The sequence below is a fragment of the Drosophila suzukii genome, chromosome 2R (genome assembly GCF_043229965.1).
Source record: "Drosophila suzukii chromosome 2R, CBGP_Dsuzu_IsoJpt1.0, whole genome shotgun sequence".
Taxonomy (NCBI): Eukaryota; Metazoa; Arthropoda; class Insecta; order Diptera; family Drosophilidae; genus Drosophila; species Drosophila suzukii.
Genome location: NC_092081.1, coordinates 24,094,385 through 24,166,473, shown reverse-complemented (window position 1 = coordinate 24,166,473; position 72,089 = coordinate 24,094,385). Strand labels below are relative to the sequence as shown.

At 37.0% G+C, this 72,089-nt stretch overlaps 4 protein-coding genes across 7 annotated transcripts; 3 read left to right on the top strand and 1 right to left on the bottom strand.

Annotated features, from left to right (window-relative positions):
- The first annotated feature begins 18,979 nt into the window (after nt 1-18,979).
- LOC108010164 (uncharacterized) lies at nt 18,980-26,400 on the top strand. 2 transcript variants are annotated; one of them, XM_017075005.4, is made up of 7 exons: nt 18,980-19,088; nt 19,878-20,665; nt 20,770-21,378; nt 21,535-21,667; nt 21,721-21,863; nt 21,916-22,260; nt 22,317-23,000. In XM_017075005.4, exons 2-7 carry the CDS (start codon nt 19,906-19,908, stop codon nt 22,850-22,852), a joined length of 2,526 nt encoding a protein of 841 aa, XP_016930494.2. In that variant the 5' UTR covers nt 18,980-19,088; nt 19,878-19,905; the 3' UTR covers nt 22,853-23,000. The 2 variants fall into 2 exon arrangements, with proteins under 2 accessions (XP_016930494.2, XP_016930496.2); XM_017075007.4 differs by lacking the exons at nt 18,980-19,088; nt 21,535-21,667; nt 21,721-21,863; nt 21,916-22,260; nt 22,317-23,000 and adding exons at nt 23,098-23,221; nt 23,291-23,433; nt 23,483-23,830; nt 23,884-26,400.
- A 23,253-nt stretch (nt 26,401-49,653) lies between these two features.
- On the top strand, nt 49,654-50,142 carry LOC108008968 (Ejaculatory bulb protein II). Its single transcript, XM_017072903.4, has 2 exons — nt 49,654-49,713; nt 49,769-50,142. The coding sequence occupies exons 1-2, from the start codon at nt 49,699-49,701 to the stop codon at nt 49,958-49,960; spliced, it is 207 nt and encodes a 68-aa protein (XP_016928392.3). The 5' UTR covers nt 49,654-49,698; the 3' UTR covers nt 49,961-50,142.
- A 3,491-nt stretch (nt 50,143-53,633) lies between these two features.
- On the bottom strand, nt 53,634-56,266 carry LOC108008284 (uncharacterized). 2 transcript variants are annotated; one of them, XM_065863792.2, is made up of 4 exons: nt 55,607-56,266; nt 54,240-54,431; nt 53,905-54,175; nt 53,634-53,846 (listed from the first exon to the last, which is right to left on the bottom strand). In XM_065863792.2, exons 1-4 carry the CDS (start codon nt 55,791-55,793, stop codon nt 53,681-53,683), a joined length of 816 nt encoding a protein of 271 aa, XP_065719864.2. In that variant the 5' UTR covers nt 55,794-56,266; the 3' UTR covers nt 53,634-53,680. The 2 variants fall into 2 exon arrangements, with proteins under 2 accessions (XP_065719864.2, XP_016927561.2); XM_017072072.4 differs by having other exon boundaries at nt 55,709-56,260.
- Nucleotides 56,267-69,964: 13,698 nt separating this feature from the next.
- LOC108008824 (clumping factor A) lies at nt 69,965-71,276 on the top strand. 2 transcript variants are annotated; one of them, XM_017072731.4, is made up of 3 exons: nt 69,965-70,147; nt 70,213-70,537; nt 70,595-71,258. In XM_017072731.4, the coding sequence occupies exons 1-3, from the start codon at nt 70,035-70,037 to the stop codon at nt 70,883-70,885; spliced, it is 729 nt and encodes a 242-aa protein (XP_016928220.2). In that variant the 5' UTR covers nt 69,965-70,034; the 3' UTR covers nt 70,886-71,258. The 2 variants fall into 2 exon arrangements, with proteins under 2 accessions (XP_016928220.2, XP_016928221.2); XM_017072732.4 differs by having other exon boundaries at nt 69,982-70,147; nt 70,224-70,537; nt 70,595-71,276.
- The last annotated feature ends 813 nt before the right edge of the window (nt 71,277-72,089 follow it).

The window sequence follows — 72,089 nt, the reverse complement described above, 5'->3', positions numbered from 1 at the left end:
AACAACTAAAGCGACAACGACAATACGCCCAGGCATCGTTAGCACCCAGCAGACCACGTCCAGCTTTTTCCTTTTTGAAGAATTTTTTAATTTTCAAAAGCGAATTCTGAGTCGTGAATACCACCCACACCTTGTGCTTACGCTTTTGCTTGGTCATGATGTTCCATGCGATTGGTTGTTTCTCATATCCGTTTCATAAAATGCCTCCAAGACGTTTCTCGTGGTCTCCCTTTCCTTCGTGTACAGTCGCGCGTTAATATATATTGCGGGTGTTTAATTTAAATGGTGAATTGGGGTTGGGTCGAAGGATACAAGAGCATGGCTCAGTTGTTTTTCCCTGAAAAAGTAAAATTAAAGAAAAAGTCAAATTATTTTATGTTCTCCCACCTGTTCGACGCCTTTTAGTAATCATTGCTTTTCTCCGCTTATTTTTAGTAAGTACACAATTGATTCATTCAAAAACATACATAGCCAGGTTGTCCAGTTAATAAAAACTAAATTCTTTTAATAGTTATTTTATTTATTGATCGAAAATTATTAGCAGCTATGTAGAGTTTCCGTCATTGTGGGAAATCAATAGTCAGTTTCATTTTTAGCAAATTCAGACACAGCCCGGAACCCTCTTCACCCACAAGTAACCCTTGTGATGGTGGGAATAACACCAACCCTACGCTGTCAACCCATTTACTTTTTCGTTGCTTTTTCCCTTATTTTTGACAGCAAAAGCAGGAGTAACCGAAGACGACATGTGGCCAAGAGCCAAAACTGGCACTGGACCTGGCCAGACCGGTTAGTCTCGTCGAAGTTCAAGCAAATACACCAAGAGCGCTCTAAACGTTATGGGGTGGGTTTTGCACCAAGCAAAACATAAAAATAAAAAGTTTTTATACGTCTTGCGAGGGTAAAGCGGCCTCACTCATCCAGCCAGCCTATATACACTTGAAGGGTACGGTTGTGGGACTTTTGTCACATGTGTCTCAATGTGTGCTGCCTTTCATGACCCTAACTGGCGTTTTATGTATATACAATGTTGAAACGTACACTGAACTTGGGAAATACTTCGGATTGCCTTTCACCCTTTTTATTGCGTCTTGAAGTTATTTTATCTACCCTATGTATTGGTGATTTGTCTGTGTAACGTTTATATACAGATAAACATGTATATAGAGCGTGCGTTGAATAACCGGAAATATGAGACATCAAGGCTTTTATAAATGGCGGCCGTATATGTTTTTTTCTTGATGTGTGATGGTTCCTTTAGTCAATGGGGGAGTTTGGGCTTTCGAACTTCAGCTGCGAGATTAGGAGCGGGAAAAAGGAGTCCTTGACGTATGCGTTTGACAGGCGCACATAAGGGGTAAATTGAGTTTTTACAAGGGACCGAGGCCGAGGCAAAGCTACTAGAACTTTTCGGTTTGTTTGCGTTGACCAGCTAGAATCATGCACAGAAAAAATAAGCTTAACTTATTTTCTTAATTTTGGCAATGGTAGTAATGGTAATTTTATATTGCTTTTAATAAAGCCTATCCGGTATACTTGAACTACTACAAATTGAACTATATATATATTAAAATATTTGATTTTATGAACGAATTTACTTATTTTTATTTTTTAGTGCATGCATACATAGTCGGCGGGTGGGCCTTGGTTTTGCGTGGCACAAGACGGTCAATAGAACAAATTTAATAAATGACTTTATAGTTATTTTCTTGCCCTTTGTCCAAAAGGGAAGACTATTTGTGGGCAAAATTGCCAACCCCTTACAAACCTCTCGATTTATGGGCACTTTATGCGTGCGTCTTTCGGTGTATGGTTGCTGTAGCTGTTTGCCAACGGCTGCGAGGACTATCAAAAAATAATACTTTTGTCTGCATCCCCATACTAGACCCTTAAGCCATTTTCACGTAATACCTCGCGACTCCAACAAATAACAAAAGCTGTAAACATTTTAATTTGCCTTCAATATTTTTGGTGCGCCACATGCGATGAAAGTAAAAGTGATATACAAGAATTCGTCACAAAATATATGTGCCATCCCATGATTTTTAAAATCGGAATGTTTTATCAGTAGGAGTTTTTGTATTAAAAGCCTTAAGACTACAGAAAATAAAGCCTTGAATGGGTTTTTAAATTTGTTTAAATCCTTTCTCTGATTTTTCCTATTATTATAATGCTTTTGTATTAGTGCTTTGTGTTGCACTTAAATCCTATGAATAGAATAACCACGTAAACTGAATGCTAGTTTCACCCGTTTCAGGTTTAGCCATTAAAAATATACAACGAGGTAGATTAACAATTTAAGTAACCAGTAAATATATTTTAATAACAAGGTTCGGTGCCGTCAGACCAAGATCGGCCTTTTTCTTTAATCACATTTAAAATGACATGCGAGGCACGACCACACAAAGTCCATAAAAAACGACAAAGAAAAAGACCTATCCTCGAAATAATTGGAACAATTTCCTATCAAATTTATGTGCCATAATCGGTAGCAGCAGGTTCAAAGATAAAAATCGAACGCATTCCAATAGAGTAGGGAGTCCTGGTACACATGCTCGAACCTTTGTAAGGACAGGTGAAAGTGGTCGCGACAATACAAAGAATGTGAATACCTCGGGGTCATCGGAGCCGTTTTTATTACCACCAAATCGCTTTCTTAACAATGATTTTTGTATCCGACCGTTTGCCACTATTTTGTGGTTGGCTTAACTCCTTATGTTCTTACCGGAGCCTTGTTATCCTTCCCTTCAATGTTTTCTTTCTCTGCTTATCGCTGACGTGCCATCTCGACGTAAAGGATACAAACGGGCGTTGTAACCAATAACCGTCTCGTTCGTTATTCTGTCAGAAATGTCTCAATCGTGGCTTCTGTAAATTGGCTGTGGTCCATAATCGAAATTTCACTGAAACGTAAAAATGCTCTGGCATTGCTCAGAGGGCCTTACAGATGAAACCGATTTTAGCCATAGAAGGTTTTAGATGCCATTGTTGACATTTTAATTACTATACCCTATTTGACCATGTTTATAGGTTAGTACCACGGTGAATTTAAAAAGTAAAAATGTTCCTATAATATATATTTTATATATCTTATATTTTTGTGTACTTGTTTGGTAAATCGGGTTTACATAAATGTCTATCAAAAGTAACTCAATGCACCTTGCTACCTTTACTTACCTACTGCAGATGGGCACCGAATCTAATCTTATCATAATAATGCTCGTCAGCCCCTGCCCACGAACTAGAACGCACCGACCAGGTATAGAGCAGGTGTAACTATTCCATTTGTTACAATTATCCAAAACATTTATGCGGCTTACACGCAAAAGTCGAAAGTGTTCCTTTAGACGTTTGAGAACGAGTTTTGCCAAGTCGCTGATAAGATAAATGGCAGAATTGCTGCACATGCCATGCATGATATCGATCTTAAACGGCTAAAAGCAAGACCCTTGCCGACTCGCCCGCTGTGAGGAGTCAAATGGGAAGACGAAGGCTGTTCAGGTCGATAAGCAGCAGAACAGTTTGTTACATTTATTATACTTTGCAACTGGCCTTTTGAAGATAAGTTGATTGATTTTCTGTAAAAGAGTTTTCCTGTCCAGCGTCTATGGACCTCTCATTTCTAGAAGGTGTTTCTATTGGTTTTAATTAAAATTCAAAATCAACTGACTTCCGTATTAAACACCAATAAAGGTCTCTCCCAAAACAGGTTCTCATTTAATGATTTATTAAACTTGGCTTACGTAAATATATTTGTTTAAGTCAGCACTAACACGTAGTGTTGATGAATGTAATGCCTTAACTGCTTTCTTATCGAAGACCTTATGCATCAAGTCAACACCAGTTCTAAATTCAATTCAGTCTATAATTCCTTTACTTACGTATCGCGCTCCTATTTAAACTCCTACTCCTAGGTTCACCTCCTTGGATTTCCATGTATTCTCTAATTACATTCTTCCGGCTTAGGAAATAAGCGAGGGCGGGCGACTCGGACAGTTTTCGCTTTCCTTTCGTCATTCAGCGGCACAATTAGGGACCTTTGTCATGCCCCACCAAGGTTATCGTGCCCTTTAAAAAAACGGCCAAATTTCGATTTCGATTCGAAAACCTACGACCCTTAATGGAGTTTCGATTTTATTGATACGAAAATTGGTTTACACCAAAGGAAATCGGCTTGGCAGCTGTCTTGCAGGGCAACACCTACAAGACGCACGTGGGCCTGTGTCTTTGTATGCGTTTGTGCGCAGGGATAGACACGCGTTCACATACCGCCCTCTAGCGATGGACCATTTTCACTTCGCATTTGAATTTTTGGTCAGCAAAAGATTTCAATTTTCTAGGCCAGTGGACAAGCTAGAATTCAACTAGGAATTGCGGTACGTTATTCTGGCAAGCGTAACCACGCACAACGAAAGATTTGCCGCCTTAGGATTTGTTTGTCAAAAGCAGATAACAATAACAGCAGCGTGAAGGGAATTCGGCTTGGCGTTTTAGATGAGTTGCTTGTCAACGTTCAACTTGGTTTATTTATTCTGCATATTTGTCCGATTCCAAGGCACAGTAGTACCAAAAGTTAATTTAATATCTTTGGATATATCAATGAGCCTAATTCTTCCATCTTTGATTGGATAACTGCATTTGGTGACTTTGCAAAATAAAATTTTCAAAAACTTGTAAATTGTACCACTAAGTTCAAAATTTGTTTCCTTTGCTTTTAAAATTTTTTCTTACTCCAAATCGCACTTACCTAAGCAATATCTGTATGTATGTTCCTATTGTTTCTTAGTTTGGCACGAGGTCAAGAAAGTAGACTTTCGATAAATGTGTTGAAAGCGTATTGTAGATCGGGGGCAAGCAACCCTTTTGTTTTCTGCTGGTTCTGAAGTAAGGTTTAATGGGTTATTAAATAGCACCCTTTTAGAAAAGGGTTGTTTTATTTGATTGTTTGTGTTTGACGCTGATGACACCGCTAATTGCTGGCTAATTTGGTAAATTTGTCTATGAAGGGTTGGTCGAAAATGTTTGGTTCTTTTGGTAGGGGTGTCCTACGTGTTTATAGAGGCGATGTTTATATTACATGTAGTTTTTATTCGCATTTAGTATTGTTAGGCTGGTATAGAAATTCTGAAGTATAATTATTTATTGGTGCGTCAAGGCGTCTGCTTTTTAAATAGGATTCATTCGAGTGAACTCATGTGTAAATTTCTTTTTTATTGTCAAACATTACAATTAAAAAACAAAGAGCAGAGATAATGGGAGAGCAAGTCAAAGTTTGCTATGCAAATGACAGGACAATGAACACTTGCTTCCCGTCTTCGTCCTTATAACACATAATGGTCTGCGGCTAATTAAAAATATCGCCAAGTGAATGCCATTGAATAAACAAGAAACGAAACGCCGAAATGGCAAACAAGAATTAAATGCGATATAAAGGCGAACCTCAACTGAAGTTTAGGACAACTAAGTATAAATTAATTTACGTTACGCAACATTAATCCAGTATGTCTTTAATTCTTTGTTATAAATTAATTTTAACTTACTACTCAGTAACTTTTTAGTTTAAAGTCACTGAATATTGAAAATTTAATGAACTTTTGTTGTAAGGCGTTTTATGTTTATCACTGGTTTACCAATGGTTGCCCATTCTGTAAATATACATTTTCCACTGTTTCACAACTTTTCCCTATCCTAGTGGTAATTTTTTTTACTTCACCCCAACAGCACATTAACCCACCGAAAACGGCCATAAAAAACGTGGGCAAGAGCAAAAAATCCAACTTGGCCACGATTTTTTTTACGTGTCCATTGTTTCATTTCACTTTTTGCTCATTTTTCACTTAAAATGAGCCGCCAGGCATTCAAAGCATGTTTCAGCAGGACTAGCGAAAAACGGTGTCGGTTTAACGCCGCACGAACGTCAGCGCCTGGTTTTCAATTTACGCTACTGCGCCCATCATATCCTTTCCGCGTGTCCTTCGAGTTGAAAGCAGCTTAGACAACCTCTATACTTGAAATCTTTGTTTGCCTGACCATTTTTTCAACGTTAGGAGCATTTTCCATTAAAATTCCGTCACTTTTTTGTAGCTGCAGCGGGACAAAGAGAAGCAGGACGAAAATTTAGAAATAACGCTGGAATTTAAATAATAAAGCAAACGCGCACAAATGAATCTAATTTTTTACGAATGGCGAAGGATGAGCAAAAAGAAGCGCAAGGCTCCAGTATCCGAACGTCCAAGTAAAGTGCCTTCACAGTATGGTTAACAGCAAGTGGGCTCTGAGCCAAATAAACGCGGAGCGTTGCAAATGAAAATCTGTGAGCTGTTGAGTGGTTGGGGTAAATGAAAAAGTGTTTTGCTTTCTGGTGCTTATTTTTGTTAATTTTTTCCTACTTACACTTGTGAATTAATTTCCATTCGTCTCTACTCCTTGGTCGCAGGCTGAGGATAGGAATACAAAACCTAAGCATTCAGCATTGCGACATTAACAAACATTTTTGTAAAGTAAAGACTAGTTGTTTCATTTGGATTTAGCTTAATATACCAAAAACAACCCCTTACACTTTAAACTTAATTCAGTCGCACCCTTTTAAGGCACCAACCTCCGATTGTTAGGGTGTGCCAATAATCAAGTGTGACACATTAGGGACACGTTTGCCCCTCGCTCCCACATCTGTGTTCCGTTTCATTATTAGTTGTTACTTCTTTTACCCCGTTTCAAACACAAAAGCAAGCAAAATGAAAAAAATTTTATAAAATTCAAAAAAAAAAAACGTTTTTTATGTCACGCATGCTAAAGTGGTGCAAGAAATCACAACTTCAGGCACAACCCTGCTCATTCACAAATCGTCGAACATAATCAACGTTCTGCACAACCACCAAAACGACGAGTTGGTGAAAAACAACTTAAAAATGGGTGAAAAAATTGCAAATTGATACAAAAAAACTGCACTGACAGAAGTACAAAAGAAACAGGGATTTTGATGTGCTGCCAAAGGGAGAGATGGCCCAAGGCTGATTATAGGGTTGCCTCGAGTATTAGGCACGTGTACGGAGAAAGGATTTAAAAGCGCACTAATGAAATTTAACAAAAATTGCAGGCGTTTTTCGGTATATTTCGTTTTTTGACAATATGGGAGGGCATAGAGGGTGGAAGCAAAGGAGCACCTTTTGATTCTGGTACAACCAGTCTGAAGCTGTTGTGTAAGTATCCCTAGATAGGAACAACCCTTGACCACCGTACCGAATATCATGTTTGAAATGTTAGTAAAATGCTAGCATTTATTATAGTGAATTCTGTATTATATTGCATCACATTCTCAACTTAGGAATTGTGCATTTTAACCCCGAATGTTATGTATAAATACACAAACGCAAGCCCTTTTGGCGGTTCCGTTGGTCAGTCTTCTCTGTACCTTTTCGCATGACCAGCATATCTCTGGCCAACCCCTAAAATGGCAACTCGAGCACACGAACAGCTGGTCAGACCTAGGTCATCTAATGGTCTTCAATTCCCGCCTAAAAGCAGTAACGTTTTAAGAGGCCTTAACCTTATTGATAATTCGATATTTTTTAAGTATGTATGATTAAGGTTGAGGTACATGGAGGACAGACATATATTTGTAGCTCTCTTTTAAGGAATTTAAATTATGAAAAATAGTAGTTTTTAACATTAAAAAACAAGCCCTTCAATATGCTCTACAACGAAGTCGGTAGTACATAGTTATTAACCAATAACTTAGCTCTTCTCTCTAATTTTGGGTTATCCTTTAACGCCCTAACGTAAAATTTAAAAACGACAGCTGAGTCGGTATGTGTCGCAGAGATGACCTTTGGCCTTAGACTGACACACACATATACGTATACAGATATACAAACCAAACGTATGGAGAGAAACCAACTGGGTGACTGTTGTTATATTCAGGACAAAGGATAATACACAAAGGACCAAGCTGACGTAACAATGGCAACAATTTTTAAAAATGTTTTTGTACTGTACTTCGAATGGCCGACTACATTTTATGTGGAAACTATAGAAAAAGTATGGAATAGGTCACGTCAGGACAGAACACCCTGTTCCAAATATCAAACAAACTTACTATTTATTCACCGCGTAACTTTTTAAAATGTTAACAAAATCTCAACACCTAATAATGGTGTTACGTATATCTATTAGTATTTTTATTAATACTTTAACATTGCGACCGTCAGCCTAACATTGGATTATGTAATAATTTTATTTATTTAATTCATTCTTTAATAAGTTTTAAAATCACTTCAAGTTTTGGAAAGATAACATTTTTTAAACGAATAAGTAAGTAAGTATGTATGTTCTTAGTTTTTCCCTATACTCGTCAATATTTTTCTTAGACACGTGGTTGCATTCATCACATACACACATAAAATTAGAGAAGAATGTATTCCTATACCTTTTTGAAGGGGATATCTTAATTTTTTAATCGTGCCAACTGCGGCAGTGATCAAATGACAAATCAAACAAAAAATTGACAGTGAAAATGGAGACATTGAAATAAACAGCCGGGGGAGTAGATACTAGACGTGTGTTGGAGGATTGGGGATCCGCTTGCAGACAAAAACCGCCCGACTGTCAAATGAAGTGTGCTGCACATTAATCCTCTATGGAGGAAGTAGCATCCAAACTCTGCCTCCGCCACCTTTAAACAACAGCAATTAAAAGCCACAAGGAACGCGTTTCCCCCCAATTTTTTTCTTCCATTTCCTTGGCATGTTGACAATTTGGATATGTAAACGTGCGACTAATGAACACTTTAAAAATGTCGCCGCCCCACAATGTGGAATGCGCCAGTCGCATGGCAGCTGTTTCTAAAAAACCATGAGGGACACAAACAAAAACCAAATCGGGGAAGACAGAGTGCAGTAGTCGTCGAAGAGAGCGGAACCCAGGTATGTCTAGCGAGCGAAGTAAGGATCAAGATCGTCGCCACGTGCCACCCTCAAATGATCTGAGCACACTTTTTATGATCCTAAAAAGTTGCAGCTTCCTTGTGCTATGCTCCTTGATCTCGTGCCTGGCGGACGTTTCTCCTCTCGTCAGTTTTGTTCTCCCTATCATTTCGAATTTGTTCCTCATCCCATCTGCAGAAGCCGTAGCCTCTTTTTTTTTATAGGTAAATCTCCTTTAATATGCCCCACCGTTGTTTCTTGTTTGTTTTGTATATTTGTGTGCGTCTTTTAAATAGGATTTTGAATAGACCTCAACCTTTAGCCAAGCAGAATCTTTTTATTACAGGCTCCTTTTTTACTTTCTTTGGTCGCGTGCTGATCGTTTCTTGGTGAGATTGTTACACGTCTGATTTTCCTTTTTGATTTTTTTAAACGGTCACGTGCAACATAATTTGTTGTAATGTGTAAATATATGAAATAGGTCCTTGGGCAAATATACTTGAATAACCCTTTGATTAACTCTTAGGCAAACAGAAAAGAAAACTAACCCGGTCCTTATTTTCATTATTTAGTTTAATGGGTTACATACAAAACAAGAGAAAACGGTAAAGTTGATGCCATCGACTATCAAAATATATTTTTATTGGAACCATAGGATTCAGTGGTTCGATCCGGCTCGTTCCGACTGATATACATACAACCCGCAATAGTTAAAAGCCTTTTGAAAGGATTTCATCCCGACAGCCTTAAAACTGAAAGACTAGTTCGCTTACAAACGGACAGACAGACGGACATGGCTAAACCGACTCGTCTAGAGATGCTTCCCTGCGTTGCAAACTTCTGACTGAAATCAATATACCCTCTGAAAAGTCATAAAAATAAAGAAACTTACAAGTTTAAGTTTCATTTTCTCAGAAAGTTCTAATCGACTTAAAATACAATTTAAAACAAATTGTTATTGCGTATTGAAAATCAAATTACAATAATTCATTTATAGCAAAATTCTACAATGTCTGGATTGGGTCACAGAAATGCATGACTAACTATAAGTTGTCGACCGTTCTCGAATAATCAACCCTTACGAAAAGCGCTTTGCATAATGCCCTCCCCTCAGACAATAAGCACCCACCATATATGCATAATGTCCACCCCTTTTTGGCAAAGAGCAGTCAGCCACCCCGTTAAAAGTACAGCCCTCATTCAGTGGGGTTAAATGAAAATGGCGAACGTTTCTAGCTAAAGAATTGTACTCAGTCACGCAGTCCAGGGTTTGGGATGCAGCATATCAATTTACGCAACATATGCAGATACCATTAAAGGACGCAGGAAGCAAGAAAAAATATCAGGGCGAGCTCAACAAAAAAGTAGAGCGAGAGGCTGATGCCACACTTAATTCTTGGCACACTTCAAACCCTGTTCCTTACACTCAACACATCGCGTGTCAGCAGCATCCTCCTTGAATCTTATGCATAACCACAGATAAAAAATAGGTTTAAAAAGAATTGCAAAAATGTTCAGCACTCAAAACAAAAAATTAAAAAGATTGTGAAAATGCCCAAAAAGCAGGCAAAATGTGTATATGCGAGTGAGTTGCATCCCTTGTCAACAATGGCAGGAAAATCCCGTTGCTGACCTTACGATGACCCCAAGCGGAGGTCTATGGTCCTCTTTCCGTTCTTGATGATTTTGTGTTCCCTTCGGCTTCATTCAATCCGCAAACAAAAGGCCGGCATTTCTGTGACTGATTACGTGTAACGGCAGCATATTCTTGCATGTATTTAGCTATGTGTGAGAGTGAATTCGGCGCTTCGACAAAACAATGATTTTTCAGGGCAACGTTTTCTGCTTTTAGTTTCAGCGCGCCATTTGCATGTTTCCAATTTTATTCTCCTTCTTTGTATTTTGATGCAAAATGTATACAAAATTAGAAATGAAAAGGGTCCTCTATTACGGTTCCAAGCGCCCTGTCAGAGGCTCACGGCAATATGGAAAAGGGAGAAAACAGGGTTGGAACTCTTGGATTAGAAGGGGGCTTCTTTAAAATGTTTGTCCCTCAATAAGTAACTATAAGAATGGCGCCAACAATAAAACTGGGAGGTCACAACCTCTATTAACGTACCTTATTTGAACGTATATGTATATTCGGATAAAAATATACTATCCTTGTTGATTATTAATATAATATAAATATAATATAATTGAATATTTTAAGTAATACTCACGACCTCCCAGGGCAAGTGTAACAAGCTACAATTTTGTTAACGATAAGATAAGTCATTAAAATAAGATAATTTGTTTAAAGATAAAATAAGTCATTAAAATAAGGTTAAACACATATTCGAAAAGATAAATAAATCAAGATATTACCGCATGTGATAACTTAATTCGAATAACAAAAAAACATTAAAAGAAAAAGAAATCCCAAGCAAATCGAAGGTAATTCTGCAACATGCTAATGCTCGTGCTCCCAAATGACACACAATTCAGACACATTGCCTTGGTCTGCATTAGAAACAGAGTAAGAGGGTCATCCGGGGGGGTTTGTTGTCATGTGTGAGAGTTTGTTGTTAATATTTTTATTTGCACCCTCAAGATGTGATAGCACACACTCCATTCCCTCTTTAGCTCCCCTTGCAATAAAGTTCTTACAGGCGCAAAAGAAATTTGCCTAAAAAAATGGACACTTTCCTTATGGGCTTTGATACCCTTACTGAGGGTGTTATAGTATCAGCAAAAAACTTAACATTTTAAAGGAGACTTAAGAAAAATTCAAATTTGCTGTTTTAATATTTTTAAAATATCCAGACAATTAAGTTCTTTAAGGCGCGAAATAGAATAAAGTTTAAACTTTCTATCTGGCTTTCAATACTCTTGAAGATAATTACTTATGAATTATTAGTGAGGTGGATAACTTTTTAAAAGGACTTTTAAGAGAAAGTTAAGTTCTAATAGTCTGAAAAATATTTTTTAAAAAATTTTTAGTTGAACAATACTTATTATGCTGATTGGGAGGGTATGCTAAGTTCTGTTTTGGAATACTTGCTTCTTTTTTTATATATAACAAGAGTGCGGTAAATGTCCAAAGTATGGGGTAGTTGATTTTGGGTCCCTTTCAGATAGCCGCATTAGAGCAAAACTTTGGTTCATAGTGTTTGGCATATAAGTCAATTACATAGATCATTTATTACATGGCTAAGGAGGCCTTCGTATCTGTCCTTGGCTGTTGACGGCACAGTGTGTTTCTAATGTAATTTTTTATTTTGATAGTCTCCTTGCCTTGATTTTTTTACCATGTGGATTACGTTATCAGGAGAGAGATATTATCGATAAAAGTGCTGGAGGCGGTAAGTCAATCTGTTTTTTACACTCTTCGAAATCTTGGTTGAAGTAAAAAACGAAAATTATACATTCTAAGCGGCATAATGAGCGACACCTTTAGCATCCTTAAATTAAAAATTTATTGCTTTCTTATTTTTCTTAGACTATATGGACAAAAACCATTTTTACATGCAAATAGAGTCTAGGAAGAACCATCGCCAACTTTTATCTTATATTGGGCAGTAAGAAATTTTATTTTGTTTTAAAGTTTGATTTGAAATTTGTAATATGTAGACACTTTTCAATGTAAACCCTATTATTTCTCAATGAAAAAAAAAAAGCAAATTCCCCTGACCGTTCAAACATGTCTAAGAAATTTCTCAATTTTCTCATTTTACTATGAAAAAGCGGAATATACGTTTTTTTTGCTAAAGTTACAAAGCGCATAGTAAATACTTATCTGTCACTGAAAGATACAAATACCCTTGTTGTGACTGCCTTTTTACAGGCTCCCATTGAGTGCGATGCTCCCGTGAGATTGTTTGATTAATGGCATGGAATACATTTTTTAGCTTTGTTGTTCTAGTAGTTTTAATGTGGTCAGGAAACTGTTTACGCACATGTGGGCTGGACTCTATTAACTTTTGCCACAACATAAACAAAAGAGAACTTTTTACCTATATACAAAGTTCACTGTTTATAACGCAAAATCATCAAGCTAACATTTACGTTTGATTTATGGCGCGTTCATACGATTTAGGGCTACCAAAATGTATTGGTTCCGTTCAAATTTACAGCACGATAGGGGAAACACATCAAAACTTACCTGGTGCTGACAGTTTTAGTTAGTCACGCGAGGTCATTTAAACGTTATTGTGCTCGGCGCTTTATTAATATAAAATGGTCATGGCCCCATTGCTTCATTTAACGGGAGTAAACTGTCCCCACTTAGTAGACAAATGAAATGGTTAAATTGGCAAGTAACATTTTTTGACATTCAACAAATACTTACTGGATAATAAGAACTCTGAAATATTGAGCAAGAGCGAATCCAGGGATAGCTTTTAAAATACTGCAGTTTCAAAACGGGACAGAACAGACAGGACGTTACTCAGCTAAACGGAGTGTGAGGGAGATGGAGATAAGCATGCAGAAAATCGGTGTCCGAGATTGCACACCACTCCAATACGCCACCTAGCTTCTATTCCTTTATTTGAGAATAACTTTTCAATAAATGGTCCGATTTGAAAAATTTCTTGTATGTAGTTTGTAACACTGTTATAAAATTTGACCTTTATTTATTACCCTCGATGTGCGCTAAATCCGTTGCTATCCGTTTGAAATCTCCAATGCTAGTTTTATTTTTTTGAACAGCAATTACAGATCAACGGGTTCTTGGCTTGTTAGTTTGTTATAAAAATAACCGTATAACATTTCGTGGAATAATTTTATTGCACTTTTGTGTAATATGGCGATTCAGAAATATATTCTAAAAACAATTGCTGAAAACGTAAGTTTAAGTGTAATGAGTTTCATATTTTGCATGTTTCCCATACTTTGAATGTAAAGGTGTAGACGAAATTGTGAATTTCAATTGAATATTTATACTGGGTATAAATAAAGGAGACAGATGTACAGAAGTCGAGAAGAGAAGTACGTCAAACTGCATAATCCCTTGAGCACACCTCTATCTCGAGACAATGCTAAACATTTGATTATGGATTCAGGGTTGTAAGAAATACATTCACACACTGATGGTATCGGAAATGCTTAGAAATTTTAAACCGAAACCAAGATATCTGTGAGGCTTGGAAACTTACGCAGAGATGGATACCGAAATGTTGAAAATGATATGAAATTACAGAAAAATATTTATGTGTAATTAAGAAATCTTTTTAAATTACTTTAACTAAAAATGTTGAAATCTTATTAAATCACTGTGAACGGCAGTCTACGTTGTGACGAATCGCATCCGGAGAAGACACCATATATAGACGGAGAATTGTGACTCAAACAAAAACACCTCTTACCGCGGTAGGGGTCGTGACGATCGTACCATCAACATAAAAAAGTTCTGATATACAATTTTGTGACAAAAATGATTGTACACTCGACTAAATAAGTATACTTTCTAAAATGTTTTCATTCTGCTCGCTTTAGCAAAAAATTTAAGCTTCTTTCATTCAAAGGTATTTTCTAATGCAGCGTGCCGAATGAAACCATTCGTATTCTCAGTAAGAATTAAAGAAGGCTAATAACCTGATGCATTTATCCCTACCGCCCCCAACAACTCAAATTTTCTACATTATAACTTTTACACTTTCACATACTATATTAATAACAAGTTATTATCACTTTGTTATTGCTTATTTAAGTGATGCTCTAAATAACCTTCGTACAAGAAACTACTTAATAAACATTTGACGTAGAATCCAACTGGAATCTTTTTTTGTAATGACAACATGGTTTTTATATACTTACCTATATTATATTTAAAAAACTGGTTGCTAAAGAAAGGAGAAAATTATAATCCTTTTTCCATATGCTTATATTTTGCAGAACAGCTACTGCTTTCTAAAATTCAATATATTCTTAAACAAATTTTACCTTATTTACTATTTTAGGAGTTTCTAATAATATGATATTCTTTGTTGAATTTTAAATTCGTTTCTTAACAATTTGTTGGCTCTTTAATGCCGAGTGCGTTACCTTTTTGGAAAAATTTTTTTTTAGTTGCCATGACCTGCTAGAATCTTACGACCAATTTTTTAACTCCTTAATCCTTCATCCTTTCTTGTAGGTACGTTGATTTATTTGACTTTTCTTTAGACATTGTTCGCAGTAATTTAATATAAGGGTTTGGTAACGATTGTTCTTGCCGACTCCTTGAAGCAGGTAAGTATAGAAGAAGTGGTAAATTTTGTTCACAGTTTATTAATATTTGTAATATGATAAAATACTTTTGGTGTACGTAGGAAAACTTCGTTTATGTAAAGGCTTAAAGCTTACAAAATTGTTTAGTTTAATAAACAAATCCGAAGTAATCTGAGGAATGAGGTCGAATAATACACGCCTCAACAAGGGAGAACGATAATCCCTCCAGATCACCTTACATATTCAGAAAATCTTACCAGAGTGAAATCATGGTTTTGCAAATAGCTTACCAAATTTATAATCACCGAAGGAACAGAAATATAGACAAAGGATACGCAAATGTTGCGGCATCTTCTTTTGAAACTGGAGTCTCTTAAACCGGATTCTTTAAATCTGGACTATTTCTTTTCCAAGAAGAATGCCATGCCTAGGGTTAAGAGGATTGCATAAAGCGTTGATACCGCATGGAATTTATTTTGTAGGCTGAGCTGTGCAAAAATTCATAGGTCCTATTTGTAGCAAACGTTTGCTATTCCGTACCATAAAAGTGAATCCAGTAAATTGGCAATTATTCGACTATTCTGTAAAGCTCACGCATTCAATTTTATATGAACTGCACAAGACGTGTTAAACTCCAACCAAGAAACCCTGCCAATAATTTAGAATGTGCGAAGACCACTTGCAGAAGAAGTTTGCGGTGGGCTCATGAAAATTTGTTGGGCAACTTAAGCTAGGCATAAAATGCAGGGATTTTTTTCCCCAAACGGAATGCTTCTGTCAGTTGTTATAAAGGACACATGTCCATGTCCTGTCTCCTGTCAGCCAACAGAGCTAACGCATACATTTTTTATTCAAACCCACACACACAGCTAGTTATTGTTTTTTATGAGCTGGAGCTGCGACAATGGCACGCCTTGAAGAGTGCGAGGAAGTCGCGCTCAGATCGAGAACGGGCGAGGTAATTTGACAGTAGTAGCTGTAAGATATATTCATTTTATTTAATTCTTAAACTGAAAATCGAGGAATATACTAGCATTATTTTCTTTACCGGGCGGATCTAGTATTGGACTCCAACATTTCTAACTCACAAATGTCTGAAGAATGGACTTAAAAGTACTTGTATACATTATTATAAATCTATTGAAGAAAGTGTTTTTTATTTATATATATTTCCTGACGTTTTTTTTCAAAAACACTATAATAAGATCGTATTTTAGAAATTTTAGTAACTTAGTTGTTTTAAGTATGTTTTTCGATCTGAACAAGAGACTTCGTAGAAAAACAACAAGATCAACAACCAGTGCAGAAGTGTTAAGATCGAAAGGAGCACAAAGAAAATAAAAAAGGATACAGAACTAGACTTCTGACCTGCGTGGGAAAGGCAAACTGGTTTGCTAAGGAGGAAAATACAATAAATTATGTGTGGTCACAAAGGGCAGCAGACAGGACAATGGAAAACAATTATAGATTGTGAAGAATAACGTTAGAGTTACACAGAAACTGCGCAAATTCGAAGTGAGGGGTTTAAAAGTGCTGGCAAAGGATTGTACATTCTGCTGGCCGTTGTGTAATTTACGGGCATTGAGGGATCTGGCTGACCATCATTAAACAGCTGCAGTCGAACTCACAGCATGCCTGCATCGAATGCCTTTTTGCTATACGTGGTCAGCGTCCTAAAAGGTAGTTGTTTATTGTAATATTCTCTTTTTGGCATATAAATATATTAAATTAAAAAAAGCTTTGTATTGGTGTGCTGGTGTTAATCCTTTTGTAATTTCTAATTCCAAATGTAGTGAATGTATTATAACTCGATGCTTCTTATGTTCACGCCTATAAATCATTGTGCGATGCGCCTATATTCACATTTTTCTGTGACAGTACTTACCAATGCTGGCAGCTGACAGGAAGTCCGATGACTAATTAGTTCAAGGTTGAGTTTAAGTCGCGGGTGACACTTGGCTCACACACTCGCTTTTTATTTTTATAGTTGTTGAAAATTTGTAATGACTTTTTAGGCCAGACGCAACGGAAAAGGGGGGCAGACGAGAAAAACCTTTCCATTTAGGCAGTTTTATGTGCGTAAACGGTGTCCTTTTTATAAGGAATTCGGTTGCCAGCTATACACTCTGGCCTTAGGCATAACATGTGTTCTGTATGTGATGAATCCCCCGACTGTTGCTTGGGTTTAGGCCCACGCCCACTCACTTCAATTTTGCGATACCATTTTAAGCTCGGTACTAGTGTTTTTTGCCGGACATTCTTAGCTATTGACATCCTTCATTGTATCCTCCAGCAAAATCGTCGCTAGGATACCCTTTATGCCTCCGTCATTTGATGCCTTGTTAACTTCCATCTGTGATACCTGCAATGGATGTAGTGAAGGGCAAGAATTTCACTTGTTTTAGATTGTTTTTCATTGAATGGTCTTTCCTTCTAGGATGAGGCGCCCGTTGGCAAAGCTCGTTTTCTTATTAATGAAAAAGGAACGCCTTCGTTTTTCAAATTTTATTCTTCGCTTAAGATTTTTTGTAAGCCTGTTGTGTACTATTTTGTTGTGTATATTCCTTGGTTGTCGATAAATCCAGCGCTTGGTATTTTCTTTCAAGTAAATGTGAGTTTATTAGCTTTAAAATGGAAGGGGGCTGGGATGAGGAGCCCTTAATATTTTTAGGGGCTTTAGGTTACCTGGGTAGCCAGTCGGAAGATAAAAACATTTATTTTGATTAAAATAAAACTGAAGTCTTATTGTAACGGCAAAATTTATTTTTCTCATAGTGTAAGAAAATAAGTTTTCTGAATGTTCAAAAAAATTATGAAAAACATCACTTTAGGTTATAGTTTAAAAAAAATAAACACAAGCCAAAATTGTATTACCCATTATACATTACATACACATAATCGGTGTGAAGGGCAGTCCACGTAGTGACGAATCGCATCGGAAGTACGACTACAATATAGTACATAGCCGCAAAATTTGAAATCTGTTAAGTATTCCTATCGGAACAAGTAATACACCGATCGAAAGGTATTGCCATTTTCTTCAAATAAGTACTAAAACCTTTAACAAGCCGATTGGGTCAGGAGAATTTGCTGTGAAAGGAGAAAACGTTAAATTATGGTTTAAGCCATTTTTAAATATAGACCAAATAGGATGTTTGCCGGCTTGCAGAGTTAAAGGGTATACTAGATTCGTCGGAAAGTATGTAACAGGTAGAAGCAAGCGTTTTCGACCCCATAAAGTATATATATTCTTGATCAGGATCTAGTCATGTCCGTCGGCCTGTCCGTCCGACTGAACGCTGTGGGAAATCGGTCGAAATAAAATATAATTTTGGACGATATTCACAATTGTAAAACATTTAAAACAGTGTGCGTAAACACGGAGCTGCAGTGTTCTAAAACACGAACTAGTATTTAATTAGTATGACCGTCTCTTAATTCGCTCTACAGTCTACACGGCGTATACATAGAAAAATACATCTTACATGTATATTCAACGAACTCGAAAGGGTGCGACCAGTTTGTGGTTCAGCGTTTTGCTTAAGAATAAACGGCAGGGCACACTTTTTTAATATCAGGAAAACCCGCTAGAGGCGCCGTACATTAAGCGCCAATTCAAATGAATTAAATTAAACCTAGCGCTAATAAATCATTATTGGCTTACTAAAGTGAATTATTACAAAACTATTGACAGCAACAGGCAATATTGAGCACTATTACCGATGCTGAAATTTTTAAATATAAGAGTATAGTATTTCTGAGAATGATATTAACACCATGCTGCATAAACAAGTTTTTTTGCACAACAGGTTCACTACAATCACCTCGTACCAATGAGCCATATCTTATCACTTCTACTGATAAGAATTGTTTCAAAGATTACAACAATTCGTTCAGTCGGCATATGGGCGAGGCACAGTTCTAACTGGTCAGTAGAGTTACTATCAGTACGAAAAAGTTAACGGGTGCAAGAAGGTAATGCTTCGGAGTGCGGTTTCTAGCAGCAGTGTACATAAATAAAACTGTAGTCAATAATTGTCCGTAAATTACAAAAAGGCTTAACGATTTCCTGGAGCGCCAGCCAGTAAAAACAAATTAAATGATCGCGGTTCTCTGTTTTTGGAAATCAACAATATATACCAAAAGTTTAAGGAATTTCAGGAATGACTACCCAGTCGTGTACTTACGCGAAGACTCTTATCTAATCACAGTGCCTAAAACTATGTTAGCTTTACCAAAGTTAAAAATTGGGGCGCGGGTCCACGATGTTCTTTTGTGTATTTTACACCTGACTCATTTTCCTATGTATTACCAGTCGCATTATCAGTTGTATGGTATTACCAATCTATATGGGACAAACTACAGCAGTACAGCGGATCTCATATAAACTGATAAACGATAACGAATGTGTATTGTATATGAAGTGGACTTGACTCATGAGCGTTTGCGAGTGACGTCACCTTTACCAGTTCTGTTCTGTTGAAATAGCTTAGATAAGTGTTTTATAAATATGCTCACAAAGTTCAAAATAAAAGATGCTTAAGTTAATACTCCCTAAAAAATCACCTGAAGTAAAAAATAACTTAGTGACTAATACGGTATATTACATTTACACTGAACAAACATTGACAAATCCATTGATAAGACACGATAGGAAGTTGCAATGGTGTGCGTGTGCCTATATTAAACTACACCATATAGGCGTGTCAGGGTCAATTTATAATTTAAACTCTTTTTTTGTTAACTGATCACTTTATACTCTAGCTTCCCAACGAAATCTGAACATCTGACCATGAAATCGAAACAACTCCTGGCAGCAGCTGTCTGCCTAGCCTCTCTCCTGATCTTGGGGACACAGGCGCAGGAGAATGCAATGCTGCAAATTCCCCCCTCACTGGTCGAGTGTTATAACACATCATTCTTCATGAATCGGGACAATCGTCTACCAGCCAATATGGACACGCTCATTTCGCTTATCGAGAAGGTGGAGAACAGCTACGCCGGAACTTCAGGTGTGCAGGCCGATATTCGAACCGTGGCTGTGTCCTTGCTCCATCGTTTCCGCCAAGATGGCATTAAAAAGGCCGCTGGAATTAACGCCGCTGATGGCGTAATACCGTACAGTCCAACAGGCTTTCAGTTTCCCAAATTTAAAATTTTACTGTCACGCTTAATTCCGGGAAACGCCAACAGCTTTCCCAACAGTTCGTTGACGAGTGTAGAACGATGCTCCCTCCATTTTATGCTATCGAGCACCTTTGACACCAGATCGCGGGGCGATGAAAACAACGTGTGCAACCAGCTCTCTCAGTATCGAGCCCAGCGACTGCCACGATCCCTGAAGAAGGAATATGACAACAACTTCATTAGCGATGTTGAATGGCTAGATACTCGACCAAAACGGGGACGGTCTTCCGTATCCGTCTCAAAGTACGAACAGTTGGGAGAATTGGACTATGAATCCGACTGGGCATATGCCGGCTCAGAGGGAACTAGCCAATGCCCCGTGGAGGATGGCCTTGTTCGGACGCGCTGGGGAACGGTTTCTGCAGGTAATTTCGTTGTCTGTACACGTATTTATTTAAACGCTTGATGTTTGCTTTAAACCAACTTTATAAATCAGAGATGAAAAATAACGATTCGTCTTAATTTTTAGGTACCCTTATTGCCGGCATCGCAGCTGGCGTCCAACAGCAGACAGTCCAATTAAATACCCTATTGGCCCTGGCCTCCCAAAGACGTGCACGCGGTCGCAGTCAGTCCCAAACAAGCAACACCATTGACAATAGGTGGGCGGCCACTTTGGCTGGGGACTTGGCTGAGGTCACGCTGGTCCAGCTTCCAGGGTCGACCAGTTCAGCTTCTGTTGGAGCTACTGGGGGGTGGAATGATACAGTTCTGCCACATTGGTACTTCTTGTCGCAGCGAAACAACCTTGAGGCGACTGACGCCGAGATCCGAGGCGGCCTTGATGGACTGATACTTGCGAAGAACGTGGCCAGCTGGAGAACCCAGGCATCCAGCCTTAAGCTTTCTCAATTATTACGCATGTACTACTCCACAAATGGAGTCCTTAGTTCGGGAATCAATGCCTGCAGTAGGCAAAGCCAGTTTACAAATGTTGCGCCATCACAGGAAATGGAGGACCAGACAAGCGCTTTTGCCTTAGTATTGGATCGTGAAATGCAGTTGCGCGTCACCCTCACGTCGTCCGCAATTGCCCAGTATGCCGGTAACGCCACCGCTTCGCTGGTGACGTATGTGCGTAAGTAATCCCTTCTTCATTACTATCGCGGAACCACCTTGCATTAACTAAGAAGATTGGAAAATACTTTTATGTTTTCTGAAGCCTTTTGAAAAACCATATTTTGGTGTTTGTGTGCATTACGATTTGCCTTCCCTTTGATTTCTCCTTCAACAGCACAATCGTTAAACGATGTCTCTTGTACGGCAACTAGCAATCTTGACTTGACTGACATTATTACTCCCATGACTAACCTGTACATTTTCTTGGATACATCTTGGCAGTATAGCACTATTGTTGACTATGTGGCGTAAGTTTTTTTTTTTGTATTACAGATCTTCATATAACTAAATTATTTTTCAGTTATGTAATTCAGCAGCTAAATATCCACCCGTACGGCTCCACAGTCACCATGCTTTCAGCACAAGATGGTTCTATTATCGTGAACACTACTAACTATATCACCGATTTGTATCAGAAATGGAATGTCACTACGCAGGCGTTATGTAAGGGTTCATTTACGAGTTACTTGCTATATCTAAAAATTTGTCTCTGCAGATACTCAGGGATTCAATCTTCCTAATGTGTTGCGGACGATTCAGAACCTTACACAGAACCTAATGAATGTGGAGAAGACTAATTCGAGTTTAAGTGGTCACTCCTTGGTTGCTCTAATCATGCCAAACCAGCAAACCGTTAATGATGGCGACTCCAGCTACGCGACTACAGAGATACAGTACATTCAAGAACAGATTCCAGACCTGCGTTTTATATACTATGGCGGAGGAAGTATTCAACGGTTCTCGAGCTTTGTCCGCGATCCCTCCCAAGATCTTTTCTCCCTCATTTTGGGCAGTACAGCAGCGACGTCGGCGGGTCCAGTAGCAAAGCGCATTATCCAAAGTAAAGGATGTCTACTTCTCGCTTTAAACATTTGTTTATTTACTTTCTTCTTGCAGTTCCTCGACGCGTTATTAACCCACGCTGTGGATCGAATTGGTACACAAATAGCTGGGGCACAGATCAAACAGCCCAATATGTGGGGCCCGCCAAGGTCAACTTTTACAGGGTCTCTGCCAACTATTTCTTTGGAACTGGTGCGAACCGGTATTTGACCATTCAGTCCCAGAATGGAGGATCATACACGATATGTACTTCACGCACATATTCGTGGCCGCAACAGAACTCAACTACTAGCTCGTCTGCAACGTCAATAGATCAGAGTTGCACTCAAATAAATGGAAATAGTTATAGTTACGATCTTTCAAGCGCCTGTGAAGGGTACTACACTATTACCCAGTGTCCAGACTTGTATCTGTCAGTCCAGGCTACCTCAAATACCACGTCCTGCACACAGGATGCCTGCCAGACCCCTGACCAATGGCGTTATATTATGTCAATGGTCAACATGGGCTGCTATAGCGGTGTCTCGGGCCTTGCAGCTAGCCTTCTAACAACTCTGCTCGCCTTTTTGGCTCAGAGGCTGATTCAGTGATTGGTGGCTTATGTATGGTAGTATTATTACCTTCCCGTCCGCTAACACAAACAAATATGTTGTCCCTTTACTATAATTCTAATTTTGTCGTAAATAAGTTGTATGTTCCAGTAATAAAGTCGTGAATAAATTTCAAACTTTAACTGCACTCTCTCTTTGTATTTAATTTAAAAAGTGGTTCCCGATATACCATCCATAGTACTGAACGACAAAAAGCACTAAGTTGTACATTTTTTATGTTTTAGAAATGATTGACTACTTTCCGTCTCAACAATGGTCTGATATATCAAATCGAACTACAGTAATGGCTGATATATACGTTTTTGTCGACACTTACTGGCCATATAGCTGTGTGGTTGATTACGTTGCGTAAGTTGGCTTTATGGAAGAGCTAGTAAAGAAAATAAATAATTAAAAACTTATTTTGTTTTGTTACAGTTACGTCCTTCAGGACCTTAACATTCATCCGTACGCTAGTAAGGTAACCCTTTTCGCAGCATCTGATGGGTCAGTCATTGTTAATACCACGGACTACATTATCAACGTTTATGAAGAGTGGAATTCCACATCTCATTCTTGGCGTAAGAACGTTTTTTAATGATTGACATCTGCTTAAAGAATTCATTACAGATCCAAATGGCTTTAATCTACCACTTATCTTAAACACATTAAACGTTAGAGTTGAAGATTTGCTCGAAGCAGATCGGGCTATCGACAATCTTGGAGGCCGGTCATTAATTGCTCTTCTCATTCCAAGCCCGCTATCTTACGTAGACGAAAAAGACTACGACTATTGCCAGCGGTATATGGAACGATTGCGTTGGCGTCTGCCCAACTTGCACTTCATTTACTACGGAGGTGGAGCTTTGGTAAGGTTCCATGATTTCGTAAGAGACCCGAGCAAAGATTTGTTTCTTTTAAACACCGAAAAGCCACCCGAAAGCTGTGGCGACCCCGTTATTACACGGATTCGGCAAGGTAACGTTTCTTAGAACTAAAAAAAATAATAATAACAATTATCATTTTTATAGTGCCCCGTCGACTTTCCAACCCCCGTTGTTACGCGAACGGTATCATAAGTGAGTTCGGATCCAACTCTCTTCAACAGTATGGTCGTTTGGGTAGTATTAATTTCTACAGATTGGATTCACTTTATCTACCGGCTAGGCAGAGCATGCGTTACCTTAAGATCTCCCCCATAAGTCAAATTACTTTCACTGTTTGTACATCTCGAATCATCGAACGACCATTCCGCAACCTAAGTGCGCCATTAAGGGCGGAAGAGACCTGCGAGTCTACAGCCTTGGGATCTTTTAGTTATGATCTTACTGACGCTTGTGTTGGCTATGACTTTGAGCCGTGTCCTCCTTTGTTTTTCTCAGTGCAGGCTCAGGGTTTTGGTGACATTTCCTGTGTGGTCAAGGCCTGTCAGACACCAGATGAGGCACAGTATGTCGTTAGTTTAAGCAATCTGGGCTGTAACGATGCTACCTCCATAATCTTTAATGTGGTCCTAGCTGCTCCAGCATTTCTCATATCCCTTTCTTACCCAATGCATTTATAAGTCCCAATTTTTGTTACCCTTGCAGAGGTATAAACAAACATCTGTGTATACTCAACAAAGAAAAATTATTTTTGCTATTTTTAAATATATTCTTGTATTGTATTGTTTTTTAGCCAATCAAAATTGACCACAACCTAGGGAGTTTGTACCTTCCCCATATTTAATGCAATTTTGGCAACTTATTTGGTTAACACGTGTGTGTGTGTTTAATAAAAAATAATTTTAAAATAATGTTAAATGATCTTTTTTTAATAATAATGAAATTTACTATTGGCCACGTCATCCGCCAATTTTTCTATAGTTGCGTTTGACACTTATAATTCCCAACTAGTTATAGCTAAAAATTATTGACCTGTGTGCTATGGCATTTGATAGCCATGGAATTTTACTTTTTTTGACTTCCAGCGCCGCGGCACCTAGCGGACGGTAGAGGTTCTACTGACTTAAACTATAAAGTACAAGATATATGTACTAAGTACACAAAAAAAACATCTGTGTATACTCAACAAAGAAAAATTATTTTTGCTATTTTTAAATATATTCTTGTATTGTATTGTTTTTTAGCCAATCAAAATTGATCACAACCTAGGGAGTTTGTACCTTCCCCATATTTAATGCATTTTTGGCAGCTTATTTGGTTAACACGTGTGTGTGTGTTTAAAAAAAATAATTTTAAAATAATGTTAAATGATCTTTTTTTAATAATAATGAAATTTACAATTGGCCACGTCATCCGCCAATTTTTCAATACTCGCATATGGCACTTATAATTCCCAACTAGTTATAGCTAAAAATTATTGACCTGTGTGCTATGGCATCTGACAGCCATGGAATTTTACTTTTTTTTTACTGCCAGCGCCACGGCACCTAGCGGACGGTAGAGGTTCTACTGACTTAAAGTATAAAGTACAAGATATATATACTAAGTACACAAAAACAAAACATCTGTGTATACTCAACAAAGAAAAATTGTTTTTGCTATTTTAAAAATGTTCTTGTATTCTATTGTTTTTTAGCGAATCAAAATTGATCAGAACCTATGGAGGTTGTACTTCCCCCATTATAAATGCATTTTTGGCACCTTATTTGGTTGACACGCCCACCCCTATTTGATTACGTGGTGTGCTTAATAATAAATCATTTTAAAATAATGTTATATGATCTTTTTTTAATAATAATGAAATTTACAATTGGCCACGTCATCCGCCAATTTTTCTATAGTTGCGTTTGACACTTATAATTCCCAACTAGTTATAGCTAAAAATTATTGACCTGTGTGCTATGGCATTTGATAGCCATGGAATTTTACTTTTTTTGACTTCCAGCGCCGCGGCACCTAGCGGACGGTAGAGGTTTTACTGACTTAAAGTATAAAGTACAAGATATATGTACTAAGTACACAAAAAAAAACATCTGTGTATACTCAACAAAGAAAAATTGTTTTTTGCTATTTTTAAAAATGTTCTTGTATTCTATTGTTTTTTAGCAAATCAAAATTGATCAGAACCTATGGAGGTTGTACTTCCCCCATTATAAATGCATTTTTGGCAGCTAATTTGGTTGACACGTGTGTGTGTGTTTAATAAAAAATAATTTTAAAATAATGTTAAATGATCTTTTTTTAATAATAATGAAATTTACGATTGGCCACGTCATCCGCCAATTTTTCTATAGTTGCGTTTGACACTTATAATTCCCAACTAGTTATAGCTAAAAATTATTGACCTGTGTGCTATGGCATTTGATAGCCATGGAATTTTACTTCATTTGACTGCCAGCGCCACGGCACCTAGCGGGTGGTAGCGGTACTACTGACCTAAAGTATGAAGTACAAGATATATATATAAACTACACGAAAAAAAATATCTGTGTATACTCAACAAAGAAAAATTGTTTTTGCTATTTTTAAAAATGTTCTTGTATTCTATTGTTATTTAGCAAATCAAAGTTGATTACAACCTAGGGAGGTTGTACTTCCCCCATATTTAATGCATTTTTGGCAACTTATTTGGTTGACACGCCCATCCCTATTTGATTACGTGGTGTGCTTAATAATAAATAATTTTAATTTTTAATTTAATAATAATGAAATTTACAATTGGCCACGTCATCCGCCAATTTTTCGGTACTCGCATTTGGCACTTATAATTCCCAACTAGTTATAGCTAAAAATTATTGACCTGTGTGCTATGGCATTTGATAGCCATGGAATTTTACTTTTCTTGACTGCCAGCGCCACGGCACCTAGCGGACGGTAGCGGTACTACTGACCTAAAGTATGAAGTACAAGATATATATATAAACTACACGAAAAAAAATATCTGTGTATACTCAACAAAGAAAAATTGTTTTTGCTATTTTTAAAAATGTTCTTGTATTCTATTGTTATTTAGCAAATCAAAGTTGATTACAACCTAGGGAGGTTGTACTGCCCCCATTATAAATGCATTTTTGGCAGCTTATTTGGTTGACACGCCCACCCCTATTTGATTACGTGGTGTGTTTAATAAAAAATAATTTTAAAATAATGTTTTATGATCTTTTTTTTAATAAAAATGAAATTTACAATTTGCCACGTCATCCGCCAATTTTTCGGTACTCGCATTTGGCACTTATAATTCCCAACTAGTTATAGCTAAAAATTATTGACCTGGTAGCGGTGGTAGCGGTACTACTGACCTAAAGTATGAAGTACAAGATATATATATTAACTACACGAAAAAAAAATATCTGTGTATACTCAAAAAAGAAAAATTGTTTTTGCTATTTTTAAAAATGTTCTTGTATTCTATTGTTATTTAGCAAATCAAAGTTGATTACAACCTAGGGAGGTTGTACTTCCCCCATATTTAATGCATTTTTGGCAACTTATTTGGTTGACACGCCCATCCCTATTTGATTACGTGGTGTGCTTAATAATAAATAATTTTAATTTTTAATTTAATAATAATGAAATTTACAATTGGCCACGTCATCCGCCAATTTTTCGGTACTCGCATTTGGCACTTATAATTCCCAACTAGTTATAGCTAAAAATTATTGACCTGTGTGCTATGGCATTTGATAGCCATGGAATTTTACTTTTCTTGACTGCCAGCGCCACGGCACCTAGCGGACGGTAGCGGTACTACTGACCTAAAGTATGAAGTACAAGATATATATATAAACTACACGAAAAAAAATATCTGTGTATACTCAACAAAGAAAAATTGTTTTTGCTATTTTTAAAAATGTTCTTGTATTCTATTGTTATTTAGCAAATCAAAGTTGATTACAACCTAGGGAGGTTGTACTGCCCCCATTATAAATGCATTTTTGGCAGCTTATTTGGTTGACACGCCCACCCCTATTTGATTACGTGGTGTGTTTAATAAAAAATAATTTTAAAATAATGTTTTATGATCTTTTTTTTAATAAAAATGAAATTTACAATTTGCCACGTCATCCGCCAATTTTTCGGTACTCGCATTTGGCACTTATAATTCCCAACTAGTTATAGCTAAAAATTATTGACCTGGTAGCGGTGGTAGCGGTACTACTGACCTAAAGTATGAAGTACAAGATATATATATTAACTACACGAAAAAAAAATATCTGTGTATACTCAAAAAAGAAAAATTGTTTTTGCTATTTTTAAAAATGTTCTTGTATTCTATTGTTTTTTAGTAAATCAAAGTTGATTACAACCTAGGGAGGTTGTACTTCCCCCATATTTAATGCATTTTTGGCAACTTATTTGGTTGACACGCCCATCCCTATTTGATTACGTGGTGTGCTTAATAATAAATAATTTTAATTTTTAATTTAATAATAATGAAATTTACAATTGGCCACGTCATCCGCCAATTTTTCGGTACTCGCATTTGGCACTTATAATTCCCAACTAGTTATAGCTAAAAATTATTGACCTGTGTGTGGCGCTGGCAGTCAAGAAAAGTAAAATTCCATGACTGCCAGCGCCACGGCACCTAGCGGACGGTAGCGGTACTACTGACCTAAAGTATGAAGTACAAGATATATATATAAACTACACGAAAAAAAATATCTGTGTATACTCAACAAAGAAAAATTGTTTTTGCTATTTTTAAAAATGTTCTTGTATTCTATTGTTATTTAGCAAATCAAAGTTGATTACAACCTAGGGAGGTTGTACTGCCCCCATTATAAATGCATTTTTGGCAGCTTATTTGGTTGACACGCCCACCCCTATTTGATTACGTGGTGTGTTTAATAAAAAATAATTTTAAAATAATGTTTTATGATCTTTTTTTTAATAAAAATGAAATTTACAATTTGCCACGTCATCCGCCAATTTTTCGGTACTCGCATTTGGCACTTATAATTCCCAACTAGTTATAGCTAAAAATGATTGACCTGTGTGCTATGGCATCTGATAGCCATGGAATTTTACTTTTTTTGACTGCCAGCGCCACGGCACCTGGCGGACGGTAGCGGTACTACTGACCTTGAAAAAGTCTTTTTTACTTAGGGAAAACTTTCTCAGCATCAAGGTATTGGTCGAAAAATCAATTTAAATTTACACTGAACAAAAATCTTTATGCCAGATCCTTGGAACGACCGCTAACAGTTCAAAAGCGATGGCCGGAGAGGCGTGATTCGCCCGCGTAAATTTTCGCCACCAGCTTTGCAACTACATTTTTATTAAATTAATAATGAGCACCTTATATTGTTTAAAATTCAACACAATTCAATTTATTTTTTGTTCGTGTTTTTTTTTCTTCTATTGTTTGTTTTTTTTTTTAAAATCAAAATCGAATTTTATCGAAAAACTTGTATCTAAGGCGCAACTACAACAGTGGCGCCATTTATCCCAGTGTAACTCTTCATATTGTTCGCCGCCAATTTCGTCGACTTCAAGCCGAATTCCCTGGTTTTGAACCATTGTGTAGCGCACCGTATCTATAGTGTATAACAGTTAGCTAAGACATCAACCTTGTTCGTATTTAGCAGTGGCGGCCAGTTTTCACACCAGATGGAGCCAAAATTATGTTTGGCCTTGTGCGATCAGCTGTTAATGGTTTGAAAATATCAATTAACATATGAATTTGAGTCCAATTAAATTCATTAATAAAACCCTATTTTCGTTTAACACTTACACGATAGGGTGCGCTACACAATGGTTAAGGTCCAGGGAATTCGCAGTGTACACGGGGAAAGTCTCCAACAAAAAAGCCGATTCACACACCCGACAAGACGAACTCTCACATGCTGTACATTTTTTTACATGCACTTTTCGGGGACTTACATGAAATGTATAGAAGCAAAGCAAAAAGTAGAAAAGGACAGATTTGTCCCTACTACTTCTTCTACTACTCTTATACTACTCTTATACTACTCAACTTTCGTCATTCAATATATTTAAGCTTCCAGAATTTAAGTCCCCAGTTATTGAATACAAAAACTATCCGAAAAGAGTAATTTCTGTTAAAAAAATGTATAAAAAAATGAAAATATATATATATATTATATTATTTTTTCCAAAAGAGTAAAAGTAAAATGGGAAGTAACTACTTTACTTTACTCTTTTAAAAAAAAATTGGTCAAAGAGAACGATGCGGTTGGTGTTACCGGATTAGGAAAAATATGACCATCTTCATGAAGAGGAAGAACACATGGCGCTTAGATTCAAAAATATTGAATTTTTGAGCTTGTTGAAAGTGTAGGAACAGAGAAAAATGAGAATGGGTAATATAAAAAATAAGAGAAAAAAGTGGAAGAAGGTCGCAAGAATTTTAAAAAGATAAATTGCAAATTTGCTTATTTAATCGACACGCAAATAAATTCTTCATCTAGTTCTAGCTTCTTGCTATTTTACATTCCCTTACTTTACTTTAAAATCAGTCATGGATTTTAAAAACCATTTATATATTTTCTCTAAATTTACTCTACGAGTAAAGGGTACGACTCTATTTTGGCCGTTAAGGCATTTTCATTAGATTTCTTTGTGCTTTTAATGGTTTTCAGAATAAGAACCCAAAATTGCATTTTTATAATCCGTATCTTGAATCATTGGATACCGATTTTGAAGTGGGATACCTCTATGAATTTGTGGTTAAATTCTCAAATAATCTACATTCAAGGTTTTCTTTTAAATGACGTTCAAATTTTTAACCCATTTCCATGTTCGATTTCTTTGTGTTTTCAATGGCTTTCAGAATAGGAACCCAAAATTGCACTTCTATAACCGATATCTTTAGTCATTGAATACCGATTTTGAAGTGGGATACCTCTATAAATTTGTTGTTTAACTTTTTAATAATCTACATTCAAGATTATCTTTTAAATGAAGTTCAAATTTTTAACCCCTTTCCATATTTGATTTCTTTGTGTTTTCAGTGGCTTTCAGAATAGGAACCCAAAATTGCACTTCTATAATCCATATCTTTAGTCATTGGATACCGATTTTGAAGTGGGATACCTCTATAAATTTGTGGTTTAATTCTCTAATAACCTACATTCAAGATTTTCTTTTAAATAAAGTTCAAATTTTTAACCGATTTCCATGTTTGATTTTTTTTTGTTTTCAATGGTTTTCAGAATGGGAACCCAAAATAGCACTTCTATAACCCATATCTTTAGTCATTGGATTCCGATTTTGAAGTGGGATACCTCTATGAATTTGTGGTTTAATGCTCTAATAATCTACATTCAAGATTATCTTTTAAATAAATTTCCAATTTTTAGCACATTTCCATGTTTGACTTTTCTGTGTTTTCAGTGGTTTTCAGAATAGGAACCCAAAATTGCATTTCTATAACCGATATCTTTAGTCATTGGATACCGATTTTGAAGTGGGATACCTCTATGAACTTGTGGTTAAATTCTCAAATAATCTACATTCAAGGTTTTCTTTTAAATAAAGTTCAAATTTTTAACCCATTGCCATGTTAGATTTCTTTGTGTTTTCAATGGTTTTCATAATAAGAAGCTAAAATTGCACTTCAATAATCCATATCTTGAGTCATTGGATATCGATTTTGAAGTGGGATACCTCTATGAATTTGTGGTTTAATTCTCTAATAACCTACATTTAAGATTTTTTTTTTAAACAAAGTTCAAATTTTTAACCGATTTCCATGTTTGATTTCTTTTTGTTTTCAATGGTTTTCAGAATGGGAACCCAAAAAAGTACTTCTATAACCCATATCTTTAGTCCTTGGACTCCGATTTTGAAGTGGGATACCTCTATGAATTTGTGGTTTAATTCTCTAATAATCTACATTCAAGATTATCTTTTAAATAAAGTTCCAATTTTTAGCACATTTCCATGTTTGATTTCTTTGTGTTTTCAGTGGTTTTCAGAATAAGAACCCAAAATTGCACTTTTATAACCCATATCTTTAGTCATTGGATACCGATTTTGAAGTGGGATACCTCTATGAATTTGTAATTTAATTCTCTAATAACCTACATTTAAGATTTTCGTTTAAATAAAGTTCAAATTTTTAACCCATTTCCATGTTTGATTTTTTTTGTGTGTTTCAATGGTTTCTAGAATGGAAACCCAAAATTGCACTTCTAAAATCCATATCTTGAAGTATTGGATACCGATTTTAAAGTGGGATATCTCTATGAATTTGTGGTTAAATTCTCTAATAATCTACATTCAAGATTATCTTTTAAATTAAGTTCAAATTTTTAACCGATTTCCATGTTTGATTACTTTTTGTTTTCAATGGTTTTCAGAATGGGAACCCAAAATTGCACTTCTATAACCCATATCTTTAGTCATTGGATACCGATTCTGAAGTGGGATACCTCTATGAATTTGTGGTTAAATTCTCAAATAATCTACATTCAAGGTTTTCTTTTAAATGAAGTTCAAATTTTTAACCCATTTCCATGTTCAATTTCTTTGTGTTTTCAATAGTTTTCAAAATGGGGACCAAAAATGGCACTTCTATAATTCATATCTTGAGTCATTGGATACCGATTTTGAAGTGGGATACCTCTATGAATTTGTGGTTAAATTCTCAAATAATCTACATTCAAGGTTTTCTTTTAAATGAAGTTCAAATTTGTAACCCATTTCCATGTTCGATTTCTTTGTGTTTTCAATGGTTTTCAAAATGGGGACCAAAAATGGCACTTCTATAATTCATATCTTGAGTCATTGGATACCGATTTTGAAGTGGGATACCTCTATGAATTTGTAGTTAAATTCTCAAATAATCTACACTCAAGGTTTTCTTTTAAATGAAGTTCAAATTTGTAACCCATTTCCATGATCGATTTCTTTGTGTTCCCAATGGTTTTCAGAATAGAAACCCAAATTTGCACTTCTATAATCCATATCTTGAGTAATTGGATACCGATTTTGAAGTGGGGTACCTCCATAAATTTGTGGTTTAATTCTCTAATAACCTACATTTAAGATTATCTTTTAAATGAAGTTCAAATTTTTAACCCCTTTCCATGTTCGATTTCTTTGTGTTTTCAATGGTTTTCATAATAGGAACCCAAAATTGCACTTCTATAATTATTATCTTTAGTCATTGGATATCGATTTTGAAGTGGGATACCTCTATGAATTTGTGGTTTAATTCTCTAATAACCTACATTTAAGATTATCTTTTAAATTAAGTTCAAAAATTTAATTTCTTTCCATGTTCGATTTCTTTGTGTTTTCAATGGTTTTCAAAATGGGGACCAAAAATTGCACTTCAATAATTCATATCTTGAGGTATTGGAAACCGATATTAAAGTGGGATACCTCTTTGAATTTGTGGTTAAATTCTCTAGTAACCCACATTTAAGATTTTTTTTAAAACAAAGTTCAAATTTTTAACCGATTTCCATGTTTGATTTCTTTTTGTTTTCAATGGTTTTCAGAATGGGAACCCAAAATAGCACTTCTATAACCCATATCTTTAGTCATTGGATTCCGATTTTGAAGTGGGATACCTCTATGAATTTGTGGTTTAATGCTCTAATAATCTACATTCAAGATTATCTTTTAAATAAAGTTCCAATTTTTAGCACATTTCCATGTTTGACTTTTCTGTGTTTTCAGTGGTTTTCAGAATAGGAACCCAAAATTGCATTTCTATAACCGATATCTTTAGTCATTGGATACCGATTTTGAAGTGGGATACCTCTATGAACTTGTGGTTAAATTCTCAAATAATCTACATTCAAGGTTTTCTTTTAAATAAAGTTCAAATTTTTAACCCATTGCCATGTTAGATTTCTTTGTGTTTTCAATGGTTTTCATAATAAGAAGCTAAAATTGCACTTCAATAATCCATATCTTGAGTCATTGGATATCGATTTTGAAGTGGGATACCTCTATGAATTTGTGGTTTAATTCTCTAATAACCTACATTTAAGATTTTTTTTTTAAACAAAGTTCAAATTTTTAACCGATTTCCATGTTTGATTTCTTTTTGTTTTCAATGGTTTTCAGAATGGGAACCCAAAAAAGTACTTCTATAACCCATATCTTTAGTCCTTGGACTCCGATTTTGAAGTGGGATACCTCTATGAATTTGTGGTTTAATTCTCTAATAATCTACATTCAAGATTATCTTTTAAATAAAGTTCCAATTTTTAGCACATTTCCATGTTTGATTTCTTTGTGTTTTCAGTGGTTTTCAGAATAAGAACCCAAAATTGCACTTTTATAACCCATATCTTTAGTCATTGGATACCGATTTTGAAGTGGGATACCTCTATGAATTTGTGGTTTAATTCTCTAATAACCTACATTTAAGATTTTCGTTTAAATAAAGTTCAAATTTTTAACCCATTTCCATGTTTGATTTTTTTTGTGTGTTTCAATGGTTTCTAGAATGGAAACCCAAAATTGCACTTCTAAAATCCATATCTTGAAGTATTGGATACCGATTTTAAAGTGGGATATCTCTATGAATTTGTGGTTAAATTCTCTAATAATCTACATTCAAGATTATCTTTTAAATTAAGTTCAAATTTTTAACCGATTTCCATGTTTGATTACTTTTTGTTTTCAATGGTTTTCAGAATGGGAACCCAAAATTGCACTTCTATAACCCATATCTTTAGTCATTGGATACCGATTCTGAAGTGGGATACCTCTATGAATTTGTGGTTAAATTCTCAAATAATCTACATTCAAGGTTTTCTTTTAAATGAAGTTCAAATTTGTAACCCATTTCCATGTTCGATTTCTTTGTGTTTTCAATGGTTTTCAAAATGGGGACCAAAAATGGCACTTCTATAATTCATATCTTGAGTCATTGGATACCGATTTTGAAGTGGGATACCTCTATGAATTTGTGGTTAAATTCTCAAATAATCTACACTCAAGGTTTTCTTTTAAATGAAGTTCAAATTTGTAACCCATTTCCATGTTCGATTTCTTTGTGTTTTCAATGGTTTTCAAAATGGGGACCAAAAATGGCACTTCTATAATTCATATCTTGAGTCATTGGATACCGATTTTGAAGTGGGATACCTCTATGAATTTGTGGTTAAATTCTCAAATAATCTACACTCAAGGTTTTCTTTTAAATGAAGTTCAAATTTGTAACCCATTTCCATGATCGATTTCTTTGTGTTCCCAATGGTTTTCAGAATAGAAACCCAAATTTGCACTTCTATAATCCATATCTTGAGTAATTGGATACCGATTTTGAAGTGGGGTACCTCCATAAATTTGTGGTTTAATTCTCTAATAACCTACATTTAAGATTATCTTTTAAATGAAGTTCAAATTTTTAACCCCTTTCCATGTTCGATTTCTTTGTGTTTTCAATGGTTTTCATAATAGGAACCCAAAATTGCACTTCTATAATTAATATCTTTAGTCATTGGATATCGATTTTGAAGTGGGATACCTCTATGAATTTGTGGTTTAATTCTCTAATAACCTACATTTAAGATTATCTTTTAAATTAAGTTCAAAAATTTAATTTCTTTCCATGTTCGATTTCTTTGTGTTTTCAATGGTTTTCAAAATGGGGACCAAAAATTGCACTTCAATAATTCATATCTTGAGGTATTGGAAACCGATATTAAAGTGGGATACCTCTTTGAATTTGTGGTTAAATTCTCTAGTAACCCACATTTAAGATTTTTTTTTAAAACAAAGTTCAAATTTTTAACCGATTTCCATGTTTGATTTCTTTTTGTTTTCAATGGTTTTCAGAATGGGAACCCAAAATAGCACTTCTATAACCCATATCTTTAGTCATTGGATACCGATTTTGAAGTGGGATACCTCTATGAATTTGTGGTTAAATTCTCTAATAATCTACATTCAAGGTTTTCTTTTAAATGAAGTTCAAATTTTTAACCCATTTCCATGTTCGATTTCTTTGTGTTTTCAATAGTTTTCAAAATGGGGACCAAAAATGGCACTTCTATAATTCATATCTTGAGTCATTGGATACCGATTTTGAAGTGGGATACCTCTAAGAATTTGTGGTTAAATTCTCAATTAATCTACATTCAAGGTTTTATTTTAAATGACGTTCAAATTTGTAACCCATTTCCATGTTCGATTTCTTTGTGTTTTCAATGGTTTTCAAAATGGGGACCAAAAATGGCACTTCTATAATTCATATCTTGAGTCATTGGATACCGATTTTGAAGTGGGATACCTCTATGAATTTGTGGTTAAATTCTCAAATAATCTACATTCAAGGTTTTCTTTTAAATGATGTTCAAATTTTTAACCCATTTCCATGTTCGATTTCTTTGTGTTTTCAATAGTTTTCAAAATGGGGACCAAAAATGGCACTTCTATAATTCATATCTTGAGTCATTGGATACCGATTTTGAAGTGGGATACCTCTATGAATTTGTGGTTAAATTCTCAAATAATCTACACTCAAGGTTTTCTTTTAAATGAAGTTCAAATTTGTAACCCATTTCCATGATCGATTTCTTTGTGTTCCCAATGGTTTTCAGAATAAAAACCCAAATTTGCACTTCTATAATCCATATCTTGAGTAATTGGATACCGATTTTGAAGTGGGGTACCTCCATAAATTTGTGGTTTAATTCTCTAATAACCTACATTTAAGATTATCTTTTAAATGAAGTTCAAATTTTTAACCCCTTTCCATGTTCGATTTCTTTGTGTTTTCAATGGTTTTCATAATAGGAACCCAAAATTGCACTTCTATAATTAATATCTTTAGTCATTGGATTCCGATTTTGAAGTGGGATACCTCTATGAATTTGTCGCTTAATTCTCTTATAATCTACATTCAAGATTATCTTTTAAATTAAGTTCAAATTTTTAACCCATTTCCATGTTCGATTTCTTTGTGTTTTCAATGGGGTTCATAATAGGAAGCCAAAATTGCACTTCAATAATTCATATCTTGAGGTATTGGAAACCGATATTAAAGTGGGATACCTCTTTGAATTTGTGGTTAAATTCTCTAGTAACCCACATTTAAGATTTTTTTTTAAAACAAAGTTCAAATTTTTAACCGATTTCCATGTTTGATTTCTTTTTGTTTTCAATGGTTTTCAGAATGGGAACCCAAAATAGCACTTCTATAACCCATATCTTTAGTCATTGGATACCGATTTTGAAGTGGGATACCTCTATGAATTTGTGGTTAAATTCTCTAATAATCTACATTCAAGGTTTTCTTTTAAATGAAGTTCAAATTTTTAACCCATTTCCATGTTCGATTTCTTTGTGTTTTCAATAGTTTTCAAAATGGGGACCAAAAATGGCACTTCTATAATTCATATCTTGAGTCATTGGATACCGATTTTGAAGTGGGATACCTCTATGAATTTGTGGTTAAATTCTCAATTAATCTACATTCAAGGTTTTATTTTAAATGACGTTCAAATTTGTAACCCATTTCCATGTTCGATTTCTTTGTGTTTTCAATGGTTTTCAAAATGGGGACCAAAAATGGCACTTCTATAATTCATATCTTGAGTCATTGGATACCGATTTTGAAGTGGGATACCTCTATGAATTTGTGGTTAAATTCTCAAATAATCTACATTCAAGGTTTTCTTTTAAATGAAGTTCAAATTTTTAACCCATTTCCATGTTCGATTTCTTTGTGTTTTCAATAGTTTTCAAAATGGGGACCAAAAATGGCACTTCTATAATTCATATCTTGAGTCATTGGATACCGATTTTGAAGTGGGATACCTCTATGAATTTGTGGTTAAATTCTCAAATAATCTACATTCAAGGTTTTCTTTTAAATGAAGTTCAAATTTGTAACCCATTTCCATGTTCGCTTTCTTTGTGTTTTCAATAGTTTTCAAAATGGGGACCAAAAATGGCACTTCTATAATCCATATCTTGAGTAATTGGATACCGATTTTGAAGTGGGGTACCTCTATAAATTTGTGGTTTAATTCTCAAATAATCTACATTCAAGGTTTTCTTTTAAATGAAGTTCAAAGTTTTAACCCATTTCAATGATCGATTTCTTTTTGTTCAAAATTGCACTTCTATAATCAATATCTTTAGTCATTGGATATCGATTTTGAAGTGGGATACCTCTCTGAATTTGTGGTTTAATTCTCTAATAACCTACTTTTAAGATTATCTTTTAAATTAAGTTCAAAAATTTAATTTCTTTCCATGTTCGATTTCTTTGTGTTTTCAATGGTTTTCAAAATGGGGACCAAATATGGCACTTCTATTATTCATATCTTAAGTCATTGGATACCGATTTTGAATTGGGATACCTCTATGAATTTGTGGTTTAATTCTCTAATAACTTACATTTAAGATTTTTTTTTTAACAAAGTTCAAATTTTTAACTCATTTCCATATTTGGTTTCTTTGTGTTATCAATGGTTTTCAGAATGGGAACCCAAAATTGAACTTCTATAACCCATATCTTTAGTCATTGGATTCCGATTTTGAAGTAGGATACCTCTATGAATTTGTGGCTTAATTCTCTTATAATCTACATTCAAGATTATCTTTTAAATTAAGTTCAAATTTTTAACCGATTTTCATGTTTGATTACTTTTTGTTTTTAATGGTTTTCAGAATGGGAACCCAAAATTGCACTTCTATAACCCATATCTTGAGTCATTGGATACCGGTTTTGAATTGGGATACCTCTATGAATTTGTGTTTTAATTCTCTAATAACCTACATTTAAGATTTTTTTTTGAACAAAGTTCAAATTTTTAACTCATTTCCATATTTGGTTTCCTTGTGTTATCAATGGTTTTCAGAATGGGAACCCAAAAGTGCACTTCTATAACCCATATCTTTAGTCATTGGATACCGATTTTGAAGTGGGATACCTCTATGAATTTGTGGTTAAATTCTCAAATAATCTACATTCAAGGTTTTCTTTTAAATGAAGTTCAAATTTGTAACCCATTTCCATGTTCGATTTCTTTGTGTTTTCAATGGTTTTCAAAATGGGGACCAAAAATGGCACTTCTATAATTCATATCTTGAGTCATTGGATACCGATTTTGAAGTGGGATACCTCTATGAATTTGTGGTTAAATTCTCAATTAATCTACATTCAAGGTTTTCTTTTAAATGAAGTTCAAATTTTTAACCCATTTCCATGTTCGATTTCTTTGTGTTTTCAATAGTTTTCAAAATGGGGACCAAAAATGGCACTTCTATAATTCATATCTTGAGTCATTGGATACCGATTTAGAAGTGGGATACCTCTATAAATTTGTGCTTAAATTCTCAAATAATCTACATTCAAGGTTTTCTTTTAAATGAAGTTCAAATTTGTAACCCATTTCCATGTTCGATTTCTTTGTGTTTTCAATGGTTTTCAAAATGGGGACCAAAAATGGCACTTCTATAATTCATATCTTGAGTCATTAAATACCGATTTTGAAGTGGGATACCTCTATGAATTTGTGGTTAAATTCTCAAATAATCTACATTCAAGGTTTTCTTTTAAATGAAGTTCAAATTTGTAACCCATTTCCATGTTCGATTTCTTTGTGTTTTCAATAGTTTTCAAAATGGGGTCCAAAAATGGCACTTCTATAATTCATATCTTGAGTCATTGGATACCGATTTTGAAGTGGGATACCTCTATGATTTTGTGGTTAAATTCTCTAATAATCTACATTCAAGGTTTTCTTTTAAATGAAGTTCAAATTTTTAACCCATTTCCATGATCGATTTCTTTGTGTTCTCAATGGTTTTCAGAATAGAAACCCAAATTTGCACTTCTATAATCCATATCTTGAGTAATTGGATACCGATTTTGAAGTGACGTACCTCTATAAATTTGTGGTTTAATTCTCTAATAACCTACATTTAAGATTATCTTTTAAATGAAGTTCAAATTTTTAACCCCTTTCCATGTTCGATTTCTTTGTGTTTTCAATGGTTTTCATAATAGGAACCCAAAATTGCACTTCTATAATCAATATCTTTAGTCATTGGATATCGATTTTGAAGTGGGATACCTCTATGAATTTGTGGTTTAATTCTCTAATAACCTACATTTAAGATTATCTTTTAAATTAAGTTCAAAAATTTAATTTCTTTCCATGTTCGATTTCTTTGTGTTTTCAATGGTTTTCAAAATGGGGACCAAAAATGGCACTTCTATAATTCATATCTTGAGTCATTGGATACCGATTTTGAATTGGGATGCCTCTATGAATTTGTGGTCTAATTCTCTAATAACCTACATTTAAGATTTTTTTTTTAACGAAGTTCAAATTTTTAACCCATTTCCATATTTGATTTCTTTGTGTAATCGATGGTTTTCAGAATGGGAACCCAAAATTGCACTTCTATAACCCATATCTTTAGTCATTGGATTCCGATTTTGAAGTGGGATACCTCTATGAATTTGTCGCTTAATTCTCTTATAATCGACATTCAAGATTATTTATTAAATTGAGTTCAAATTTTTAACCCATTTCCATGTTCGATTTCTTTGTGTTTTCAATGGGGTTCATAATAGGAAGCCAAAATTGCACTTCAATAATTCATATCTTGAGGTATTGGAAACCGATATTAAAGTGGGATACCTCTTTGAATTTGTGGTTAAATTCTCTAATAATCTACATTTAAGATTTTCCTTTAAAATGAGTTGAAATTTTCAACCCACTTCCATGTTCGGTTTCTCTTGTTTTTTTTTAGATGTTGGGCTAATTACTAATATATTTAAATATAATTATTATAAAAACATATTCTTGAAAACAACAATCTATTTGTCTGCCGATTAGTGAATATTATTATATTCCCTGTATATAAACTCTTTATATTGCCCTGATTGCTCGACAAGTTATTTTTGTCAAACCTACATGTTTTTTGTTGAGCATTGACTATTATTTTTAATATGTAGGAAGATACTTTATTCGTATGTACATATGTAGCAGGTAGAAAGAAGCGTTTCCGACCCCATAAATAATATATTTTCTAGCCGAGTCTAGCAATGTCTGTCTGTGTATCCTTCCGTCGATCAGAAAAATAAGTTTGGTAGTCAAGAAATAATAATATCATGAAGTAGAAATGGTTAGTATAAATGTTGTGCTCCCATGTAATTAATTTAATATAAATTTATTAATTTTAAATACTTCCTAAGGTAGAGACCATGATCAAAATGAAATTGAATAGTAATAAATAATTGCTACACTTATTTAATTTTTTAATTTCAATTTTAATTTTTCAATTTATTATAAAATATTCTTTCTCTGGTTTTTATGAAACCCAAAATATACCCAAAAGGTCCCAATGTTTGTGATGAGTTATAATATATAAAAATCAAGTGTATGAAATAAAACTTTTGGTGAAGCAGTAACTTGTGTTGCTCGAAGTAATTATATTTCGCGCAGTCTTTTGTATTTGTGCATGGTAGAACGATTATAAGTACCGAGAATTAAAAGAAACATCGTTGTGAACATGTGCAGGAGCAAGTCACTTCAGTTTATGAAATGTCAAAATATTCCAGTGTTCTGCAGACATCCTTTCATTGTTACATTTTAATAATCCAAACATTTGTTAAGGTCCACACTACCTTCAAGCGTTTGAATTTCCGAGCAGCCTAGCAAAAAAAGAAAAACATCAATATTAATTTTTGGCTTTCTGATTCAATCCCTTTTTAGGAGCGCTCTGTTAACCACCAAAGAAGGCAAACCAAATTTGATGTATATAAGGCACTCCTTTTGTTTAGTCGAAAAGAATAGGATATGATATTTGGCGCTTTCTAATCTTAATCAAGCGAAAGGATGAACAGACAGAAAGGGTGAGCTGTAGGGAAAATCCAAAAGAAAATTGAAAGCGGGGGCATAAATCATAAATCGGTCCCATCTGTGTGTATTAAAGAATGATTACAAAAAACATAACTTTAACGGCATGCTGAATTTAATTTCCTATTTAAATTCAGCTTTCGCATGCTTTTGGTTGTATTTAGTAATTCCCAAATCTCTGCCAAATAAAGTTCAAAACAATGATTTTTATAGCAAAGGTTGCAACTTTGAAATTTTATTACAAGAGATTATTTTATTTATTTCTTTATGATAAAGTGTAACTTTTCCCTCTTCTAGAGTATAATCAAGTATTTTATTAGTTATATTATAACCTAACATATATGTAGGTTTTCATTTATTATGCTATTATTAAGTTTAGAACTTTAAGATAATACAGCTCCTTGTTTCTTGCTCACTTAGCTATCCCAATCCGACGGACCAACTTAATCAAATCTGTCAGAAAAACCGCAGCCCAACTCAACTTATTTTACTTTGGCGTCTGACAAATGCTGCCCCAAGACACAGGAGCTCGAGTGTCTATATGCACTTGGCTTGGGTCTTTAAGAACCCGCACATGCTCAACAAAGCCACCGGCTGTGACCGCAAAAACAGTGCCCGAGACCGACCTATTTGCAGTTCAGAATGTGTCTAAGAAAATATTATTGCTGACTATGCAACGGAAGTTGATGAAATACTTAAATTTCATAAGGAATAGAAAAGGGGCTGAGTCGCATATCAGTGTCCTGACAGGCAAGCTCTGTACGTGCAAAGGACAAATCCAGGACGACCGCAAATCAAACTGGCTGCTAAAGTTTCTGGCCCGGGGCAATGGGTAACATGTGATAAGTTTATTGTCTTGCCGGGTGACTTAAAACCAAAAGAGGAGTGGAAAAGGACCAAGAACTAATATCACATTTCATAGGGAAAAATATGTTTTCTTTGTAAATAAATTAAGTTGTCTCGCCCACAAATATTAATTGCTTAATTAGCATATGCGTCTGGCGTGGCCAAAGAACCCCAAAATCCCTCTTTGTGCAAAAGTTGGTTGGGAGTGGACAGAAAAGGACGGACAGTGACACTTTGAACACAAAGTCGCCTTAAGAACCTTTTTTCTAACTGAGGTGATGCGACATCATATGTTTACCTAAAAGGACACGTGTCTATGTGTCTTTGATGGTGATGACTAAATTCGATTATTAAAATATTAGCAATTATCGACCGTGGAGGAAAAACTGTAATAATTAGATACTTTTTTAGACGGGTGCTTTCGGCTTATATTTATGAACACAAAAACGGCTTTTTCGATACTCCTGGCTATTAAACTGATTTTAGAATAAACATCTAACTGAAATTGTAATACTCTTAGTATGGGTAGACAATATTACATATTTTTTAACCAATTTATATTTAAAATAGGGCCTTAGAACTATAATGTAAATTTAGAACGATATTGGCTTAAAGTCACTACTTAAAACCCTATTGACTTGCTTGAAATAAATTTCTTGTTTTGAAATTTCGGCTAAATTTACTGTGCAATTACAAAATGTAATATACCACAGTCCTCTATTACTGCAGGGTATAAACACACGTATGCCGTGCATAAAAATTTCGACTGCCGAATCGAGGGTTGTTACTCATTTTAGGACTTTAATTATTGTTGTTTCTGCTTTGTTCAGCAGCTATTGTTCTCCACTTTTTTTAGATGCTTCAGATGTAGGTTATCGATTTTTTTATTTCTTACATATTGTAATATTGGGCGACGCGAAACGTTATCTAATTAATTTAAGAATTTTAAGTTACTTGAATTAAAAATTCACTCTCTAATGCAGCAGGTAGTAGATCGGGAATTTAATTTAAAAAGAAGTAACACTGTTCTCAGGGAGAAGCGAGGGACAAGAAAACCTTTTCCTTATCTGTGTAATGCGTGTGCTCCTATATTTCCTGGGTATTTAGTACATTCTGAGTAACGTGCACTTGAAACTCAATTTTATTAACTTTAAACGAAGCACGAAAGAACGTAAGAATCCTTAAAGAAAGGACCCAACATCCTCGCGTTTTAATTGCAGATACCAAGGAAACCGCAAGCTAACAATCCATTAACTTTTTGCCACTCAACTGGGAAAACTAAAGGAAATGGGCACCCAAGGCAGTTGTTTTGCATGGAGAAAGGAAAGAGAACTTTTTACACTTTTTCTGCTTTGGGTTCACATTGCAGCTGTAGTGGGCTCTTCATCATCAGCAGCAGCAACAAACAGACCCGCAAATTATGAAGGATAAAGGACTATACGGCTGCAGGCAGACATACGCGTGTATTATTATGTGCTTATAATAAGTTTTTTCTTGCTGTTTCCACTTGAGGCAACGCAAGTTTTTCCACTGTTTGAGTTTTTTTGAAGCAAATTTTGTTTGCTTTTTATTTATTTGTTTCCAAGTTTCATCCTCTGTATTTAAAAAAAAGAAGCAACTTTGCAAAAATTTAAAAATGAACTGGAGGTAATTTTGCGCGAACCATGCCTTGATACATGACATACATTCCAATGCAATCTAATTTCAATTGACCCAAATCATCATCCTTCTGCATCAGCTTAATTTGGATTGACGTGCAAATGGCAATGCTGTCACGGTCAACAACCCCAAGCTAACCCTTCCTGCTATGTATCTCAACCACCTTTAGAAATTGGTAACTGGAATAAACAGCTGTTCAGGATGAATGCCAAGGGCTTGTTTTGTAAATATAAGGATCAGTGGAGATGTGAATTTGAATACAAAACAAGGCATAGCAAAGCAACGAAGAACTTGCTTGGTTGTGAGGGTAGAATCCCGAAAAGGATGCTGCGTGCGTGCCTTAAAAGCGACACGGCATTGTACACCCAATTTTCAATTTAGCGATAAGCATCTAATAAATCTTGTACACACACGCACATGTCCTTGACCACAAGACAGAAGAAATTCGCTTGCCTGGCCGAGTGTGATTAACGAAGTGTTGACCAAGTCATAATTAATGCAAAACTTTGATGGTGATAAGAAAACTGACCCAAAGAAACCCTTTTCTAGGAAACATATGTGCGACCGTCCAAATTGAACTGGGATGTGAGTAGGTGTGGTCGGGGCACGTTTGCCAAACCATGTGCTAAGTGGCATGTGGTCAAACGGCCACAAGTTTTGGGTCCATGGTCAAGAATAGTTTCAATTTACGCCTTATGAGCAAACATTCATCAAATGTATTTCACAAATTTTAAATGTCAAAAACCCTGCAGCACACCCCCGCAACTCCTTTTTCACAGCTGTGGGTTCAACCCTTATCGATGCCGAAATGGGTTAACTGTCCGGTTTGCGAGTTTGAGTGTCCGGTTTTGGAATAATTAATCACACACTTGCATGCGATTTGTAAAGTTAATTACCGTGGCGAAAGCTCATATTAGGGGAGAGGGTTTTTCTCCGGTTGTGTGTAAAAATCGTAAGTGGTGGGTGTGAGGTGGTCGTGTATGTCTAAGTGCTCGGTTGTCTCCAATTACTGACGGTTTAGCATATACTCCAACTGGACGGTACTGTAGCATTTATTATTCATGCCTGCCCATTTCCCATCTCTGCTACCGACTCCTACTCATTCGACAGGGTAAACATTTGCCAGTGACAGCGCCGTTGAGTGTGCTTCGAGTCCTGCGTCTATCTTGGGTTGATTCTACAGCAGTGTTTGCTGACGAGATTCTGTGCCATAACGGTTACTGCTATCTTTGTGCAGCCGCACTAGTCCAAAGCTGTGTTGCTTAAAAATGACCATAAAAAATTCATGGCTGGGCACCGCATTGTGATGCTTAGGTAAGAAGTATCATCAGTGCATTGGTTTGCATACAAATATTTTTTAAATGTCAATCTCTTGGCAATTGTGTTTGAAACGATTTGCGATTAAATAACAAATTTAAATGTGGAACCCAAAACTTTAATCTAACCCAAAGCAAAACAATGGATAGACAAGTTCAGAAGTCAGTTATTGATTTTATTATGCGTAGACGAAACTTTTGTCAACTTTCCTTGAAGGCGACGATTTTACTTCCAAGGGGAAGCACAGTGTGCAAAGGATTTATTTGATTTTGGTTATAATTTGATTTTGATAATAGTTTGTTAAAGTAACGGTTGCTCGGTAAATGCGATACTATAATGCGATCTTAAAATAAATGTACGCCATTTAAATAAAACATGTTCTTGCTGGGATAACTGTCGCCAAAATACAAGTTAAGATTTAATTATCTAACTATTTCACAACCCTCTTCAGATCTTTATGGAAAACCTTCAAACGATTAAAAATATTCAAAGTAATTACTGAAATGTTCTCTCATTAAACTTGAACTTTTATGAGGGACACGCAATGCAGATCCATGAGGATATAAACAAATACAGAAAGCAAATATTTTCACACGAAAATTCATAAATTAATCAAAAATATTATTTGGTCACAAAGGGAAGTTAGGCGACGTTGTGTAGAAGGACCCCGCTTACACGCGACAATTGACCCTTTTGTTAATTAAATTTCAGAGACAATAAAAGGACATTTTGTATGTGTGCTTGCTGGTATGCAAACAAGAAAAGAAATTGGCTTGGGAAACTAGTAAAATGTTTTCCTTAATTATATAAATAGTATCGCCTGTCCCGATAATCAGGGTCGAACACATATATTTCCAAGAAGTGATATTGTCAATGTGCTCGTGGGTGTGGACTACTCAGTGGTCGACGGACAGGACAATAAAATATGCCCATACATTTTCGCGTGATACAAGGGACAAAGGGTTGACGATGAAACAGCCCCAGCGGGTAGTGACACCCTTACAGTCCTTCAAACAGAAGTTACGATTGATAAATATTCAGATAGCTAGACCGGCAGGATATGGATTCCCTGCATGTGATGTCTATCTTGTCGACTATTAGCCCCCATAAATTAATAACGCGCATTTGGAATGTGCATGTAGTTTATTAGCACTTGAAGACCCGAACTCGAACTATTGCGTGCGCCCTTTTGATGTCCTTTGCATGTTTGGATCTTTTGCCAAAATCCCATTTCTCCATTTGTAGTAATTTACATACGACACGCATTCTCGCACTTTGGCCATCGTCAGTGGATGGTCTAATGGGTTGACATTTATGATATATTTGTGTGGCCATCGTTGGGTCGGTTTCAATTAGTCGGCTAGAAAGAGTTTATGAACTTCTTTAAATGGAAATACCACTAGTTATTAGATATACTTAAAGAGGACAAGTACACACAAAAAAACTATTGGGTCAAATTCACCAACATTGCAGTTAAGTGGGCTCAACCCATCGAATTGCCAATTTGACCAATGAAATAGTTAATCACACAACAACGAAGGACATACAAGTTCCTATTCCTATCATAAAAACTATAAAAGCTAGAATGTTGGGATTTAGAATGCAGATTCTAGAGCTTATTGCACAGCGCAAGTTTATTTTCAGCAGGGTGGCACGCTATCTCCATCGCCCTTGCAATCGCCTTAGCTGAGTAACGGGTATCTGACAGTCGAGGCCGTCGACTATATCGATCTCTTGTTTTACTATTTAATAGTAACCAATACAACAAGAAATCACACATGTCTATTTTAAATAGATGTTAACCGTTTTTCAATTTTATCCATAACTTTTTTTATGTGTACAAGTTTCACTACATCAATATAATTTCTCCGTGAATTCAGCGCTAAACGATTTCTCAGGCACTCCGTTATGACTTTCATAAATCAACCAAATGCTCTATATATATGGCATATCGCGAGTGTTTAAACGGCGTCAATAAAGAAAAAAACTAACATTAACTTGTCAATCAGCATAAATTAAAGCCAATAAAAATCTACATTGAGTAAAAAATATTATCAGATAAAATATATCACGTCTTCCTTTGATGCGGGCGGCATAGCAACCCCAAGGACCAAAATCGAATCAAGGGCCGACAGAAAGCCAGAGATGGGGAAGTTCCGACAACGGACAAGAACATCGAAAACACCGTTGGCTGGACATCGACCAAGGCCCATTTTGTCGCCGCCACAGACTCTTCTCAATAATTCAACTTATCACCGGCGGATATTGGAATGAAAAACCCAAAGGACAACACATCCGGGCAGCCTCGAGGGTGCGTCAATAAAAACACATTCGAATGAATGCAGTTTTAAATATTCAGCGGCTGTGCTCTTATTGAAAGGTGTTCGCGCTTATCAACAGGGGGGTAGTACGATGGGAATGGTTTTTGTATGGCGAAGTATTCAAATACTTCAACTCTAAACTTTGTGTGTCACTTCTTTGAGCTCGTATTTTGCATCTTGAAGGTCTATCCACCCTCCTATTCTTTTCGAAAATAAAAATCCTTAGAAAAGCAAACCAAAAACTCACCACCCAGTTAAAAAGCAAACCGTCTATTTACCTTCGTTCACTTCGATTTGGTTTTAAGTTTTTCTTTTCGTTCGGTTGTTGTATGCTGTGAAGCATCCTTTAAAGTGCCAAGGTGCTTGTAAATATTATCTTAAAACAAACTTGACACTTTTGGTTGAGACCAAGGAACATTTTTTGCGTGGGAACTGAAGATTAAATTAAAGGCGGACTCAAATATTTTAACATGAGTTTCTTACGTATTTTTAGAACATTTGATTTATTAATGTTCCAGTGTCTCCTCAAGGATTCAGTTGGTGGAGAGTTTTCAGACCAAAATCTATGATGAGAACATTGTTATTTAATTTAAAGCTTGAGCTTTTGCGGGATCTATTGTCCACATAAAGAGATTTAAGTAGCTTAATATTAATAACGAACGAGTATGTGCAATAAAATATTTATTTATTACGACCTATTTTTACAATTTCCAACGGTAAAATAACTTACACCTGGTCTGCTGCCTGAATTTCTTATTTATATTATAATTACCATGTACAACCACTATAAAAACTAGACTTCTGGAGTGGAGGCCGCGGAAACGGCGGACTTTTTGGCACGGTAGTATTTGGTCAAAATGGTCTTTTTGAAACTGAATTCCTTAGTAGACGTTCATTGTACCCTTTTGGAGTTTTCACGCCATTTGGATTAACTAGGCAAGGGCTTTCTTAGGCGTGCTGGGATAATATCGAGAAATCGACTTGTGCAACGGAAAAACGAATCTGGCGGCTGAGCTCGTAGTCTTAATCGTTTAGTATTAAGAAACGACAAGTGTCGTGGCTAAATTTCCATTTATCTTGGACAAGCTTTGTAATTGTAATATCCCTTAAAAATAGGAAAAAAACGTTTCAATATTATACAATATAAATGGGCTCAGGATTATTAGATTCCTGGTATTTTTGGTAAGAAAAAACTAGGCTTATAACATTTGTTTATTTTATGACATTTATCGCTATATGATCGCACCACCACTGTAGATTATTTATTCTGTGGTTATATATAGTAGTCGGCTCCGCACACTTTTCCGGTGCGCTTCGTCACTACGTGGACTGCTGTCCAAAATCGGAATATTATCGATTTATTAACGAAGGCGTTGGTAAGTTGGGGTAAATATTTAGTAAAATTGTAAAGCCTTTTGGAAATATGCAATAAATAATATATATATATATTTCTCTTAAACTATGTTCTGAGCGTTTACGTAGACCTAACTATATACATACAATTTTAACCGACGCAATTTTATTTTATGTCTTAGTATGATATTTTTGAGTTTTTTCAAAAGAAACAGTAAACTTTTTACCTGTTACTCGCAGCGTAGCTTCCGACCGTTTAAGTTATATATTCTTGATCAAGATTTATTTATTTATTTATTTCTGAGCTTCTGATTCAGCTATGTGCCCACAACAGTCGCTCTACCGCCCACCTATATTTTAAGCTACACAGCTAAAATTCAGATTCTGCTAGTATCTAGATCGACTCGGCGCGCATTTTGAAGCACACTCTAATGAAGTTAACCTTGTAATAGTAAAAGTTGAGCAACTTGTATAAACATATTTCTAATCTGCATTTAAATGTTAAAGAGCTTTCTATATAAACCTCAACAGAAATATATTTTCTTTTATCTGCGGAATTATTTTTAGTTAGACAGTTGACTTCAGGCTCTACTATGATTCGTCTTTTGGTATGTATATGGTAATTATTGACTGGCACATCATTAATCTATTCCTACCTTATAGGTCCTAATGATTGCTTTTGCTGTGACGACTAGGGCACTTGGCTCTATCGATCAATTAATGCGAACCATTTCCGATGGATTTGGAGGAGCTGCTAGATCGGATGTTCCCATCGCTATCAACAGAAGGTTTACCGCAGTCCCACCTAATGCCGAGTTTTCTTTTGGATATGGCTATCGTCATGTATACTTCTGATTGGGTCTACGCCGTTATTTTTTGTTTGCACTGTGGTCAGGTTGTATAATATTAAAAGTATTTTATTTGAATTATTTAAAAATATCATTAACCCAGCAAATATTTTAAATGCATTTCATTATTGTATTACATCCTAAGAATTACCTTTCTTAAAATATTTGTTTCAGTAATGATCTATTCGACACGAGTCAACAATTACCAACTTGCTTTGAAACTATAAGCGAGACGATATTTATAGAAAAAATAATGATCTATAAAAATGTTAAATTAACCTTACGAGGAATATTTAAATATATAGAATCTTAAAAAATTATTTGATTTTTTCTATATAAACGAAAGATAGAAAATATCTGTTAATATTTGACAAAATATTATCAACGGAGAGAATTTATTCGACCAAACTGTAAAATCTACAATGTTGGGATTAGGCATGCAGATTCCGAGGATTCCTGCGCAGCGCAAGTTTGTTTCAGCAGAGTGCCACGCCCACTCTAATGCCCACAAATCGACCAAAACTGTGGCTCCTACAGTTTTGATGCTAGAATAAAAAAAAAACTCGTCAATACCTATCGATTGATCCAAAAAAAAATTGCCAAGCCCACTCTAACGCCCATAACGCTTAAATCTGTCTACCGCCGGTAGGTGGCGCATTTCAACCTCGCTTTGCTATCTCCATTTCCCTTTGGTCCCATTAGCTGAGTAAGGGGTACTTGATAGTCGAGGTACTCGACTATAGCGTTCTTCCTTGTTTTACATTTTTTTCGTGAAATTTTAACTGTGTATCCTGTTACTTGCAGAAAACTTTTGAAAATATTGGCTCGCTAATACAAATCTTTTTCAGTGGACTTGACGTTTAGGCCTGTGTTTAGGCTGTTTAAAATACAATTGGTTATTTGAAAATTAAATATATGAACATTATTTGAAATTGGTTGCAAATCAACAGTATTTACTGTATGAAGTGTGTATCAATTTCTGAAAAATATTTTTATAACTGATTGTATAATTCAGCAAGCTAGGAAGCGGTGAAAAATAAATAGATGCTTGTGCTGGAAAACCCTTTGGTCTTTAATGTGTTTTAAGAATCCCTATGTGAGATGTAAACTGAAAAATGAATGATGCGCTTTTGTGCCCATTTTCATTTTTGGCCACGGCCAGCACGCGCTATGCCCCCCCACGTTCTTTCGTTTTCCTATAACACCCTTCCCCATCCGCGATTTGTTCGCTTTCCCCCGGTCCTTTGTTCACCCACTTCGTTAGTTATGTAAATGACTTTGTTTAGTCTTCTTCTTTGGCTTCCTAAGTAATTCCTCTGAAAGGCTGGCAACGCCGTTTTCACAAATACACACATACACCAACAGCTCACGCATGTTTTTGCCTTTCGAAGGCACAGATTTTAACCCTTTGGAAGCATTACCACCCCGAAAATTGGAAGCCTCTGCTTCGTTACTTATGTAGTAGCTTTATGTACAGCCAAAAAAGGGGAAATTTCCCGCTCATCACGCATGAAAATCGCGTTTATGTACAGGACTTCGTGTCTATGTGTGTTCAATGCATTTGTATTGGTTTTGTGTGATGGTTGTGTGCGTGTCCTTTTGATTTTATTATGCGTATCTCTCTTTAGCGGTTCGCGGGAAAAGACTTGATGAAAATATACAATTTTTTGTAACTAAATAAACTTGCCTATAAGTACCGCGAATGAGTATGTGTGTGTTGATATTGATTATGCATTAAATTAAAAAAGCGTCTCTAAAACATTCAAACGTAAAAATTTAAGGCTTGATAAAACCAATATCGATAAAACATATCGTTGCAATATAAATTTTTAAATTAAAATATTACAGGAAGGAAAGTTATTATACAGCAACTTTTTGGTCCAAAATGCCAAGTTTCGATAATCAGAATATTAAAAAGGAATGCTGTTGGTGATGATGTTCCACATCATCCTTCAGGAACCCAAGTCCTCTAATTTCACTCCCAAATTTGCTTTAAGCAAAATATAAAAATGTAAGAGAAATTAAACCCCAAGGACAGCGTCTCTGTCCATACGGACTTTTTGAATTTTTCTATATTCTGCTTTGATTAACATTCGTTTATAGGTGGAGGTAGACACCGTCTTCGTCTGGGCCAAAGGACCGAGAGTTTTAATTACTTTTGGGGGTAGTTTTTCTGCTTTAAATTTTTTATTTTTGTCGTGGAAAGAAGAACAGTCTGGGACTTAACTTAAAGAAAATAAATGTTTCTGCAGAGACAGGCATACGTGTGTCTTAATATTGAGCAAACATACTGCAATTTCATCCACACTGATTAAAACCGCCTGGAAACGTAATCTTTTCAATTACCATCCTGTACCTATTTTTATTGCATAATCTGTTCAAGCCGAAGAATAACATTCAATCCGGTTTACTGCCTGGGGTAATTTTGCCACGGACTTAACCACTTGACCGTGATATAAATATTTATCCCCTGTTGACCACATGAAACCGGAAATAACATAATTGACCCCAGGGAATGGACAAACACCGAGGAAAAGGCGGTATCGTGGAAAATCGCATCAACTGACCAATGCCCTAAGCGATTTGAGTCCATACCTGTTGCGCTGGGTAACGGACAACCAACAGTGAACAAAGAGGGTCGTCCTGCCAGCCGGTTCGCCCCTCTCCACGCTTCGAGCTTCCCCTGTGGGTCAGTGTCCGTATCTGTTTATGCTGAATGGCCTGACAGGGGCTGGTCAGTAGGATGGTCAGTTCCATGTGTGTGTCGCGTGTCCGATGTGTAAACAAATCAATTACAAGCGCTAAATGAACTTTATAACCACTCACTCACATTTGCATTTTAAATTAGGCTTATGCTGTTGGAGGGACTGGATGGTCAGCTTATGGTTCACACCTTTTATGCATTGACCGGGGGTTATTTTATTGTTATTTAATTGGATTTTAAACTACTGTTCAAACCTACAATTTAAGAGATGTTCAACAAAATGTCCGGTTGAACTTAATTAAAACGCCAATAATAAAGAGTGCTAATATTGTACTTAAGTACTTGAGATGCAATATTACGGGGTCTGTTCCTCCTGCATGGCCTTTTATTTGCATAACATTTGAATGCATCAGCCCAGCCCATATTTCCATGTGCCGTGAAAATACGCTTTTATTGCACAGCACTTGACTGAAGCTCGACTGGCATTCAGAGCAGTCAAGTGCGAAATAATACTCTACCCCCCCTCTTGGCACGGGCTGTCGGTTGTCCTGTGGCTGCAGCTACCATTACGGGCTGCATCCTTGCAGCCTAAAAGTCCTTTATTACAGTCAACTGCGAGTCAAACGAAGTGCAACAGTCAACGTGCTTGTGCATATGCATTTCAATGCTTAGAGCGCCCTGCCCCTCCTCGCACACCAAGGTGTTGCACATGCGGCGCAGATGCAGCCTAAGGTTGCATTATCCTTTACAAATTGTTGGTTGTGTTGATTTCCCCTTTTACTTTGTGTTTCAATGGGCTGCTGCAAGTGCCACTGGACGGGGGAGATCAGGGCAGAAGGGATGCAGAGCACGTCATTTTGCAGTTTTCGCACTTGAACTTTGGAAAGGCATCGCCACTGGTGGAATTTCTCGCTCAAGTAATTGGCCGACAGTCGCATCGTTATAACCCATTATATTATAGAAAGTTTTGTTTAAGTTACTTTATCAGTGAGTTGAGCGTTATATTTTTAAATAAATAAATGATTAGCCGACCATCTTTTCTGCTAAACTGCGGACTACATTCTCATCGTAGTCCTCGATCTCGTCGTCTCCATCATCAATGTCAACATCGTTCGGTCTCATCGGATAGCCTTGCTCGGGGGGAACGATCTTAACTCCGTGATCACCAAACAAGAGGCAATCAAAGTTTCTGAAATCGAGGAGATGTTTCCTAAATGTGCGATTGATCCTCACGGCGGAGATCTTACCTTTCGAACAACTCGAAGCCCTGGAATTCGCCTGACATGTACATGCAGACGTGCATGTTGCGTCCGACAAACCAAATGTCATGAAACTGAATACAGGCCTTAGCAAAGTTAAAGCGTGGCGGCCGGAAGCAGAATGGAGGAGGATTCTGCCCGGAGACCTTTTGACGGAACCAAATATTGTTGTTGACGCGCATGCGCAACTCAAAGGAAAATTCATCAGGTCGATACGCAACTTCTGTGCAACTGTTCATGCCAATTACGGAAAGAAAGCCTGAAAACGGACAAGTGAATATCGGACGTTTACAATTTTATAGAGGCAAATGATTAAAACTTACCAGCACAACATTTGCATAGTCCAGTATCACAGCTACAGGGTATGCGGTTCACGAGATTACCTAGGGTTATGTTTGGCAAACTAAGTTGCCTGGATTCTTCCTCGTGGCTTAGTAGATTAAGACGATAGTTTAGTAAGCCAAGCTGTAAGGCGGCGTCGTAAGCCAAGTCTTCGGATGGTGGTTCAAGTGGCACTAAGAGAATCATAGGGTTAAGCAGCAGAACAAAACACTTACGGCAGAGAAAGATATAACGCTTCCATTGACACGGTTTTGTTAATTCTATGTTGCTTAAATAATAAAATACGTTCTTTCACCAAATACTTCCTTCTTGAATCGAGATTAGTAGCTCAAGTCTCTCAATGCATTAAAAAACGAACGAAAAAGTAACAAAAATATAAACAAACAAATTTGCTTAATCATCCACCACGAACTTCCGCGTATTATGTTAATCAGTTCCGCATCAAACCAACTGACGTAGCCGGCAAGCCGAGAGCCAGGGCGATCGCCTAACAGTTTCAACTATTAACCTTGTGTGCACAAACGAGTTGTCTGAGCCGAGATGCGAGCAAATTTTGATGTCAATGAAACCAACGGAGCAAACGAGTTGGGCATATTGATCATTAGGTGGTCAAGATCATGGGCAGCGGAACGTCGGCAGAGAAAGACCGAAAAAATGTGATATCAGCTGAAAAGTCTCTCTTTAGATAAATTGGAACTATTACTTTGCTGCTACAAAAACATTAAGAGCTTATGAGTTCTAAAGAAAAAAAATTTAATTTTTCCCTTCTCTTAAAATAATACACTTGGCAATGAATGCCGTGAATGTGTATGTTTTTATGAGGGCCTGCAATTATGTCTATCTGTTTTACATCACGATGGCATTGAATTGGAAGCACGTCTCTTTGTGCAACATGTGACAGTTTTACAATTTTAATAGGCTCAAGATAAACGGTAGTCGTCATTGAAATATTAACTAAGCTAGTTGTATTATTATTCAAGGCTAACCACTTAAATTTGTTCTCTTTGAGGTCATATATATATATAATTCCGTTCCCAGTACTTTTAGAATATTGTACATATACCCGAAAATGTTTTTATAATAAATACCATTCCAAGTTGTTAATAAATACTAAACAATCATATAAAATAAGTAAAACACCATAACATATAACATTTTTTTTATTGTACAACTAAATATAAACATACAGACTTATAATTATTATCACAAAATTTTTTCTTTGTATTCCTGGAAACCATATCTCTTTCTAAATTTTAAGCCATAAATATTTACAAGCTTTGGAAATATATACACATACCGAGTAATTTTTCAATATATGGTATATTCTGTACATGGTTTTACGTAAGACAAACATTTACAAAACGATAGAATATCGGCATTGCAAATGGATTAATAAAGTTAATCACTAAATAGTAAAAGTAAGACATAAAGTAAGAGTTCTTTGTACTACCGGTGTCCGATTTTGAGACGGCCAAGAGTGAGGCAGCGCAAAGTAAGTAGAAGAACAGACGTGGATGTGAACTGGCTGCTGGCATCTTGGCACGACGATCAGTTCAGGAAACGTAAATGACACGAAGGTTGCTATTGGCCCGCTTTGTAGACGGTGATTTCACAGGCTTTTGTCTTTCGGTTGTTTTTAAAAGTTCGGAAGGTATTTTATTTACAGTGATTTGCTTTATCTTCTGCCTTTTCTCTGTTGTTTAGTATTGTGATTTGTAAACACCAAGTACTAAAGTCGACTAAGACACGCAACTTTCGCTTTCGTGCAAAAACCGACGAAAGTGTGTTAAACACCAACTTCAATTTTAGTTTATATAAAGTTGAGTTGCGTTTACTCGCATTTATATGTTTTCACACTTGGCGCATACTCAAGGCGCGGGCGCAACTCCGTACGTGCTAATGGCCAAAATACAACTGGCCAAGAAAACGGTAGCGCATGCGCATGCTAAGCGAACGGGCCAGCAGACGCCAAGCTATCAAGTATATACAATCGACAGCTCCAACAGCTCGAGTCCAATACACATCGTCGAAGCCAAAGACGGGCCCCAGACGACGATGACAAGTACGAAGTGCGACAAAGTCGGCTGCCTTTGCGGCTCTTTAAAAAGACATTTCTACTCTTTCACGTCCGATATTGGCTATAATGTAAGCCTTGGATCGGATGTAAAAATTTCTTTAACATACCTTATTTATATTGAGATGCTGAAGTTTCTCTTAATATGTATTTAAACTTATTATGACCAAAGCACAAGTGCGATAAATAGTATGACTTTATAAATGCTGAAATGAACTATATTTTTGCTCAGGGTATGCCTTGTTCGGTGTCATAGTTCTTTAGTGGTATTTTAAAACTTGAACCGAGAGAAAAACCAGTATTTTATGCATAGCTATCTTTATCAGCTTGGCGTTTCGTTGGGGCCCTGTTATAATTTCTCTCAGATCTCTGGGGACTCTCACTTTTCGCTGTCGGGATCACTAAGGCGCGTCTTAGCATTGAAATTTATACGATTTTAATTAACTCGTTACCTTAAATGGTTTTATCATATTCTGGTGCTTTGACTCTTCTTTAAATCGTTTTGTGGGTTCGCGTCGAATCGATAACCTCTATCTACATAATTTTTATTGGCAATATACCATTGGCAATTACCATTTTTAAACTTTAACAATAACAATATATTTATCGCACCTTTCTCATTTAATTAGATCTTTATGAAGTGAATTAATGGAAATAGCACACTTTCATTGCCTGGAGATATTTCTCTAGGTGACGACTTGTTTACCCACCCGATATATTTCAGGTTTACTTTGGCTACCTTACTGATTTTGTTCTTGCAAACTGGTTTGTCCAATGACCGAGCAATTTTTTGTGTGTCAACATAATATCCAATCGGTAAATTGAACCATATCAATTCATTTTTTTTTTTGTTGGGTCTGTTGACCATGTCTGCCTGGCTGTCCCTATAAACGCTGAGATTTTGAAAATCAAAAGAGCTAGCGAGTTGGGAGCATGCAGATTTTAGGGCTTCCTGCGCACCGCCAGTTAGTTTCATCGGAGTGCCACACCCACTGTGACGCCCACGAGCGCAAATAACGCTAAATCTGTATGTGTGGCGGCAAATATTAAATATTACCACTCATTTGTAACAAGTTCAGCAGCGTCCCACAAAGCTGGCAGAGGGAGTAGCTCTGCTCAGCCTCTGCCAGCACACGTACAACGTAGAACAGCCGTTACTCACACATCACACAAATGATAGACCTGTTATTGTATACCGTGCCGACCAAGAATTTAAAAGTAATAAGCGAATATAGGAATATTAAATTATATTCTAATATCTATAACTTCAGGTATTGGGCACCGATTTTGAAGTGGGATACCCTATATAATATTGGGTACCAATTTTGAAGTAGTGTACTTCTATGAGTTTGAGGTTAAGTTTGAAGTGGGGTACCCTATGTGATATTGGGTACCAATTTTGAAGTAGTGTACTTCTATGAGTTTTAGGTTAAGTTCTCTAATAATCTACATTCAAGGTTTTCCTTTATACGAGGCTTACATTTTTAACCCATTCTCATGTTCGATTTCTTTGTGTTTTCAATGGTTTTCAAAATGGGGACCCAAAATTGCACTTCTATAACTATATCTCTATATCTTAAGTCATTGGACACCGATTTCGAAGTGGGATACCTCTATGAATTTGTGGTTTAATTCTCTTATAACCTACATTTAAGATTTTCGTTTAAATAAAGTTCAAATTTCTAACCCATTTCCATGTTTGATTTTTTTGTGTGTTTCAATGGTTTCCAGAATGGAAACCCAAAATTGCACTTCTAAAATCCATATCTTGAAGTATTGGATACCGATTTTGAAGTGGGATATCTCTATGAATTTGTGGTTAAATTCTCTAATAATCTTTATTTAAGATTTTCTTTTAAATGAGCTTCAAAATGTTAACCCTTTTTCATGTTCGATTTCTTTGTTTTTTCAATGGTTTTCAGAATGGGAACTCAAAATTGCACTTCTAGTAGGTATAGGTATAGGATACTGATTTTGATGTGGGATACATATGAAATTGTGGTTAAATTCCCTAATAATCTTGATTCAAGATTTTCTTTTAAATGAGGTTTTTAACCCATTTTCATGTTAGATTTCTTTGTGTTTTCAATGGTTTTCAGATTGGAAACCCAAAATTGGACTTCTGTTATCCATGACTTGAGTCATTGAATACTAATCTTGAAGGGGGATACCTCTATGAGTTTGTGGTTTAACTCTCTAATAATATACATTCAAGATTTTCCTTAAAAACATGTTTTAAATTTTTTAGCCGTTTTCATATTCGTTTCTTTTGTGTTTTTAATGGTTTTCAGAATCTTATCCCAAGATTGCCCTTCTACAACCCATAGCTTAAGGTATTGGATACCTCTATGAGTTTGTAGTTAATTTCATTAAAAATCTTAATTCTTTGTTTTTCGCTTGTCAATACCTACAGGCAGGGCGCAAATTGTTAAAATCAGAACATTAGTTCCCAAGTTATGACCTTACGCCCATATCTGTCACTGATGTCACAGCTAGTAAAAGTGAAGGATGGGCTTTATATATGACCATTTCATGTTAAAGTGCAATTAGCCAAGCTCAAGCCCACAACGCTCTCTTGTTTTATTTTATTTGATCTGTCAATATATATCTATTGTTTAATATAAGATTTTGTAAAGATATAACTAAATGATTTTGTTTTCGTTGATTCAAAAGGGGAAAATTGAAGCTTCGGTTGCGCTAGTGTCAATTATTCCGAGCTTGAATTCAGATAACAAGCCTGGATCTTAGATGTGCGATTACCTTCAGTGGTTCAATGAAAAATTGATTTGTGAAGCTGAAAAGGCCACCCCAAACAGCAGCTAGAGCATGAAAATCAACCTTATTTTTAGCTGAAAAAATCTGCACGTAAATCATGTGAACTCAATTTTCTTGCACAATTTTCCAGTCCTGGCAAATATGTCAAAAAAGCACTGAGGGGCCTCCACCAAAAGTCGTGAGCAAACATTTGGCTGCATCAGGCTCTCTTTATCCGTTGCTGCTATTGTTTGGTAGCATCTTGTGGTCTAATAATACCATGTTCACTCTTAACATGCTATCAATCACTCAAAACTTGTATCTGCTCACTGTTGTAACGTATAGTTTTCGGATGTAAGCTGGTCGAAGGAGAGTGTAGGGCGTAGCAGACAAGAGGCGGAGAGTCCACATCATAATTCGCATGTGAAAATTTGAAAATCGTTGCTGGTTGCTGAACCTGATTCCAAGTAAACGATGCATGCATGATTCAAAAATGAAAGCAGACGAATAAAATTTGTTGGAGCTTTCTCGGCGCCATGTTCACCGTTAGCGGAATACTCAATATCAATTATGACGACTATGGCAACAAAACAATTTTCTGCTTAATATACCTTTCATTCAGATCCTAGCCGCTTTAGGAACTACAAATCTTCTCTTTATTTTTTGTTTTTTCTGGCTTGACAATGTATGGGAAGTCTGAATAAGAAATCATCTATTACATTCTTGGGACTTTCCATAGATGTTGTATACCTATTAAAGATTATAGTGAAAGAAAATGTTGAGTTTCTATTTATTTTTCATAAGAATCTTTCTTTTTTGTTGTTGAATTTTTCTTCATTACATTTTTGACAAATTTTAATTAGCATTCTGCTTTGGCAAACGTTATTTAATAAAGTTGTTTGATTATAAATTGCCATATGCTTATACATGAAGTGTATAAGATTTTTTAAAATTCACAATCAAAAGTCTTTCAGGAAAATAAACTACCAACTACCATTTTACGCTTCCATGAAAATGTATGAAACATTATTCTTTCAGCTCTGCACTTTAACACGGCTGCATTTTTTTTTTGCAAAAAAATATCCTCTTGAATTCCGCTTGAACCATCCTTCGTTAGCAATCATTTGGGGGTTATAATTAACCCTCTTGCATGAGCAACATGTAAAAGGTTATTTTGCCATCTCCCCTTCACCATGCCAGCCACTTCATAGCATATATCTGAAAATGAAAAAATATGAGAACAAAAAGTCGGAAGAACAAAAATTAGTTTGTTCTTTTTTGGATGAAACTGCCGAAAAATGAAAGAATTGCAATTTGCAACCATATATTCTCTAAGGACACTTGACTTTCGGCTTCTTGTGCCTTTTGGAGCAACAGTCAAAAAGAGGGAGCGCCACATTGGCGTTGACAGCTCCCTTGCGTTACCGTGCCGGATTCATAGACTTTTCATAAACTCTAGACATTTGGCGGTGCCAATTAATTAAGCGAAATAAAAGCCAAACAAGCAGCAACGGGAGTAGGAAGCGTTCATTAGTAGCTGCAGTGGGTGGTGGTGGGAGTGGGTGGGCCCCGGGACGGTGTAAGGATTGCACGGATTCAGCAATTCAATTTAAAACTCATGCAATTTGTTTCCTTTAAAATTCTGAGCTTTAATTCGCAATTAGTGCAATTCAATCAGCGTAGCGCCGCTTTGGGGAGATGCGTTCGGATGTCTGCCGTGGTCTTGCCATAGACGAGGACGGGCTGAGGTTATCCACGACGGCTTTTACCACCTGCGGCTTGCGGTGATTACGAGCAACATGAGCATAAAAATTGCTTACGCTTTGTAGACAAAATCTTAGGCACTGGAGGCGGGCGCCTGCCGATGGCTCGGTTCGGTGGTGTCGTTCATGGAAATCGGAGAACAGGAACTGAGTCTTCATCTGCATCTGCATCTGGACCTGAGCGTCTGTGATGCCGGACTCTTCAACCAATCGATGGGCGCGTGACAAGCTCGTGCATACAAAGGCCAGGCTGACAGTATATTTTAAAACTTCGATGTTCGTCCTCGCTACTTCAGCCAAAAAGTTTGTGTCACGGACCCATCACTGGGTGAACCTGAACTACAGTCGGCGCCTTACAACTTGCTTATGACACATGATGCAGTTGATGGAGATTGCCGCTCGAGCAGCTATCGACAGTCCTCTGAGGGACAGAAACTGGTGCTTAATTTAGATTAAACGACTTACTGCACACAATTTATTGGCGTAAACTTTAATTGAACTACAACAAACTGGGGGAGGGGTCCCGAAAATAGATATTTGTAGGTGGTCAGTCTCCTATCTGGCACTCGGAGATGGTCTTCGCCATCTATTGCTCATGTGCTGCTGGCTTCGTGGCCCATGCTCACGACCCTTTTAACAGAAGAAAAAGTTTTCTTTGCTTTATTTCTCTAGCCATTATACACATTTACTTTTGGATCTAAGATCAGTCATAGCGGTTAGAGAGAATTTTATAAGCCTTTTCTGTTAGCTTGTTCCACAATTTGCAAGGTGGGGTTACTTGTGGGTTGAAAAATCTATATAGTGTCTGTGTTACATGTCTGTTTGAGTAGGACCGAGCACAGCATATTTTTATACCACCTGTAGATCTTCTAGTCGGGGTCATGTCCACACTGGGGCGCCTTGTGAAGTTATGGCTGTAGCTTGTTAACCTGATGCTGCTCTCATGTTTAATCGGATCACATTAATATTTAGTCAGTCTAGCAATCTGAAGCCATCCCAGTCGGAGTTTCAATTCACTTTCAGTTAACACGCGTTGAAGATTACCCATGTCAAAAACTAAAGGCAAAATTTGATTGCACCTATCCTTTAAAAACAGAAACCAACTCATTTCCATGCGTAGTCAGGACTTTTTCTTGTATAGATCCCCGACTACCTTAACGCAGTCACGTCCCATATGATGTCGATGAAGTCAGAGCATGGCAATCACAGATGCAAGAAAACCAATCAACACAGCAACTTGCGGAGGGATTAGATGGCTGCAGTGCAGTACAAAACAATCTATCACGTATGTAATTCCCATGAAAAATTTTCGCAGGGGCTCCCTTGATGATGATGAAGATGCCGTGGACGGCAAATACCGAAAACGGGAGCCAAATTGTTGAAGGTGGAATAATAATTTCGAGCAGCTAAAAAGAAAGAAAACGCAGTTGGGCAGCTCGTGAGTTACATGCTTCAAGTTTGAAGCGTGGCCAATCGATTCGCCAAACGCAATGCACATGATTGAAGTGCACTAGTTTTAATGCATTTGGACCTATCCGAATGCATTAGGTAGTGGAAGTTCAACCCGAAGTTCAGCACAATTTGCGGCGAAGCAAATGAAATGCTATCTGCACGATCTGGCCAATCGATCGGGCACCGATCGCTGCCCTCGGTGCGTTGTTGTGGCAACACGTAGAGACCCAATTTTTTAGCATTTCGCCAGCTACTTGTTACGGGTCAGGCGGGGAGCGAGCTTCATCATCAATTTCGTTCAGGCTTCTCAGTCTCATAATCCCATGTTTGTTTGCATTAGCCACCGCAGACAGGCTGCAATTATGTCGTTTGGGGTTTGATGGCAACCGGCACTGTGACTGGAGCTTTCTGCCTAGTGGGACGAGCGCAGCTTCAGTTGATTTCGGGGGGAAAACAATCCTCCAAAGCCACTACGGACTTACCCTCACAGAACAAGAGTTCTATAGCTTTGGTATTGGGAATGAATTTAAAGTAGAGAGGACTGAATACTTCGGTTGAACAAGATCGGAGAGGGTATACAATGTTTCATGTCTCTGTCTATTTATTGCCAATTTGATTGCTGCAGACTTTGTGGCGCATATGAATTATGGGTTCAGTTCGGTTTTCAAATCGGTAGTCGAGTCACATTCCTTTGGTCTGCACTTTGGCTCTGTGACTCGACTGTATTCTGCACTGAACTCGACGTTCCCATTGTCGGTTAGTGGACCATGGGAAGTAGTGTCCTCTGCGCCAGAGTAATTGCGGCGCGTTAAAACGCGTGCGAAACGCTTGGATGCAGTCAACGAACCGCACGCCGGTGCTTCATCCGTCTGTTTTTTCGGTCGCCTGCTTTTTGTTTTTTGCACATTTCTGAAAATTAACACTTCGCCACACTCTAGCTTACACTCACTCTTTCCGAATTCATAAATGCGCATAAATTATGCCAAAAACACAAGCCAACCCTCCCAAGCGGTGGTTTTGCGGTTTTTCTTTGCGTTTCAATTATAATGAGTGAAAAATCATGTTAAACATTTAATGCACATGTCTACTCACTGGGTATCAACATTTTCATTTTAACCTAGGAAATGGTTTCTTAAAATTTATATACTCTTTGATGCATAAAATAAATATTTTAATATTACCAAAAATGTCCACAACATTTCTGTTTCAATAAAAACTGAAAAATATACCACGAATATACAATTTTTTTAAAGAGTTATGTACAATTCGAGTTTAGCCTATCAGTGCTCATGGTTGTTATTTTGAAACCCTTATTTCCAAGTCTGTGGTCGCGTGTCACTCTTTTTTATTTTGAGTAAGTGAATTGCGTTTGTTCCTTTTATTTTTTTGTAATTAGCTTCATTTTGGGTACTCTGTATTGAGTGTTAGGCACGGTTTTTAAATGCGTTAAAAATTGGGAGGGATGCATAAATGACGAAGTAAAATTACCTAATTTGAAAGCAAAAACGCAAAAATTCCATTCAATGTATGCCATTTAAATTAATTTTAGCTAAGTCTAATAAAAGCCTAATATCAGTAAAAAATGCATAAACTTGAAAATATCTGCAATATACATTTTTGTTATGAGGTTCTCAAAAAACCGATTAACTTTTCTAGCAGCATTCCATTTCACTCGGGTCTCCATGGACACATTTAAATCAAAAGCTGAGAAAATTTGACTTTAAATAAAAACGCAGGTCTAGCAGAACCAGAGTTAACCAACAGGATTGTCAAGGCCCGTCTAGTTTCAAGAGGGGAAACACGCAAAAATCGTCTACGAAAATCATTAAATGAAACTTTTGCGGCATTTGGGAGAAGGCTCTCAATGATTTTGCCTGACTGATTTGGTAATTTTGCGTTTGTATCGAATTTAAATAAAGTTCTCTTCGTCGCAAGAAAAAGTTTTGATTTTCACGAAGCGAATGATTTTGCAATTTATTTTTCGAATTTTCGTGTCTTTCCTCTGTTTCTTTTCTAGCATTGCAAATAATTTGTAATGAATTGACAAAATTCTACTGGGTTAGGGGAAGACGGCAGACTCTTACCCACCTACCCATATAATACGCTTTTAATGAGAAATACAGTATTGGGATTGGGCTTTAGGCGAGAAGGTCCTTGGGGTGTAGACAAAAGCACTGTCCGCGACCTGTCAATTAAATTAAATGCTGCGTTTCGTTCAAGTTCGAGACTTTGCTTAATTTCTGTTACACATCTTTTTTTCTTGTGCGTGGTCTAAGAGCTCTTTTTTCAGCAGAGTCATGCGATGACAATACTTGATTACTAGAGGCACGCCACTCGATCCCTCGAACTGAAAACGGTTCGAAATAAATTGATTCCTCAGACCAAGTTTAATTACTTTCTCACATGCAGCGAGCATTTGTGCGCAGCTTTCTGTATAACATTCGAATTAATTTGTTGGATGCTTTCAGGCGGTGTTAAAGTTATCAACTATGCGATTAAAAAAATGATAAGCCACTTTGTATTTAAAGCTGTCTTGGGTTGTGTAATACCTTTTATTTTGGCCTTTCGTGCATCACAGCTTCGAACAAAAAAGTTAAATAAGGAGCACAAGCTCGACGGAGGCCAGAAGCCTCATGTTCGGGGCCGTTGGAACTCGAAGTTAGCTCCGAACACAAAAGTGAAAATTATCGCCTGGCCAGGAGGCGATGGCAGATGAAAGTACACTCGAGCAGTCTCGGTGCTTTCTAGTGTTTGCATGGCTTATTCAACTTTATCCAGTTCCAAAAAGAAGGAAAAGAATCGCTGGCACAAGTGTCTATGTGAGATTCGGACTGGTTATGGGCTGAGCGGCCCTCTTAGGCGTCTAGAAATCTGAAAAATGTGCACAGACTCCGCGTCATCCGCTTCCGCCCGCTTATCCACGTTGGATCCAACAACAACGGCTAGAGCTGCCCCGACCTGAGCTCTGCAGACGATGTCTGGCAAGGCGATTTAGCAAATTAAAAGGTTTTTAATGCATGGAGTACTCTCTTACTTACTTCATAATTTGATGCCAACTGTGCCATGCAAATTCGAATTCGGCTGAGTCCACAGGACGAGCCAGGACCCAAAATCCGCAATTTGCTTCAGTGGGCTGTCTTTTATTTTTATCCAAGACTTGTACTTTTTGTTCTAATGCAAGGGTTTCCCCATTGAGTTTTCGGTAGGCCCTGTGCAATTTCCTCTTAAAATATTGCAGACGAAAAATGTATAAGCGGCATAGTCAAAGGAAGCAGGAATTTGTTTTTTAATTGCAAAATAAATGAAAATAGAAAACTGGGATTATCCTGGAACAACTATGTGGTGGCATCGAAAATAATGTTCTCAGCTTAAAGCTTACAAAATAAAAAACAGGCATCAACAAATAATTTCAAAGTTAATTTCCTGACAAAATAAACACTTATTACTGGAGTTAACATCCGATTTAACGTCACCCACACTCCCGACTTTTCCCGCACCTGCTTTCACCAAATCTAAATGAAGTAATCTATTCAAACCCCCTTAAAACGCTACCGCAAATTACACACTTGACTGCGACAGCTACACACGTTCGCGGAAAACTGGGAAATGCAAAGGAAGCCTTGTTTTGCAGTCTCAACCACACGACAACTGTCACGTGTCCCGTTGAGTGCTTTGTTCTGGAAAATTTCGCAGGTCGGAAAATTCGCAACTAAGTGGTGTGAGCGGCTTACACCCTCTTTCTGCAAAAGCCGTCAGCCAATTTCCTGAATATTGGGTTATTGGGCTGTGTACTTTTGCGGGTTCGGCGGTAATGGAGATCTGGGCATTAGTAAATTCTTTGCCAGCATTAAAGCTTATGAATGTTCAATTGCCTTGTGCAAAAAGGAGAGCATTTAAAAACGTTTTACGATTGCCAAAATGACAGTTGAATTTTTGATAAATGTCGACGCGTGTGCGTTGTGGGTAGAATAGCACGCTGCGCCTGAAAAGGGGGTGTTCGTTGTACCGATTTTATTGCTTGGAAAATGGCATGCAAGTGAAAGCTGTGTCCTCATTGCTTTGGGCTACTTCTGGTTTCTTAAGGACGCTACTCTCAACAAATGAAGCCAATTTTATAATAATGGCTTAAAGCAATTGAAAGGTGTGATGGAAGGAGAAGTGTTTACAAGTAGACAATGGTGGAAGGGATAACACAGAGAATTATTATTAATATAAATTCATAAGCAGGAGGAAATTTAAACTATTTTATACTTCAAAAATAAATTCAATACACAATTTCCTGTTATTTATTTGCAATTCCTTCCGAGTAAACCAAAACGAACTAAATGCAAAAGACAAACTTAGGTGGTCACAAGAAAGACATGCCTTGCCCAAGACAAGAAACTTCAAGAACAACTAAAAATTCCTGGGCTAGCAAATAATAATAATTTTGTGTACAACCCTTAGACTCCACCGCCTCCTTCCCCCACCTTTTCCCCAAGAGGTCAGACTACGCCTTTGTTTATGACGCAGTAATATTGAAATCAGGATAATTGTGCAAAAGGATGTGAAGAAAAAACCGCAAATACTTTGGGTCCAGGCAAAGCACCAGTCCCAAGTAGTCATTCATTCCGTAACGAAGATATCTCGAGAGCAATTTCCCTGCGACAAAAACTAAAAACAGGGAGGGCAGTGGACGGCAAAGGCTGAAGTGGAGTGAAAAACTCTACCATGCAGAAAGTGGTCAACATTTTTGCCACTGCCATGGGCAAGAATAAAAGACGTCGCCCGGCAAATGCAATCCGAATGCAGCAAAAAGGTAGCAATCATGGTGCCGAGTAGTCGTCGAATAATAATAACCTCCATCCTAGTTTCTGTTGTGTGCTGCTTAGCAGTGGCAGCTCTTGCGGTAATAAACCATAAGAATAAGACATTTCCCGTGGCATGTTCTCGTAAATGTGGCAGTGAAAGGCAATTAAAATGAGCACTCAGCTCAGAAATATCAGCAGCTAAATTGAGTTTTGCTATTTTCCGATTTTAAGGGTCTATGTGTATTCTGAATGAGTAAAATAAATGAAATGTCTAGAAAACGTCAAACACGAACAAATTTTTAAGCAGCTCCCATCAACGATCTTTCGTAAGAGTTAAAGCTGTTTATTATTTAATCTAACTTATTTAAGGCAGACATGGCTCTTACCCACTGCGCTTCCACTCGCTTTCAGCAGGCGCACAATATGAATCAAAAGCACCTCAGGGTCACAGGGCCTTCTCCCTCCTGATCAACCCTATTCTAAATTCGAACCCAAAACATAACCTGAAATTAGCATTCATAATGCTCCTGTTCATCAGAACCGCTGTCGACATCTCATCGTGGCCGTCAAGCGCATCTCAAAGGACGTTCTTTCATAATTAATTCTCACACAGAAAAATGTTCAAAGATATTTTTGCACTTTTGCACAACAACCCCGCTACCTCTTTCCACTTTCCCCGTGCACTTGCCTTTCAAAATATTCTGCTTGTGTGGCAACGTCAAAAGCAGCGACAGCCCAAAACAAAGCAAAATGCTAAATGCGGCGAAAAATCAAAAAGCAAAGCGCGCAAAAATAAAACATGTTTACCTCTACAATTTGACTGCTACATTTTCGTGCGGGTGGATGGATATGCAAATTTCCCTTGGCTTGTATTATGGGACCAGCGCCTATGTTTTTTCGGGCGACTAACTGCGCCGCATTGGCCCTGCTCTGCTGCTATGATTTATATACTCACGGCGTGCGCGTATTTATCAAACTCTAATTAATCGGTGATAAACCGATCAAGACGCTAAATGCTGCACTACACGAAGCCGCCGAGAAACCGAAGACTCTCTGCAAACTCTCCCAGCGGATCTGCACTTTGCGCCTGCAAACGGGTTTGGAACACCTCTTCCCAAAACTCGGCTTCGATTGCCTTAACGTTTCTGGTTTCTGTTTCGCAGTGCACCGATTACCATGTGATTCCGCAAAGCCCCTTCCGAACCCCAGACCATACCAGCATCCACATCCACATCTCCAGCCCCTTGCGTTCTCCGTTTCGGGAGTACGAGTATTTGTTGAAGCAATTTGCTTTCCTGAATCTTGTGGCTGACCAAGGCGACTGCGATGCAATCAATATATGCTCGTGTCCAGCAAATAATAGACTTCAAACTGGCATTTTAAGCGTTTCTTTTTTCAAAGCCAACGTCTCAGTACGAAGTGCGATTGCGCCTGGAAGGAGTCCACCGAGCGTTTTGGGAATACGATAATTTCATTCCTCTCTCCGTGGGCAGAAGACTTTTCCCCCAAATGCACACATAGTTGGAGTTAAAAATAGTTGACTTCAGGTTGAACTTACAGGGGGCTCCACCAAGGCCAACCTGCCTTTTCTCCAAGCGGCCAGCAACAGCGAAGATCACTTTTCAGCACTGGAGCCGAGCATCCTGTATATGTCATAGCAATGAACTCTAATCCACTTTAGCAAATCAATTTATTAGCCACGTATGACTTATGCCTTTTTAAATGTGCGCTTGCATGTGTCTAGTTTAAGGTTGAGCGTTTAGAGGTTGGCCATGCCACAAAGGCCGGCTTAGTCGCGGGGTAGGCACAAGCTGAGGAGGCGCAAAAATTTATGTTAACATGTTTTGCGTAGCGCCCTCTGGTGTGTAATTTGGCGTTGTTTAGGTATCACGATTACGATTCCACTTCAACTGGGTTTTCTGCCGACCCTAAGTCGGTGCAAATAGACCGTAAAATACGAGCACTCGTATATGTGTTTTGAAAAAGTTGCTTGGGTGTAAACCATGATTATCTCCACTATAAATGATATGTGTAGGGGAATACAGTTCTATGGGAGTCGGAGACCAGTTAGTGTCGAAAGTAAGCGTGTGAAACAACGTGTAGGAGTGGTGTGGGGGCTTGGAGCCGTGATTATTTATAGGTGTGTGGGTACTAGTGATCAGCCAGGAGCTCCTGACTTCGCAAAAGCACTCCCAAAGGCAACAAACGGAAAGCAGTTCTAAATATCAATTATCCATCTAGGCGGCAGCCGTTGCCAAAAAAGAGGGGGAAGAAAATGTTTAGTTTTTCTGGCTCAACTTTTTGGACAGCTTCCTCCATCTGCGGACCCGCACATAAACGTTGAGTATAAATTGAAAAAGCCATTTTGCTGCCAATTTAGCAAACACTTAAACCAATTTTGCACTTCAATCCACCGACGCACACAAAAAAGGAGGTTCTCACACTTTCCCAGTGGCTCTTCAGCTGAAGCCACACATTTGCACACTGCGGATCCCAGGCGAATGACAGTCCATGCAGCTTGCATCGACACTGACTTGACGCGGCAAGGGCGACCCAAAAGTCAGCTGCCCTTCCCCACAGAAAGGAGTGTGTAGGAAGCATCCAAAACGTTGCCAACAAAGTGTGAAAATGTCAAGTCGTAAAGTCTGCCCTGGCCAGGAGCTCGGAGCGCGCGGCGAGAGGGGTTCAGTCTGTAAAGTGAAATACTTGCAAGGATGTGGGTTGCTCGACACCCTACTCTGTCCAGGCAGTTTTAATTTAATAGTCTACTTTAGGAGGGTATCAGCATTTGAAATGGGAGGAAACTCAGTCCAGATTAGTTTAGTATAGTTCAATGCCAGCAACGAGAAAACAGAGTAGTATGGGAATTCCTTAAGGTTGAAATACAACTAGTAACCTCTGCGTAGGCAATCATGTGCAATCGACTGTGTCACTTTTACAAAAATGTCCTGTATTTGCCAGTTCTATACGTCCGGTGAGGTAGTTCCCGGAGACCTTGCGACAGTTCCTTTGCCTTTAACTGATGATATTCCATCAGGCCCAAGCCCCGCAAAAAAGTGAGAGTTCTTTTTATTACCATCTCGGTGGCTACCACTCTTTTCTTTTATAAATAACCCTATAGTGTTGATAAAGACTTGTTAGAGACAAAGGCTTCCGAATCTGGAGTGTCGGCCTCCGATCTGGCCGACTGCCGTGCAGAAAATTGGCTTCTAAAGAAGAAGTTACTGGAGTACGAGGTTACCATTGAGAATCTGGAGCAGCTGGTGACAACTATAGTTGAGAAGCAGCATCAAATCTTGAGCGAAATGTTTTACTTGCGAAAGGAAAATCGAGAACTGCAGTCCGAGTGCCATCTTCAACGCGAGTATCACTCAATGGAGAGGAATGCCCTGATGAGGGAGTTGCATGACGCCCGGAGCTCGAGTCGAAGCCGAAGTTTTCTCTTGGTGAGTGGCTAAACTCCGCAAGGAAAATAAAATTGTATGTATAATTCTCAATTGCAGGGATGCGGATCTAATGGAAGTAAAGGATCCTCTAATACCGACTGTGAAGAGGAAGATATCAGTGAATTGGAAGACGAGGATCACTGCGAAAACGGGTGCGACAGCAATGAAGATCAGGCCTTGGATGCCGATGAAAATTGTGAAGCGCCTTCAGCACCAAGTTCGGATGAACATTCCTGTAGGACTTATCCGTCTTCATCAAACTCAGAGTCTAGTGACACGGATGACAACACATCACGTGATTACAAAAGCAATGAGGATACCCCCATCAGTAATAGCGACACTGACTGACCGTACAAAAAGCAATCACCTCCTTAAGCATTTGAGTTTATATTTTTCTGAAGAAATACATTTCAGACTTTAAAAATGAATCCTTCTTGGGAAGGCTTTCTAACATCACTTTAACTTTCCATTTATCGCATTAAGTAATCAAAACAAGAACGTGACAATCGCACAAAACAAATCAACAATACGTTTACCATGACGTGACGGTAGCAGTCTGTCAAACAGACAAAAACAAACGCATCAAATGAGAAAAATGGAGAAAACCTGTGCAAAGTATTTGCATATCAAAACGCTAAAGGGCTGTGCAAAAGCCATAGCCGAAATACTCTGAAGGCTGGTGCCACACAAATATGATTGAATGGCTGCTAAATATATGGTCCACCGAAAGGGGGAGTATTTAAATTACTCACAAAAACGTGTTAAGTGTTTATCTATCGAAAAAGTTCAAGGCAAAAAATAGGAAGCCCTTTCATAGCTTCTGGCTTTACCCTGCACGACTCTTTGGGTCTTGGCCCAACAGAAATTGGTAAGAGAAGAGGGAATGTGTGCTTGTATGCTGGGCCATTTATCAAGCTGGAAAGTTTTTATCACAAATGAGTCGTGGCAAGGCAGTCGAAGGTCCCGGCCACCCGTTTGCCACCAGGATTAATGAGTCTCGTGTGCTTCTGCTGCTGCCTGTCCTATTCTACATCCTTGAAACCCGCCTCACAACACGTACCAATAATCCATCATCAGCCCTCTTCAAGTGGCAACTTGTGGAAGCTTTTGGATTGCTCCCCAGATCGGTTATCTCCGCTGTGTTCCTTGTGAGGTTATTTGACACCATATATGGGTGTTGATAACAACAGAAGTTATGCCATGTCATAAATGCAACTCTTCAGATGCTTGATTCAAGGAAGCAGTCTTAGGTGATCTTTTCACAAACAGACAAAAGACCAAATAACAATACAATGTGAGGCACCCGTTGCAGGTCAATGCTGGCCAGCAATGTAGCTGCTGTCCCAACAAAATTATTAATGACCAACCGGCTCTACTATATGCATATCGAGTCAAGAGCTGTTGGCAATATCATTTATCACACGAGAATTTTGTTCAGAAACTTGTTGCGCACAAAAAAGATTTTCGTGTACACGTGAGAAGGGATCCTTTGGACCGACAAGCTACTGAAGACTACCGCGGCACAACTGGCTTGGATAAGAGATGTGAAACC

Coding starts and splice junctions, on each gene's coding strand:
- LOC108008824 (XM_017072731.4), top strand. CDS start 70,035: ATGTCCTGTATTTGCCAGTTCTATACGTCCGGTGAGGTAGTTCCCGGA. Junction 70,148..70,212: donor GGCCCAAGCCCCGCAAAAAA/GTGAGAGTTCTT, acceptor ATAACCCTATAG/TGTTGATAAAGACTTGTTAG. Junction 70,538..70,594: donor GAAGCCGAAGTTTTCTCTTG/GTGAGTGGCTAA, acceptor TCTCAATTGCAG/GGATGCGGATCTAATGGAAG.
- LOC108008284 (XM_065863792.2), bottom strand. CDS start 55,793: ATGCCAGCAGCCAGTTCACATCCACGTCTGTTCTTCTACTTACTTTGC. Junction 54,432..55,606: donor CTATCGTTTTGTAAATGTTT/GTCTTACGTAAA, acceptor TGATTCTCTTAG/TGCCACTTGAACCACCATCC. Junction 54,176..54,239: donor ACTATGCAAATGTTGTGCTG/GTAAGTTTTAAT, acceptor GTCCGTTTTCAG/GCTTTCTTTCCGTAATTGGC.
- LOC108010164 (XM_017075005.4), top strand. CDS start 19,906: ATGAAATCGAAACAACTCCTGGCAGCAGCTGTCTGCCTAGCCTCTCTC. Junction 20,666..20,769: donor CTGGGGAACGGTTTCTGCAG/GTAATTTCGTTG, acceptor CTTAATTTTTAG/GTACCCTTATTGCCGGCATC. Junction 21,864..21,915: donor TGTCACTACGCAGGCGTTAT/GTAAGGGTTCAT, acceptor TTGTCTCTGCAG/ATACTCAGGGATTCAATCTT.